A 72,089-nucleotide genomic window follows, 5' to 3' on the forward strand; every position below is an offset into this window, starting at 1 on the left:
AAGAAACTTAAAGTGTTGTGGGATTCACTCGCTTAGTGTAAATTACTCTTTCTATAATATCAACAGAAGTTGATTCAATAAAAAAAATTACCTCACCCATCTTGTTTCTTTCTATAATCTCAGTTTAATGATTTTGCATTTCTGATTAAATAATTTTCAGCAATAAGTCTTGGGGACATGAGTGGGATCACAAATATGTGTGGAATGTAGTTATCTTGGGTTTAAAATGATTAATGTCCCTTAAAAGAAGGGACATTTGGGAGGTATAACAATATGTGTCAATTAATGTTGCCAAATGTCTGATTACAGAAATGTTTCCCAAATCTGAATGTCAAGGACTGCGGAAGTTTTCATGAACTTACTTTATTCTTGGGGAACATAGGAATAAAAGCTAATGATTAAACAAAATGTAACTGTTGGATCGTAATTATATCATCACATTTATAATTTTAAAAAAAACCCAAAACCAGCAAGTATATGATTTAAGGACACTCTTGTTACATACCTAGGATGTGGAGGCAATATTATGTCACTTAAAGATCATGGCAATGCCTAAAGTTCATGTCATGCCAACCAACTCATTTAGAAAACAAATAAGGCTTCTGGCAATGACAGTGATCATTTACAATGTTACTGATTGAACCAGTCATTTCCAGCAATTAATATTTATAGATTGGTGCTATTAGTGTGTGTATTTATCTACCAAAATGTTGCCTTGGGCACTGGATTCCTAAACAGATACAGTTAGTAAAAATGCAGTAGAAGGATAACAAAGTGATTTTTTTGTTATTTTAAAGATTTACAATTTTTTGTTCATTTTAAAAATTTATACATTGATTATTGATCTCAAAACTGAGGAGGGAGGGATAGCTCAGTGGTTTGAGCATTGGCCTGTTGAATCCCCAGTTGTGAGCTCAATCCTTGAGGGGGACCATTTAGGAGTCAGGGGCAAAAATATGTCTGGAGATTTGTTCTGCTTTGAGGAGGGGGTCAGACTAGATGACCTCCTGAGGTCCCTTCCAACCCTGATACTCTATGAAACAGTAATTGTTTAACAGGTGCTCACATGAGGTTAGTTAGGACTATAATCTAAATGTTGATTTCAGAATTTTCTTGTAACTTTCTAAATGTTCCAGTTGTTCACCCATTCAAATACAGATCAGCATACTGAGTGTCCTTTTTCGTATCTGAAGAGGAATACAAGAGATGCAGCTGCCACAATCATTCATGTTATCATGGTAATCTTGGGCTGGAATGGATTCCTCAGACTTATTTCATTATGCATCAAAAGGCCATATGTTATCATGATGAAAATACTGCAGACTCAGAGAAAGTACCAAACAATCACTTAATACACAAGAGCTCTAACAATTATTCTTGTCATAAGAACAGTGTGCACATTGAAAAGGCCAAATCCTGTTTGCCTTAGTGTCATGAGTAATTTCCATGAAGTTTATAGGATTATTTGTGAGTATAAGGAAAGCAGTATTTGGATCTTTGTATCTACTGTGATAGACCCCGGCCATTTGGGAACAGCAGAGTGGTCCTATTAGTATCCAGGAAGTGGGCGGGCAAAGCCCGCCCACTGCTAAAGGACCTCCCCCCAGTCTAAGGGGAGGATCCACAGGTCTGGGATACTAACTAAGTACGTGGGACAACCAATGAAAAAAACAGGATCGGGAGTGAGGTCATAGGGCTAAACGAAGGGAACCTGATGGGGACACCGAGCAGAGAACCCCAGACAACGCCCACTGCTCCTCGAAGGCGTCAAGGGAGCCAGTGGACGCCGCCCAGAGGAACTCTGCCCGGATGCGTGAACGGACGGAGGAGCGGAAATAGGCCCCACAGTCGCAGGAAATCCCATCAGCCAACCTCCTCTCCCTGGTTTTATAGATGGCAAGTTTGGCCAGGGCCAAGAGGAGGTTGACAAGGAGATCCCACGACTTTGTGGGGCCCCGGATGGGGAGTGCATAGATAAACAGGTGAGGGGAAAAGTGCAACCAAAAACGCAAGAGGAGAGCCAAGAGGAGCCAGAACAGGGGCTGCAACCTGGCGCACTCTAAATAGACGTGCGTCAGGGTCTCCTTCATGCCGCAAAAGGGGCAGGTGTTGGGGACAGGGGTAAACCGCGCCGAGTACACGCCCGTGCTCACGGCCCCGTGAAGGAGCTGCCAACTGACATCCCTGGCGGGCCTCGGGACTAGGGCAGAATACAGGCTGGCCCACCGGGGCTCCTCACCCTCGAGAGGTGGCAGGAGGTCCCGCCATTTCGTATCGGGGCGGGATGCGAGGGTGAGGTAGTGAAGCGTGTGGAGCACGAGCGTGTACAGATATTTTTTTGGTGCGGTCTGGAACAGAACCGGCTGCAGATCGGGCAGCTGGCTCACCGTGAAAGGGCGAGGGGGTCGATTGGGTCCACGGGGCAGGGGCCCGATAAAAAGGTCCACGGGGCCCAGGGTGGAAGGTGGGTGGGCGTGCCCTCTCGCAGGACCCAGTCAATGTAGGCCCGAGCAGCGGGCAGGAAAGCGGCCTTCACCTTCTGAAGTACGCGCCGGGGAGTACGAGGGCTGGAGAGCCCCATGCGCTGAGCGAGCGTCAGGGGATCCAGCCAGTCTCCCCGGTCGTAGTCCAGGAGGTCTCCGACCCTGGTGACTCCTGCCAAGACCAGCCTCTGGCGCACCGTGCAGGACTCCGCCACCTGCACACGGAGCTGGGGGTTGTGTAGCAGGGGCTCCGCGAGGAGATCAACCCCCACGGTGGCCACCATGGACCTGGTCGTCGAAAAGAGCTTCCAGGTCCGGAGGAGGTCTTGGTAGAAGACCGGCAGCCCAGAGAGGTCTCGTGGAAGACCTCTCGGATGGAGATAAAAGAGCTGCCGGTCATATCTGAGCCCTCGGAAGCGGCTGAGGAAGGCGTGCGCCAATACGCTCCACGCCGGACTACCCGCACCATACAGGAGCCTCTGCAGGGCCTGGAGGTGGAAGACGTGGACCTGAGTGCGCAGGCACTTCAGGCCCTGCCCCCCCTCCTCCAGGGGCAGGCGGAGGACCCCTGCAGAGACCCAGTGTGTTCCTGGCCAGAAGAACTCCAGAACCGCCGTCCGGAGGTTGGCCAGGAAATCCGGGGCCGGGACCAGGGTGTTGAGCCAGTACCAGAGCATGGACAGGACTAGTTGATTCAGCACCAGCACCATCCCTCGGAGAGAGAGGCACCGGAGTAGTTCTGTCCATTTCTGGAGCCGTGCCCTCACCCCGCCCTCTAAACCATGCCAGTTCTCCGGCGGAGACGGATGCGTGGCAGAAAGGTAAACGCCAATATAGAGCAGCGGACCCGCGCTCCACCGGATGGCCTGAAGCGCGGGTGGGAGGGAGCTCGCCTGCCACCCGTCCCCTACCACCAGGCCAGAGCTCTTGACCCAGTTGACCCGGGCGGAGGAGGCCGCCGAATAAATGGCCTGGCAAGCCTCCACTCACGCCAAGTCACCCGGGTCCTGGACCACGAGGAGCACATCGTCGGCGTACGCCGACAGGACCAGCCGCAGCTCCGGCTCCCGGAGCACCAACCCCGTCAGCCTCCGACGGAGGAGACAGAGGAAGGGCTCGATTGCCAGCTGACCGGAGAGGGGACACCCCTGCCCTACTCCTCGCCCGAAGCTGACCGGCTCGGTCAGGGTCCAGTTGAGCCTGACCAGACACTCCGCGGAAGCGTACAGCACCTGGAGAAAACCCACAAACTGGGGTCCGAAGCCAAACGCTTGCAGAGTGCCCAGGAGATACCCGTGGTCCACCCTGTCAAACGCCTTCTCCTGATCCAGGGACAAGAGGGCGAACGACAGACCATCCCTACACCCTAATTCCAGAAGGTCCCGGGCCAGATACAGATTATCAAAGATCATGCGGCCCGGGACGGTGTAGGTCTGGTCTGGTTGGACCACGTCCGCCAGCACGGACCCTAGCCACATCGAGATGGCCTTCACAACGATTTTGTAGTCCGTGCTGAGGAGCGAGATGGGACGCCAATTCTGTAAATCGCGGAGGTCCCCCCTCTTCGGCAATAAGGCGAGCATGGCTCGCCTGCACGAGAGAGGGAGGATCCCGCCCCGCAAAGACTTGGCCCAGACGGTGACCAGGTCTGGGCCGAGGACGTCCCAGAACACGCGGTAGAACTCCACGGTCAGCCCGTCCATGCCCGGAGATTTATTGGTGGGCATGCGACGGAGGGCTTCCGAGAACTCGGCCAGAGTGAGAGGCAGCTCTAGCCAGTCCTGGTCGCCCGCGCTGACCGTCGAGAGTCCGTCCCAGAGCACTTTGCAAGCGTCAGGATCGGTCGGATCTGAGGAGAAAAGAGCCGCGTAGAAGGCCCTGGCCCTCCCGCATATCTTCACTGGATCCGTGAGGGGGGTGCCATCCACTGCCAGGAGGCAGGTGACGTGTTTTTTGGCCCCCCTCCTTTTCTCCAGGGCGTAGAAGAAGCGGGAGCCGCGATCCATCTCCCGAAGGAGGCGGATGCGGGATCGAACAAAGGCACCCCGGGCTCGATGATCCTCGAGGGCCCGGAGCTCCTCCCACTTCTCCCGGCATGCTCCGCAGAGGGATGGATCCTCGGGGCTGGCGGCCAGACGCCTCTCCAGCTCCAAGACCTCCCGTTCCAACTGCTCTATCGCCGCATCCCTCCGTCGGCTGGCGCCCCGGGTGTAGTCGTGGCAGAAGAGCCGGGCGCGCACCTTCCCCAGGTCCCACCATCGCCGCGCCGAGGGAAAAGCGCGCCTCTGCCCTCGCCACGCCAGCCAGAACTCCCGGAAGGATGCCACGAAGCCCACGTCCTCCAACAAACTATTATGAAAGTGCAAATAGGCCGGCCCCGGCCTCTCCGCACAGAGAGAGGCCGTCATGGTGGCAAGGTGGTGATCCGAAAAGGGGGCCGGCCAAACGCTGGAGGAGTGGGCTCGTGAAAGGTGGAAACGTGACAGGTAAATGCGGTCCAGCCGGGAGTGGCGCGACCGATGGGCCTCCACCCGTACGAAGGTGAACGGCGAGACGTCGTCCGGGTGGTGGTCGCGCCAGACGTCCACCAGGAAGTGGCGTTCGACGATCTCCTGCTTGGTCCCCGAGCGGTCCCGTTCCTCGAGGGTGGTGTTAAAGTCCCCGCCCAGGACCAGGCACTCACGAGGATCCAGGGAGCCGAGGAAGGCGGACGCCTGCTGATAAAAACGCAACCTCTCCAGGCCCAATGTCAGGACGTAGACGTTGATGAGATTAACCACAAGCCCCTCCATGCAGACCCGGAGGTGCAGCAGGCGGCCCGGCACAGCTTCGGCAACCCCCAGCACCTCGGGCCGTAGGTCGGGGGAGAACAGGGTCGCCACTCCTGCCGAGCGAACCGAGAGGTGGCTAAAGTAGACCCTGTCCCCCCACTCCAGCCGCCAGCTAGCTTCAGCGGCCGGATCCGTATGGGTCTCCTGCAGGAAAACCACAGAGTACTTCCCATTCCGAAGGAAGGAGAGCACCTGGCTCCTGCGGAGACCCATCCTACAGCCCCGGGCGTTCAAAGTGGCAAAGATGATCGGCGCCATGAGGAGTGCTGGGGGGGATCCTCGCCGGCAGACACGCCCACGGCCTCCGTCGGGCCGTGCAGCAATCCGTGACCAAACCCGTAGGTGAGTAGAGAGTCACGGAAGAGGCAGACCCGCCGGTAGGCCGCGGTGGCCTGCTTCCCAGTCCCCTTACCCTCTCCCATGAGGGCCTTTGCGGCCCAGAGGATCAGATGGAAATCCCCCCACCGCTGGAGTGCAAGTTGGACTTTGTTACGGGAGCCACGGACGTCCTCAAGGAACTCCCGCAGCTCCTCCCTCAGCGCATGGGGGGGCGGGATAACGGATCGATGACCATCCCCCAGCGGGGCCCCCGTCACAGCCCCGTGGCCCACCGAGGTGGGCAGGCAGGGGGCAGACCCTCGACGTGGCGTCCGATGGGCCGACGCCACACAGCCCGCCCCGCTCCCCAGTTCAACAGGGGGCGTCGGAAGGAGAACAGCAGCCCCTGATGGGTCTGGGCAGGGAAAAACAACTAAGTCCACACTCTGGGGAGTATCCCCAGGGGCGGCAATGGCATCACGGGAGGTGGAGGGGACAAGGGTGGGGCCAGGGGTCGGTTGGCCCACACCCAAGAGGGACACCCCCTGGGAATCGGGTCCGGGCAGCGGGGCACCGGCCGTCGCCTCAATGGGCTCGGCGGCCGTCAGTGAGGTGCTACCGGGCTGATGGAAGACCCTAGGGGACCCTCAGAGGCAGGAGCAGAAGCAACAGTCAGGGGAAGGGAACCCAGGGACAGGGGGACCGAGGTGAGGTCACACATATCGAGGCCCGCTAGCAAAGGGTCGTCCTCCCCCTGTGTAACCGGGGTCAGACCCAGGGCCTCGATCTCCTCATAGATGGAGGGGAGATTGCCGTCTGCCACCCCGGGGCCCTCCCCGCCAACACCCGAAGCGACACCCACCGCAGCGCTCGCGGGGGCTGCGGATGGCAAGGGGGCAAGACGGGCTCCCTCGGGGGCTTCCTCGGGAAGGGACCCCAGAGCAGGGGCAGCATCACTGTCCGGTGCTGCCACGGCGTGCCCCGCCGGCACCACAAAACGGGCGTTGTCAGGGGGCAAGGCGGAAGGCTCGTCATCAGAGACCCTTTCCTGCTCTTCCGGGGGTTCTCCAATTCCGAAAGATGTAACGGGGCCTGAGCCTTCCGCTTGCCCCGCTTCCCCTGCACTAAGGACCAGCCCTCCATGGCATCATCCGGGGGCTGGCTAACAGGGGTCAGGTCTGGGGGCAAGGGCGATGGCTCAGAGACTCGGGGAAGCAATGGAGGGGCAACAGGAATGAGGGAGGAGTCTCCCTGGGGCGGGCCCTCTCCCACGCCCGGCGTTATCTCCGCCATACCCTCTTCCACAGCGGTGGACTGAGAAGGAGGAGGGGCAGCTTCAGGTGCTGGGCAGCCAGGGGCACTGGCGGTGACAGGGCCGGCGCTTTGCCGGGGCTCGGGGGTCCTGGACGCTCCTCCGTGCTGGGCCAAGGGGCAGTCCCTCCGGATGTGCCCCATCACCTGGCAGAGGTAGCACCGGGCCTCCCCCGTTGAATAATGCACCCGGTAGCGGGCTCCCTGGTAGGGGACCACAAAGGACCCCTCGAGCACCTCTCCGTCATGCGCTGCCGGCGGCAGTTGAAGCTGCACTTGCCGGCGGAATGAGAGGACGTGACGGAGGCCGGGGTCCTTGCAGCCCAACGGGAGAGGGCTGATGACAGAGATAGGGCGCCCCAGGGCAGAAAGGGCGGGCAGCAGGGCGGCATTGGGTAGGAAGGGAGGGACGGAGGTCAGGAGCAAGCAGACCCCCAGGCCTTCCAAGGGCTCAAGGGGCACGAACAAGCCCCCCACCGCCAGACCCATCTCTACCGCCTCCTGGGCGGTGGCCTCTGACGCCAGGAAGAAGACTACCTTCCCGTACATCTTGGAGGCCGCCACGATGGCCGTGGGCCCCACCACCCTTGCCAACGCCCGCACGTAGGTCTCCACGTGGGGTGAGGCGGGCACCAGGAGGCAACGGACGCCGTGCCTCCTGGTCAAGGTGGGGAAGGGGCCCTGGCCACTATAGATGGAAGCGGAAGCGGCGGGTGGAGGAGCAGCGGCAGGCGTGGGGGCCGCCGCCACCTGGGCATACGCCCTGGGGGCCGGGGGAGGGACACCTGCGGAACTGGTAAGAGGGAACAGCGGGGAGGGATGCCACGGCCGGTAGCGGGGCTGCGGCAGCGGGGGTAGTCCCCGCCATGGAGGGCTTGGTCTTTCTAGCGGGGCCCTTACCCTTTTTCCCACCCCGACCTTTCCCACCGGCTGGGGGGGCCCCCCCCTGAATCGGAAGGGGCGAGGGACGTGGCAGCAGCGGACGTCTCCCTGGTACTTGCCGCTGCAGGTGCCCCAGCGGGGGCGGTGACAGATAGACCGGCAGCGGTGGTCGAGGTAGAGGCTCGGAGAATGGACATGGGGGTTTCCGGAGGAGGGGCGGAGGGAGCATCACGAGGGGTCTCTCCCGCCGCATCCCCCGCCATAACGAGAGCGGGGAGGGGGACAAACAGCGAGGGGAGAGGAAGGAGAGGAGGCACTCACCCCTCCCCGCTAGGCTGCAGGCAGGGGAGGAGGGTGCCAGAAAGGGAAGGCTAAAGGGGTGAGGGGAGCAATCAAGGACCCAGGGGCGGGAGGGTGGCAGGCCACCGACCCAGAGGGGAATTCCGGCTCCTCTAGTTGCACTAGGGGATCAGGGGGGCTAACAGCATAGGGGGTGCAGTGAACAAGGGCAAACTCAAAAGGGGGAAGGGCACAAGCGCATGGGAGGGGGCATGGGCGCACGAGGGGAGGGACCAATCAGGGCTGGGGGATCACAGGGCTGGGGGGGGAATTTCGAGCTAGGAACGGGGCAGAGGGACCACGGGGCTAGCTGTAGGGCTGGGGCAGGACAAGCAGGGCCGCAGAGGGAAATGGGTAGGGCAAACAAATGTGGTAAAGGAGAGGGGGCCAGGCTAAAGGGGTGGGGGTGGGGGGTGTGCCCACGGGCACTTGTGCAAAAAGTCAGTGGTGGCTGCTGCTGTTGCAGGCCCAAACGGTGGAAGTGGGCGTGGCAAGCCAGGTGAGCAGCTCAGTCCCAGAGGCAGGAGGCCGAAGCAGAAGGAAAACAGCCAGCGGGGGTGGTGGAGGGGGCAACGATGGTGGTGGGGGCGAAGGGGGACACGGATGGACCAGGGGCGGGCTCCACGCCACACCCCCGTTGTCCCAACAGATACAGTCCAAACCCCCACCACAAGAGCACAGTCCAAAAAATACTCAGTCCTTTAGTACCCCCTCCATGGTGGTCTTCAGAGTCTCCACGTGGTCCTCCAGCAGCAGGCGGTCCTCTCCTTCTCCTCCTCCTCCTCGGGGCTCCAGCAGTTCCCCAGTAGCAGACACAGTAGTTCCAGCAGCTCCAGGCGGTGGTCTGGTGGCCAGGCAGGAGGGATCCCGCTCAGAAGATGGCGTTGGTGGAGCCCTCAGCAATAAGGGCTGGAGCTGGGGTCCCTCACTCCCCTCCTTCGGGGAGCAGGCCAGCAGCCTCCCCCCCAAGGGGCTGTAGGTGGAGTAACAGCAACAACTGGGGGGTGGGGGGTGGAATCTACTAGCCAGCCAGCAAGCAGGTAGCAGAGAAAGGGGGTGGGTGGTGGTGTCTAGCCCAGCCAGGGGAGCAGCTGGAGCAGCAGCAGCAGCAGCAGCAGCAGTGAGGGCCCAGCAGGAACAGGAACAGCAGCAGAAGCAACCCTCTCCCTCCTACCCTCTACAGCAGAGGAGTCAAAGGAAGGTCTTCTGGCCACTGGAGAAAGAGTTTTCTGTTCCCTGAGTGACCAGAGAAGGGGCTGCTCCAGGCTAATGAGAACACCTGACTCCAATTAGCCTGCTAAGAGTCAGGTGAGGCTGTTAAGCACCTGACTCTAATTAGGTCTCTCTGATGCTATAAAAGGGCTCACTCCAGTCAGGCCAGGGGGAGCTAGGGAGTCAGAGGAGAGGAAGTGCATGTGAAGAGCTGGGAGCAGGAGTGCTGCTGGAGGACTGAGGAGTACAAGTGTTATCAGACAGCAGGAGGAAGGTCCTGTGGTGAGGATAAAGAAGGTGTTTGGAGGAGGCCATGGGGAAGTAGCCCAGGGAGTTGTAGCTGTCATGCAGCTGTTACAGGAGGCACTATAGACAGCTGCATCCACAGGGCCCTGGGCTGGAACCCATAGTAGAGGGTGGACCCGGGTTCCCCCCAAACCTCCCAACTCCTGATCAGACACAGGAGGAGTTGACCTGGACTGTGGGTTCCACTAGAGGGGAAGATCTCTGAGGCGAGCAAATCTGCCAATAAGTGCAGGACCCACCAAGGTAGAGGAGGAACTTTGTCACACTGCATAACATCTTGTATTTAGCACTTATCCAGCAGCTTTTATCCATAGATAACAAAGTGTTTTACAAGAGAGGCTAATGTCACTATCCCCATTTTACAGATTGAGAAATTGAGGCACAGAGTGATAATGTGGTTTGTCTAGGGTCATGCAGCAGGCTAATGGCAGAGCCAAAAATAGAACCCAGGTCTTCTGAGTTCCATTACAGTGCTCTATGCACAGTGTCATAGAATTATAGAATATTAGGGTTGGAAGAGACCTTGGGAGGTCATCTTGTCCAATCCCCTGCTCAAAGCAGGATCAATTCCCAACTAAATCATCCCAGCCAGGGCTTTGACAAGCTGGACCTTAAAAACCTCTAAGGAAGGAGATTCCACCACCTCCCTAGGTAACCCATTCCAGTGCTTCACCACCCTCCTAGTGAAAGTGTTTCCTAATATCCAACGTAGACCTTCCCCACTGCAACTTGAGACCATTGCTTCTTGTTCTGTCATCTGCCACCACTGAGAACAGCCTAGTTCCATTCTCTTTGGAACCCCACTTCAGGTAGTTGAAGGCTGATATCAAATCCCCCCTCACTCTTCTCTTCTGCAGACTAAATAACCCAGTTCCCTCAGCCTCTCCTTGTATGTCATGTGCCCCAGCCCCATAATCATTTTCATTGCCCTCTGCTGGACTCTTTCCAATTTGTCCACATCCCTTCTATAGTGGGGGGACCAAAACTGGGTTCAATACTCCAGGTGTGGCCTCACCAGTGCCAAATATAGGGGAATAATCACTTCCCTCAATCTGCTGGCAATGCTCCTACTAATACAGCCCAATATGCAGTTGGCCTTCTTAGCAACAAGGGCACACTGTTGGCTCATATCAGTTTCTTGTCCACTGTAATCCCCATGTCCTTTGTTGCAGAACTGCTGCTTAGCCAGTTGGTCCCCAGCCTGTAGCAGTGCATGGGCTTCTTCCTTCCTAAGTGCAGGACTCTGCACTTGTCCTTGTTGATTTATTTTGGCCTAATCCTCCAATTAGTTTAGGTCACTCTGGACCTTATCGCTACCCTCTGGTGTTGCTACCTCTCCCTTCAGCTTAGTGTCATCTGCGAACTTGCTGGGGATGCAATCTATCCCATCATCCAGATCATTAATAAAGATTTTGAACAAAACCGGCCCCAGGACCGACCCCTAGGGCACTCTGCTTGATACTGGCTGCCAACTAGACATCAAGCCATTGATCACTACCTGTTGAGCCCAACAATCTTTCCACCTTTCTATCCACCTATCCATCCAGCATTCATCCAATCCATACTTTTTTAACTTACTGGCAAGAATTCTGTGGGAGACCGCATCAAAAGCTTTGCTAAAGTCAAGATATATCACATCCACTGCTTTCCCCATATTCACAGAGCCAGTTATCTCACCATAGAAGGCAATCAGGTTGGTCAGGCATGACTTGCCCTTGGTGAATCCATGTTGACTGTTCCTGATCACCTTCCTCTCCTCCAAGTGCTTCAAAATGGATTCCTTGAGGATCTGCTCCATGATTTTGCTGGGGACTGAAGTGCGGCTGACCGGTCTGTAGTTCCCCAGGTTCTCTTTCTGTTCTTTTTAAGATATGGGCACTATATTTGCCTTTTTCCAATCATCTGGGACCTTCCCCAGTCGCCACGAATTTTCAAATATAATGGGCAGTGGCTGTGCAATCACATCAGCCAACTCCCTCAGCACCCTTGGATGTATTAGATCCTGACCCATGGACTTGTGCATGTCCAGCTTTTCTAAATAGTCCCTAACCTGGTCTTTCACCACTGAGGGCTGCTCACCTCCTCCCCATACTGTGCTGCCTGGTGCAGCAGTCTGGGAGACCTTGTCTGTGAAGACTGAGGCAAAAAAAGCAGTTGAGTACTTCAGCTTTTTTCACATAATCTGTCACTAGGTTGCCTCCCCCATTCAGTAAGGGTCAGTATCCTCCATAAATACACACCATTGGTCAGTGATTACTTTATAAATATTGTATAAATTGTCCTGATATTTTAATCAGGACATTATAAGATTCAAAGTGCTACTACTGATAATTCTGTAAAATTAAAATAACACATGTATTTTATTTGAAAATTCATACTGTCTGTCAAATGTTTTTTGTTTTAATTTTATGTACAATTCTAAATCCACAATATTTTATGGCATATTTTCTCAGCTTTATTGGGTAGGAATACAAGAAGTGACTGCAACGGATAGAAAGTTGTAAAAATAGGGGTGGTATTTTGTTTTGGTGTGTGCAGTTGAGGTTCTTGGCACATGTTTCATGTCTTGAGAATGAATTTATTCTGTCAATGTTAAAAGCAAATCAGAATCAGCACGAAACAGAAGAAGCACTGTTCAGAATAAAGCAAACTGATAACAATTGACCAGTAGTTAATGAAAATGGATGTAAAAGAAATGGACAACAGAGAAAGAAATAACCCAACGAAGCCTGCTCAGGCAGAGCCGCAAAAATGAAATAGAATTGTTTATTTTCTTCATTTGGAAACCTACTGTAAAATAGATGATAAACTTCATACACACTAATACTGTAAACAAAGGGAAAATATATTTCATTACTAAGTTATCCTATATACAACACTGACTTCTGTTCTAGAGTCTTCTGTTAAGTATTTAATGTGATGAAAGGGAGGATTGTTCCTATTTCCTCCCTGTGTCTATCAACTACTGCGAATTTGCCCTAAAAATGTACAGAGCAAGAGCTATTACATTTTTTTAAATAGTAATTCAAATTGAGAATCTCTTTCATAAATTTCCTTTTATGTATTCCAATCCTTTTTTTAATTGTTCGAGCTTGTCACCTCATGTGTCTTTCCAAACTTGTTATGAATGTAATTACAATGAATTACTTGAAGAAAAACATTATTTAGAAGTGTGTTATAGTTATCCAGAAACAGCTAGTTTTGTTTTAAGTATAGCTATTAGAAAGTAAAATTCCCAGCAGTAGCAGTCATTAAAACTGAAATCCATTTAGCTCTAATGCTTCCTGTTTCATGTGACCTTACTGTTTCTTCAGCACAGTAAAGGGAAAACAGGTTTTCTTTCTCTCACCACCACAAAAGCTCATGCTGCAAAACATCTGTTAGTCTATAAGGTGCCACAGGATTCTTTGCTGCTTCTACAGAACCAGACTAACACGGCTATCCCTCTGATACTTGAGCATATAATGTCACCTAATTTATCAAGTCTTCAGTAACCTGAAGAGAAATGTGTAGCTGGGGTTGCCCCTAGGCTTATTATTTTATGGCTGCTGGAGACTAGAGGGAAAGAGAAATAATAAAATATTTCACTCCAATAGTCTATTAGGTATTATAGAACTACTCTGCTATTGCTGCTCTCTCGCGCTCAATCTTTTCCTCCTTCAAATGTCAGTGTGTGTTTGGAATTTTTGTCCTAACCAATACAGAAATGTGTCACTCTCATAAATTAGGAGGAGACTATAGATGCATTATGAACTAATTGTAGGGAGAGAGTACCTTTCTAAAATTACTCTTAAAATGTTAGAGACACAAGATGTGAGGTAATATCTTTTATTGGACCAATGTCTGTTGGTGAAAAATACAAGGTTTCAAGTTCTTCTTCAGGTCTGGAAAGATACTCAGAGTGTCACAGCTAAATATAAGGTGGAGCAGATTGTTTAGCATAAGTAATTAGCACATATTGTAAGAGACTATTCAAGGCAAAGTAGCCAGTTAACACCTTTGCAGTCATGGACAAAAAAAAGGGTTACAGATTTTTGTAACAAGCTATAAATACAGCGTCTTTGTTAAGTCCATCACTTTTAGCACCTAGCAAAATTATGAATGTAAGCTTCCAGGCTCATCTTTTGAAGGTGTTGTGCGGTTTCTTCTCAGGATGAGGACAGAGAGATCAGCTATGGAGTGATTGGTTTGTAAAAAATGTTCACCTATGGGTGATATGTTGTTTTTGTCTTTTTTGTGTGCAAGTTTATTCAACAGCATAGTGATTGTTTTGTTTCATCCACATAGTTGTGTTAGAAGCATTTAGTGCACTGGATGGCATGTACCACATGTTGATAGGCATGTGTAAGGTGTGTTGAGGAGAGTATTGATTATCTTGGCAGTGGCGAGATGCCTGCAGCTTCTGCGTCTGTTGTTCTGGCAGTGTCTGGTGCTGCTTTGAGTTGGTTTGTTCTTGTCTGTGAGGAGCTTGCTTCTGATTATGATCTTAGCGAAGTTGGGGAGAGGGGGAGTATTTGAAGGTCAGAAGAGGGGGTTTGGGAAAAAATTATTTCAGAATATCATCCCTGTCAACTATGAGTTGTAATTGTTTCATGATACCCTGTAGAGCTTCCAGTGTGGGGAAAATGTCTCTAGCTCAGCTTTATTAAGCACCCATCTAAACATCATGAGTCAGTTCCAGAGCTGCTATAGACTCACTGATTCACACCAGCACAGTATCTGGACTCTGAGGGAATACAAACTTGGTCATGAATTTGAGGAAGATCCTACTTATTGTCTAAGGAAAACAAACCACTTCAAAAAAAAATGCTTCCTTGAACAGAAAGGCTATCTTGAAAACATCTTCTATGGATCAAATTTGTACTGCAATGCGGAAATTGGGGGAAACTATTTTGGAGATATTTTTCGATGGGCCGGCAAATCTTGTTTAAAGTCAATATTAACAAGTCTGAACTTTCTAGCAGTTACCATGTATGGTGATTCCCATACTTTCCCCACTAGTATTATTTCTAGGCCATCCTAACAAATGCTTCAGAGAAACTAAAACAAACAAAAAACCTAGAGCTGGTCAGAAATTTTCCAGCATAACATTTGGAAAATGCTGGTTCATGAAAATTGGTCTATTCTTCAGGACAGAAACAAGGCATCTTTATGATGGAAACCTGCCAGGTTGGCCATTTCTCTAGCTCCCCAACTGGTGAGCTGCTGAGGAGCTTGGGAGTAAAGGTTTCCAGGCTCCCCACAGCACAACTTAGTGGACAGCTGGGTATCCCAGGGAGCATATTTTCTTTCGGACCACCAAACCAGTCCTAATGCCTTGAAAAAAATATTGCAGCTTTCAACTTATGCCAAAAACAAGTTTTTGGCTTTTTGACCCAAAATTTCTCATGGAACTTGAATTCCATTTTCTGGCCAGCTCTAAAAAACCCAGCTATCTATGTCATTTGAAAGTGGGGATAAATTTTCTTTCTATTCCTCAGGGGTGACCCCTCTTCCTTCTTCAGACATATTAATATATCTTATAATCTTCTAGGCCAGGGGTGGGCAAACTACAGCCCGTGGGCCACATCCGGCCCGCGGGACTGTCCTGCCCGGCCCCCGAGCTCCTGACCCAGGAGGCTCATCCTTGGCCCCTCCCTTGCTATCCCCCATCCCCTGCAGCCTCAGCTCGCTCGCTCTGCCGCTGGTGCAATGCTCTGGACGGTGGGGCTGCGAGCTCCTGGGGCAGCGAGCTGCGGAGCCCGGCCTGACCCAGTCTCTGTGCTGCACGGTGGCGGCGGCTGCGTGGCTGTAGCGCCGCCAGCCAGCGGTGCTCCAGGCGGTGTGGTAAGGGGGCAGGGGACAGGGGGGGTTGGATAGAGGGCAGAGGAGTTCGGGGTGGTGGTCAGAGGGCGGGGGTGTGGATAGGGCAGAGGTGGGCAAATTACGGACCGCGAACCACATCTCGCCTGCGGGGCCATCCTGCCCAGCCCCTGAGCTCCCAGCTGGCCCCGGCCCCTCCCCGGCTGTCCTTCCTCCCCCGCAGCCTCAGCTTGCTGTGCTGGCAGCGCGGCATCCTGGCTGGCTCCGGGGCTGGGCAGCGCGGTGCAGGGGCAGATTTACAAGTGAACACAGGGTGCCCTGGCAAAGGCCCCCCAACAACAGGGGGACCCAGGGCCAGGCACTCGGGCAACTCAACACTGGCTGCACTGAAATCATATGCAGGCGGGCGGTGCAGATGGTGGGAGCACAGGGAACACAGGCGGAGGACTCAGGGGGAGCACTGGGAGGCCACGCAGCCGGCCAGAGAGAAGCGGCCCTTTGAAGGGGAAACCGCCGCTTCTCTCTGGCTGTGTGGCTGCCCCTGCTCCTGTTGAGTCCTCCGCCCATGTTTGCGGGGCCACATTCCGAAAGGGGCTGGGGAAGATGGATAAGGGGTAGGTTCCTGGAAGGGGGCGGTCAGGGGCAGGGGGTCCTGGAAGGGGGTGGTCAGGGGGTGGGGGGGGTGGATGGAGGGGGGTCGGTTGGGGACAAGGAGCAGAGGGGTTGGATGGGTTTGGAGGTTCTTAGGGGGGCAGTCAGGGGGCAGGAAGTGGGAGGGGGTGGATAAGGAGTGGGGGGCAGGCTGTTTGGGAGGGGGCACAGTCTTCCCTACCTGGCCCTCCATACTGTTTTGCAACCCCAATGTGGCCCTTGGGCCAAAAAGTTTGCCCACCCCTGTTCTAGGCAGAATGGTGCTTCTGGCCCCATTGAACAATTATACTCATCCTCAACTATTAGAATAACTATCAGAATAAGGAGGGGAAAGTCTCAATGGAAGCACCTATTAGCCTTTGAAATGGCCAATTCCCATGGCAGGGTACCACACACCCAATCCTCTATCGGGTGCAGGGTAGGATCAGGGCACGGAGCAGGTCTTCTCTTCCATGGCTGGTCCTGCTAAAGCCTCACCCTGGTAAATCTGAGTGGCTCACTTATTAACATTGATGTATGTTACATCAGCACTAAAATACCCTTTTTTATATTGTCTGTAGGAAAACAGTGATTTTCAATAAGTTTTATGTGCATTTATACCATACTGTTTAAGTTATGCAGTAGGCTTCACTTAAATTGGCAACCATTTGTGCGTAGTTTTTAGTTTAGTAACACCCACTAAGAAACTTCAGGATGCATTTTCCCTTAGTGGTTTTGTCCTCCATTTAGCGAACATTGATTTCTTTTCCCCCTGTGTTTCTAATGAAGCAGAAACCAGCTTCCTTTTGTTTACACTTTTGCCTATACATTAGCAATATCAAAAATACACGAAGGAATGCACATAGCTTTGGGATGAATGTTAATGAATGTTAGTGAAGGGCATGCCAAAAAGGGGAGAGATCATGGGATTTGACGGCTCGTATAAACATGCTCACAGTTCTTTTTACAAACTTATTATTTCTTAATGAAATAGGATTAGGATTAGTTTCTAATATGGTAGTTAAAATTAATTTTGGATTGTAACATGGCATCACAGAACTGTAGGGTTAGACAGGAACCTCGGGGTCATCTAGTCTAACCCCATATATTGCCCTGAGTCTGTGCATTCAGCTTTTATTGTCATTAGAGTTTCATCATGAATCAGGAAACATATATGGTAATATGAGAACCAGATACATCCTCATTGACTCATATTAATAGTTCTCAGGGGCTACAATGCATGAACTGATTCAGGACTTTAGGGTCAAATATTGGCAATCACTACACTGGTGAGCAGGCAACTGGACTTTTTTTAACTTGTAGATTCTGATAACATTTTGAAAAGGGGGTTTATTGATAGATTGAAATAGGACTAAGTCCGTGTTACCTTACTCAGGTGAGTAGTTCCTCTGAGCGTAACGAGAACAGGATTTATTCCATATTTCTATAAGATGGTAAAATAAAACATAAAATTATTAAAAGTTATTTACTGATGTATGACAAATATTGTACCTGTCCTTAAACTTCCAATTTACAAACACAGGGCCAGATCCTGCTTAACTTTTGTGTGAATATACCCATTCTTGTGTGGTTCACTTTAGGGCTATGCATTAAATGGGAGGGGAGAGAGGTAGCTCATTTGCTGAGGGTGTGTTTGGCCCCATCTGGCCTTGTCACCTGGCTGTACAGTGAGTGGGAACACAGCTGGAGTAACTGTTCTCCAGATAAGAGGAAAGTGTACTACAGGGATGGTGACATTATAAGCACACAGGGACAAAATCAGAAAGGCTAAGACTCAAAATGTTTAGAAAGGAACATAAAAGGCAATAAGAAAAGATTCTATAAATATATTAGGAGGGTGAGAAAGACCAGTGTATGTCTGCTATTTGACGGAGTAGGGGAGCTGATAACAGATGACATCAAGAAAGCTGAGGTGTTTAATGTCTGCTTTGCTTCAGTCTTCTCTAAAAATGTTAACTGTGACCAGATACTTAACACAAATATTTACAAGAAGGAAGAAGGAACATAAGCCAAAATAGGGAAAGAACAGGTTAAATAATATTTAAGTAAGTTAGATGTATTCAAGTCAGCAGGGCCTAATGAAATCAATCTTAGGGTACTTAAGGAATTAGTTGAAGCAATCTCAGAACCATTAGCAATTATTTCTGAAAAATCATGGTGGACAGGAGAGGTTCAAGAGGACTGTAGTATGGTGAACATAATGCCTATCTTTAAAAATTGAAACAAAGTGGACACAGAAAATGATAGACCAGTCTGCCTAACTTCAGAATCTGGAGAAATACTGGAACAAATTATAAACAATTAAGTTTTAAGCATTTAGAGCATAAAAGGATAATAAATAACAGCCAACATGGATTTGTCAAGAACAACTCATGTCAAACTAACTTAATTTCCTTCTTTGATAGGGTTACTGGCCTAGGGATGGGGAGAAGCTGTAGATGTGATATATCTTAAGTTTTGTAAGGTTTTTGACATAGTTCCACATGATATTCTCATAGACAAAATAGGGAATTGTGGTCTAGAAGAAATAACTATGGAATAGGTGTATAACTGGTTGAAAAACCATACACAAACAGTAGTTTTCAATGGTTCATTGTCAAACTGGGAAGATTTACCTAATGGGGTCCTGCAGAAGTCTCTCCTGGATCGAGTACTATTCAATATTTTCATTGATGACTTGGAAAATGGAGTGTAGAGTATGCTTATAAAATTTTTAGATGACACTAAGTTGGGAGTCGTTGCAAGCACTTTGGAGGATAGGATTAGAATTCAAAACCACCTGGACAAATTGGAGAATTGACCTGAAGTGAACATGATGAAATTCAATAAAGACAAGTACAAAGTACATCACTTAGGAAGGAAAAATCAAATGCACAAATACAAAATGGGGGATATTAGTATTACTGAAAAGTGGATCACGAATTGAATATGAGTTAACAATGTGGTGCAGTTGTAAAAAAAGGCTAATATCACTTTTGGGTGTATTAGCAGGAGTGTCATATGCAAGACCCGGGAGACAATTGTTCCACTCTACTCAGCACTGGTCAGGTCTCATCTGGAGTATTTTGTCCAGTTATGGATGCCACACTTAAGAAAGATGTGGACAAATTGGAGAAAGATTAGAGGAAAGCAAAATAAATAATATAAGGTTTAGAAAACTGACTTATGAGGAAAGGTTACAAAAATGAGGCAGTTTTAGTCTTGAGAAAAGGAGATTGAGGTGAGACCTGATAGCAATCTTCAAATATGCTAAGGGCTGAAATTGTTCTCCATGTCCACTGACAGTGGGACAAGAAGAAATGGTCTTAATTTGCAGCAAGGGAGATTTAGTTTAGATATTAAGAAAAACTTTTGAATTATAATTATAGTTAATCACTGGAATAGGCTTCGAAGGGAGATTTTTGAGAAAAGGTTGGACAAACATCTGTCAGGAATGGTCTAGGTATAATGGTCCTTCCTCAGCTCAGTGGGCTGGGTTGAGGAACTTCCAAGATCCCTTCAAGCCCTACAGTTCAGCAAGTGGTGACACAGTCTATCTTCCCCCAGTAAGTATTGAGGGGGTCCAGGCAGTTTTTTACTTGGGTGGCTAACCTGTGCCATGACTTGATACTGCCTGTGCTATCACAACTACACTACTATTTTTAGCGTGTCAGTTCAATGAGAGCTAGCACAAATATGTCTATGTAAGTTGGGAATCACATCCTTAGCTCCAAATGTAGACATAGCCTTAGATTATGCTTCACAGTGGAAGTGTCTGGGGTAGGTTAGTGAAATAAATCCCTTATTAGAGATGCAAATATGAGTGAATGTGTATTAGAGGATTATAAGATATTCATTATAAATAAAATGTTTTGAAAATGTTTCCTGTATTTGCATATCCCTATTGGTACCACACACAGGATTGTGGAACTGGGGTGGTAGTTGGCAGGGGCGCAAGGGGGGCAGCTTCCTGACGCAAGGTTTGGGAGCCTGTTTCCCTGACACACACAATTTGGCACCAACACAAGCAGGGAAAAACGAAACACAGAATTTGGGAGAAAGGCCCAGGCCAGGTTCTTTCCCTCACACATACCATACTTCTGGCCCCATGCCTAAAAAATTCCTTCAGTGGTTTCCCCACCAGTGGTAGAAGTCTTGTAGAGGACAATGGCCTAGGTCTGGGGCCTAATTCTCCATTTCCCTGGACTATGCGCTATAATTTACATCAATACAATGTAGGTGTAAAGCTCTGCTGACTTAGGATGCAGAGGTTTTCAGCCACTTTGTAAATAACTATACAAAGTACAGGGCAATAGAGATTCTGACCCCTGCGTTGTTCATGAGGAAGACTCCCATGAGTCATGCTCCACTTACACATGCAAAGTCTTTGTAACATGAGACCAGATGATTATGTGTTTACCCCCGTCCCCAAAATGTTGAGACAAAGTTTTAAAAGCACTATAAATAAATGGATACAGACAGTTCATGGCACAGATTTTAAATAGAGTTTGTTTTCCCACATGAGTTAGTCGATTCCATTAAAGTGACGATAAACATTACATAATTTTTTTTGGCATAATTACACACTAAACAACTTTCCTTTCTGGGTTTCTTCTAAACACTGTAAATTTTCATAAAACCTAACTCATTTCAGCTAGGAAAACATAGCCTATTCCTACAACCTATTAATACCAGTTAGTAAATATTAACCCTTTTAGTCCTTTACTTTCTGTATATTGGATACATTTATATGTTAACTATTCTTTAGAACCTTTAAAATATTAACAAAGCCCAGAATACTAGTCCATGTTCGATAATTCCTATTCAGAAATTCTATGTGTTAGACTGTACATAATAATCCTGAGCACCTCTATGTCCATAGAACTCCAGATAGTCTGGGAAACCATTCCCTTAATGTATATAATGCCTATATTAGCATATATAAACCTGGCAAACTGATAAGGGATAATTGTCACAACAGCTAGAGAAGAATAATTAGGGGGAAGAAAGACCCACTTAAATATATTATCTTGTGAGTCCTCTTAGTTTCAAATAATCATACCTTCACTCATAAATCAGGTAAACTGAGAAGGTGTAGAAATAACATCAGAACACGTTTCTTTTGGCAAAAGACGTTTTCTTTGTTTGAAAACCCTATCTAATGGTACTGGTGTGGGAAATTAGTTGGAGAATGAATCTGACACGTCCCTCCAGATACAGTGAAGGAGAGAGACAGAGCCAGCTCTTGGTCTGATAACAGAGAGGGTTAATTTCTGTATTGTCTTTGTATTCTAAATGTAAGCAGGGTTTGAATGAACTCTCCCCTGACAGCTAGTTGGGGAAGGGGAGAGATTTCAGGAGCAAAGTGTATTTACATGAACACACCTACTCTGTGTAGATATCTGGCAGACAGGAGCTGTGTAGCTCCAAGTGATCAACTTCAGCTGGGATTGGGTTACAAATCACTTTAGTACTGAATGCAGGCACAGTGAAATGTTATCAATGTTGTTGTCTTTATTGTCTGAGTAAAGGGGACCAGAACTGTGCTTAACTTGGCCCAAATGAGGGGGTGTAGTGGGGCGGACTGCCCCACTCCCTGTGAGAATGGGCTGCAGCAGGCGAGGGCGCCTGCGCAGACAGGGAGCCAATCAAAGAAGGGCTTATTGTGAGCCAATCAGGGCCCAGTTTGGAGACAGGCAGTCAGGGCCAGACTCAGACATATATAAAGGCTGCTCAGGAAGGGAGCAGTCAGTCTGTCCTAGGCCTTCGAGAGGGGAAGGTCAGTCTCCAAGGGTGGAGACTAGCACCGCGGACAGCAAAGTGCTGGCCAGGGCTCGGGGAGGCTAGAGAGCTTGAGCCCATAGCCGCCAGGCTGCAGGCCCTGAAGAGAAGGGCCTAGCGGGTGCGAGGGGACGTAGGGGAAGTGGCCCAGGGAAGCAGACAGACGAGGGGAGAGAAGGAGGACAGCGAGGCTGCCACCAGAGGGTCCCTGGGCCGGGACCCAGAGTAGTGGGCGGGCCTGGTTCCCCCCTTTCACTCCTTGCAGTACACCCAGCCAATGGCCAAAAGGAGCGGCCATTATACTACGCCAGATCCCTGATGAGGGATTGGACTCAGAGGGCGGTTGGACATAGTGGCTGGGGTGTGGGACTGCTGATCACCGACCCCCAGAAGGGGATGCAGATGGACTAAGGGGCACTGCTGGAGGGCAGTGGCCTCGAAGAGGACGCCACTGAACAGGCAGCAACGCAGGTCCAGAGAGATCAACAGAGGGCAAAACGACGGACGGGATACCACCAGGAGGGGGCGCTCCACTGGACAGAGCTAATTCCCGGAGTCACCAGCAGGAGGTGCCAGGTGGTGAGTCCCAACCCGTTACAACAGGTCACCCTCAGCTGAAAGGACCTCATTAAGCCAGGGGCTCGAATGCCAGCCCCCCCCCCCCCTGTGAAAGCAAAGGGAGGTGGGGATAGGTATTCCAGTCAGGAGATGTGGACTCTCCCTAAGGGTCTCTGGTATGGTTTAACCTGTTCCTTCTCACTGTTTGAAACTAGAGCTAAATAGGCTCCATTAGGAGCCTTGTATTTTAAGTGCTGAAATTGCTTGTGATGGGACAGTATTTCTGCCCAGCCTGCTGAGAGTTAAAAATCATTAAGAGCTGCCAGTCACTAAGGGGCTAACCTACAAAGGTCACAGAAGAGAGGAAGGTGGCAGCAGAAGGTGACTGGTGAGAGCAGCTTGCAGCAAGCACATCTGGACAGCCAGGCAGTGGCTGGTGAGAAGGCCAGCAGAGAGGAACAGCAGCAGGCGAGGAGGCCAGCCAGAGCAAGCCAGGTGCTTTATTCCCTGGGTGGGAGGTGAATTCACACAGATGCATCTCTGAACCCAGAGCCCTCATTGACAAAGGACAACCACTATGAATGGGGTATGGTGAGGGAGCGGAGGGGGACACAGCAAATGGAACTTTTGGTTGTAGAACTCAAGAACATGAGGCAGAAGGTACTGCCTCACACACTCTGGGGTGGGTGTCCTGCTCACAGTTTTATGTTTGACTCCTGCTTGTGGCATTTTCTCTAATTAATGTTGGGTGACTTCTCTCCTTTCATTAAGATTCCTTTCTACACTCAGACTCTGTGAGTGTGAATGGGGAAGTATTGCCTCTCAGAGGCGCCCAAGGATGGTGTGTAATTTTCTCAGGTTAGTGAGTAGGGGCTTGAGCTAGTTCTGTGTTGTATTGTTGAAAAGGAACAGCTAGATATGGAACCCGTCCCTGGTTGCTGCCGGCTCCACCTGGCAGAAGGGTTACACATATGATGCTGCACTAATCTCTTATTGATAATCTTTGATTAAATCATTCCAATTGAGCCTGTTATTCAACAGTCTTGAGTCATCATTAACTCAGACATGCAACAAATCACTACTCAAGTAAAACTGCATTTCTTCCTCATGATAATGTTGCTCTGTCTTATTATTGTTACAATTCATTATGTGTCACAACCAGGTTTAGTGCCCAACCGTACTATGCTTTTGCACACACACTCGTAAGAGATGGTTCCTTTTCTGTCCCTGTTCTGAACTGCTTACAATCCTAATAGACAAACATGAGGATAGGAGCTATTAAGCCCATTTTTACAGAATGGGAACAGAGGCACAGAGATATTAAGGGAGTTGACCAAGGCCACACAAGATTGTGACAGAACCAGGAATTGTATCTAAATCGTCTGAGTCCCAGTCCAGTATTTTAATCAAAAGACTTTCCTTCTCCAACATCAGTATGTTCAAGTTGCATAGATGGCAGCTGAACTCTGAATGTTTTTGCTGATTCAGGATATGAATGAAAAAAATTAAATTAATACTTGTAATATCTGCAGGCAGTTACTGAGAATCATCTTGTAACTTATGGCCAATGAAAAGAAGCCAGAATGTGAGATCTATTTTCACTATTTATGCACTGGATGTGGAAAATCTACACCTTAGCAATCATGTTTCCTTTTGAAAGGGTATAAATGCATATGATCCTTCTATATTTCCTTGGCTATAACACTATGAAAGTTGTATTGTGTACATATCAAGGTCACAGGGCTACAGACAAGATGTCTGGTAAATGCCCAACCACAGTGTTTACCATTAAAGAGTTTTCATCTGTTACTGTACAATAGTATCTGAGGTTGTAATAGTTTTTAACAATACCTAAAATAGGAGTTATTGAGGTAAAGGTTGGCATTTTTTATTTTTTCACAATTTGCACTCAGTCTATTTATAATATTTTTAGGGCTGTTGGTTAATCACCGTTAACTCACAAGATTAACTAAAAAAAACTCAATTAAAAATTAATCACGATTAATTGCAGTTTTAATCATACTGTTAAACAATAGAATAGCAATTGATATTTATTAAATATTTTGGATGTTTTTCTACATTTTCAAAAATATTGATTTCAATTACAACACAGAATACAAAGTGTACATTGTTCACTTTATATTTTTATTACAAATATTTGCACTGTAAAGATGATAAACAAAAAAAATCTTATTTTTCAATTCACCTCATACAAGTACTATAGTGCAATCTCTTTATCATGAAAGTACAACTTACAAATGTATTTTTTGTTAAAGGTAGTAATTGGAGATATACCAATCTCCTAAAACTGGAAGGGACCTTGAAAGGTCATCAAGTCCAGCCCCCTGCCTTCACTAGCAAGACCAATTTTTGCCCCAGATCCCTAAGTGGCCCCCTCAAGGATTGAACTCACAACCCTGGGTTTAACAGGCCACTGCTCAAACCACTGAGCTATCCCATAACTGCACTCAAAAATAAAACAATGTAAAACATTAGAACCTACAAGTCCACTCAGTCCTTCTTCTTGTTCAGCAAATTGCTAAGCCAAACAAGTTTGTTTACATTTATGGGAGATAATGTTGCCCACTTCTTATTTACAATGTCACCAGAAAGTGAGAACATGCATGGGACTTCTGTAGCTGGCATTGCAAGGTATTTACATGCCAGATATGCTAACTCCACAGTTCCCATTTGCTGGGAACTGCAGCCAATGGGAGCTGCGGGGGGCTGTGCCCCTGGGCCCCTTGCCTAGGAACCACTGCCAGAGGGGTGTGCCAGTCACTTTCAGGAGCTGCCCAAGGTAAGTGCCAATCCCTTGACCCCCTCATGAACCCCAAGCCCCCGCCCCAGCCCAGAGCCCACACCCTGCACCCAAACTTCCTCCCAGAGCCTGCAACCAAACTCCCTCCCAGAACCTGCACCCCACACCCCATCGTGCACCTGACCCCCTGCCCCAGCCAGGTGAAAGTGAATGAGGGTGAGGGAGAGTGAGTGACAGAAGGAGGGGGGATAAAATGAGCAGGGGGAGGGGCCTCAGAAAGGGGCAGGACAAGGGTGTGGGCTCAGGGAAGGGGTGGGGAAAGGGTCTTTGGGTTTGCACAATTAGACAGTTGGCAACCCCACTGGGAAGGCATGTGAAAGCCCTGGCCATGCTGGAAGAGCACGCCGAGCAGTGCAGCTGGCAGCTCACTGGGCACCAGCCAGTGCAGGCGCAGCATCTATCAAATGTCAGGTGGATTGCATCCGCATGGGCGTATCTTGTGCATGTGTGGGGGCCCATTGACTGTTCTGCCCTGGGGCCCGGAATTGCTGTCTGCGGGCTTGCTTGCAGCTGGGGAGAGTTGGACTGAATTCCCTACAGAGTTCATCAGCAAAGCTCCTTGATTACTCTATATGACATTCCCAGTTCCTGCCAATCAGAAAAGCAAGAGAGAATTAAACCTAGTTCTCCCAGATGGCACTGGAGGATACTACCTCTAGGCCACTAATCTGGCCTTGCCACATTTTCAATCACTATTTTACCAAGGGAAGGTTCTGACTCTTTTTAAAGGGTTCCAGGTTTTTTTTTCCCTTTTCCAATTAAGTGTTTGCAGCCATAACTAAGACATTTGTTAACACTGCTGCCAGTTATTCTACTTGATATGAGAACCTGATTGCTATCTTGGAGAGACAGTCTCCATAGGTGAGTTTTATAAGCAGAAAGCTTAGTTTAAAAGAGAAAGTCAGAAAGTAAAGTCAAGTAAAACAGCCATTGCAGAAAAAATATTAGTGGAAAAAAAGACTCATCCGTTATAACAGAAAACCTTGCACAAATAAGATAATAGTGGCATTTTAGTAATAATCGATGGTGTATTGTATTCTGTATAAAGAGGTTATTTTATTAATGGGAGAGTTCTTGCAGAAAAAGAGTCTGGTGCAGAAAAGAAGTCAATAGTTTGGAAAGAGGAATTATTTTAAGGTAGAGAGATAATAGTGAGTGCCAAGCAGAAATCTAACGTTCTGGAGAGAGATTATTTTCTGATGTGGCTGGTCCAGACAAGACTATCATAAATTCAAGTGGAATAGAGCAGTGGCAGGTGATATATTTAAAGAAGAAGCCCTGAATGAAATCAATTCATAACCAGACAAGTCAGGTAAACACTGGTAACTAACAGTGAAAATAAAGGATGAGCATCAGCCACAATATTCAGAGAGGAGAGACTGGATTTTAAACACCCAGGCATTTTCAGGGTGTTAGGATCCAGGGCTTTGCTTTTGTCCCATCTCTATATAAAAGAGAAATACAGTATTGTTGGGGATGATTGATTTTCTTTTATACCAGTAGACTGAAAGTGTCAGGAGATACAGAGATGAAGCCTTTGTGAAATCAGATTATGTGAATCTGATGATTACACAAATTGAGTGGTAATGGAGTAATGGAAATGGGTGCTTTGGCTACCAAAACTATGAAGACAGGTTTCACAGTGGTAGCCATGTTAGTCTGTATCAGCAAAAACAAGGTGGTGGTTTCCAGTTGCAATTTCTCATTAGAGTCTGTTTTTGAAGTTTTTTGTTGAAGAATTGACACTTTTAAGTCTGTTATTGAGTGTCCAGGGAGGTTGAAGTGTTCTCCAACTGGTTTTTGAATGCTATAATTCTTAACATCTGATTTGTGTCCATTTATTCTTTTGCATAGAGACTGTCCAGTCTGGTCAATGTACATGGCAGAGGGCATTGTTGGCACATGATGGCATATATCACATTGGTAGATGTGCAGATGAATGAGCTCCTGATGGTGTGGCTGATGTGGTTAGGTCCTATGATGGTATCCCTTGAATAGATATGTGGACAGAGCTGGCAACGGGATTTGTAACAGGGATAGGTTCCTGAGTTAGTGTTTTTGTTATGTGGTGTGTGTGGTGTGCATTTGCTTCAGGTTGGGAGGCTGTCTGTAAGTGAGGACTGGCCTATTTCCCAAGGTCTGTGAGGGGTCATCCTTCAGGATAGGTTGTAGATCCTTGATGCGCTGGAGAGGTTTCAGTTGGGGGCTGAATGTGACAGCTAGTGGAATTCTGTAACTTTCTTTGTTGGGCCTGTCCTGTAGAAGGACAGGACAGGCCCAACAAAGAAAGTAACAGAACACCACTACTACACCATCAAATTAGGCCTGAATAAAGACTGGAAGTGGATGGGTCACTACAAGAACTAAAAACTAATTTTCCCATGCTAATTTCCCCCTACTATTACTCATACCTTCTTGTCAACTGTTTGAAATGAGCCACCCTGATTACAACTACAAAAGTGATTTTTTTTTGTCCTGTTGATAATAGCCCACTTTAATTGAATTGTCTCAACCTCCCCACTTGGTAAGGCAACTCCCATCTTTTCATGTACTGCTACATATATCTTCCTACTGTTTTTTCCACTCAGTGCATCTGATGAAGTGGGTTTTAGCTCACGAAAGCTTATGCCCAAATAAATTTGTTAGCTCTAAGGTGCCACAAGTACTCCTCGGTGTTTTTGCAAAACTATGAAGGGCAACTAGTTTAGTCTCATTGACTCATGGACTTTAAGGCCAGAAGGGAACATCATAATCATCTAGTCTGACCTTTTGCACATCACAGGCCACAGAATCTCATTCACCCCCTCCTGTGATAGACCCATAACCTGTGGCTGAATTACTGAAGTCCTCATATCATATAAGTCCTCATATGAAGACGTCAAGTGATTTATCATGTAATTTAAAGATAAAATCTCTCTGGGAAGTGGATATAGATGCCAACACAAACACCATATTAAGCCATTAACTTACCAGGCATATTTATTAAGGTTGGAAAAAAACAAAACACTTGAATCAACAGTATCATGCAATGCATATGGAATAGTATATATTCTCCTCAATCAAATAACATCAATATAATCATTAACAACGTACTTTATATGAGTGAATTCAAGTCCCAGTTGCATTCAGCCCTACAAATTTGAAGTAGACCTGATCCAATTGCATTGGAGTTAATGGAAGTCTTTCCACTGACTTCAAGGGGCTTTGGATGAGGCCCAAAGAATTTCAAGTCAGTGGTAATGCACAGATGGGAGAGATAAATTTGGAGAAATGCATCCAGTTATAACAACTGGAAGAGAGTTTAAAGGGATTCAGGGGAAATTTGCTTCTGTGGAAGGAAGAAAATGACACTTCTAAGTATTACTAGAGTAAATAATTCTAGCAGCTGAAGTGGCCTAAAAATAAGTATGTCATTAGTATTGGTCTTGGTTTTAGGAATTCAGAGTTCAAAGTAGCAAGACATTGCTGCTCCATGAGACACAAAGTTAAGACATGTAAGTAAATAACCTCTTTTTATAAATCTTTCCATGAGTGTATATCCCATGTCATGGTCAGTTTCAGTGAAGAAATAACTGCTTTGAAATATTCTGAAGTAACTATTAAGATTAAGTAAATGAAAGTAATCCTTTCTGTTAATTTTTATAGATTCATATATTCCAAGGCCAGAAGGGATCATTGTGATAATCTAGACTGGGGTTGGCAACCTTCGGCACTCAGCCCATCAGGATAATCCACTGGCGGGCTATGAGACATTTTGTTTGTTGACCGTCCACAGGCACAGCCTCCCACAGCTCCCAGTGGCCGCAGTTCACCGTTCCCAGCCAATGGAGGCTAAGCCTGCAGATGGTCAATGTAAACAAAATGTCTCGCAGTCCACCAGTGGATTACTCTGATGGGCCAAGTGCTGAAGGTTGCCGACCTTGATCTAGACTGATCTCCTATATAAAACAGCCATAGAACTTCCACAAAATAATTCCTAATGCATATATTTTAGGAAAACTTCCAAACATGAATTAAAAATTGTCATTGATGAAGAATCCACGATGAACCTTGGTAAGTTGTTCCAACGGTTAATTACTCTCTCTTAAAAATTTTATGCTTTATTTACAGTCTGAATTTGTTTAGCTTCAACTTCCAGCCATTGGATTGTGTTATATCTTTCTCATCTACACTGAAGAGCCCATGATTACATATTTGTTCTCCATATAGGTACTTATAGACTATAATCAAGTCACCCCTTAAATCTTTCACTGTAAGGCCTGTTTTATAATCATTCTTGTAGCTCTTCTCTGAACCGTCTTTAATTTCTCAAATCCTTCTTTAATGGTGGATGCCAGAAGTAGATACAGTATTCCAGCAGCAATCACACCAGTGCCAAATACAAAAGTCAACTAACTTATCTTACTTGATATTCCTCTGTTTAGAAGTCCAAGGATCGCATTAGCACTTGTGGCCACAGCATTGCACAGGGAGCTTATAAGAAGCTGATTATCCATCATGACCTCAAATGCTTTTTCAGGACAGTTCTTCCCAGGATCGAGTCCCTGTATATGGCCTACATAAGTATGGCCTACATTCTTTGTTCCTATATGTATATATTTACATTTAGCCATATTAAAACACATATTGTTTGCTTGAACCCAGTTTACCAAGTAATTTGGATCACTCTGTATCAGTGATGTGTTCTCATCATTATTTACCACTATCAGATTTAAGGAACCTGCAGCAGTCTGCTTACCTGCTGACTTAACCATAGGAAGTCTTATTAGTGCAGCTGGGCCCCATTTGAGACACAGGAGTGGCCAAACCACCCCATTGGCTGAGGGGATTACCAGTGCCCAGAAGTAGGGCACTGGTAGCTCAAAGTATTATCCATGGCAGCAATAACTCCTGTAGGTCCTTGATTCCAGCCTTGCTATTGCCCTGCTCCTGCCTTAGGCCCTGACCTGCTGCTGCCTTGCCTCACTCCAGGTAACCCAGTTCTGACTTTGGCTCTGACCTCTGACCTCAGTTCTTACTCTGGGATCTGACTTCTGGTTCCTGATTCTGGCTGAGATCCTTGGCTCTGACACCTGACTCCAGACTTCTGCTCCGACCACTAGACCTTTCTCCAGATCCAACCACTTGGTACGACCACACATGTCCCGGTCACTAACAACCATTCCCACAATTTGTGTGTTATCTGCAATCTTTATTTATGATGATTTTGTTTTCTTCTAGGTCATTAATACAAATATTAAATAGACTGGGGCTAAGAAAAAAATCCCTTCAAGACCCTTCTAGAAATACACCTATTTGATTATGATTCCCTGTTTACAATTACATTTTGAGACCTATCAGTTAGATGGCTTTTAATCCATGTAATGTGTGCCGTATTAATTTGATAATGTTCTAGTTTTTTTTAATGAAAATGTCATGTGCTACCAAAGCAAATGATTTACAGAGGTCTAAGTATATTAAATCAATGCTATTATCTTTATCAATGAAACCTGTAGTCTCATAAACAAAAAAAAATAAAAATGTAGTTGACAGGATCTATTGTCAATAGACCAGGGGTTCTCAAACTGGGGATTGGGACCCCTCATGGGGTCGTGAGGTTATTACATGAGGGGTAGTGAGCTATCAGCCTCCACCCTAAACCCCACTTTGCCTCCAGCATTTATAATGGTGTTAAATATATTTAAAGTGTTTGTAATTTATAATGAAGGTTGCATTCAGAGGCTTGCCGTGTGAAAGGGGTCACCAGTACAAAAGTTTGAGAACCACTGCAATAGACCAATGTTGATTGGTACCAATTCTATTACTCTCCTTTTATTCTTTGTTAATTGAGTCCTGTATCAGCCATTCCATTATCTTGCCTGGGATCAATATCGGACTCATAGGCCTATAATTACATAGGTCATCCCATATACCCTTTCTAAATAGTGGCACATTAGCTTTCTTCCAGTCTTTTGGAACTTCCCCTGGAACTTTTCAATATAAGGAAGTGAATACTGTTGCACTGTGACATACCTCCCCACCATTCCAGTTCTTTATGATCTTCAGGACTGAGAGAAAATTCTCAATAAAATAAGAAAGAAAAAAGAAAGAAATGTTTAAAAGCTCTCAACTGACGTTGTTTTCATACTAATTTCAGTCTTATTGTACCAAAATACAAAATAACAAAAAAAGAGATCTTGTGGTGTTTAGAAAAGCTTTTTGAGAAGAAACTATTACTGTGATGATATTGTTCTCAGCCAAACAACAGGTGAGGTATAAAGACAAATCATATATTTTCTAGGACAACGTGATTTACTGACTTCTGGAAAAAATGTTAGAAGTGAACAAAAGAAATCAAAGCAAAAGAAAAGAAGCCTGAGAAATTTTCTTTTTCTCTGCATCCATTTAAGAGAATACTTTCTATATTTTCATGAAGAACTATTATCTATACAATCAGATAAATATGCTAAAAGTAATAGTTGTTAAATCTAGCAACCTATAATTAGTTTAGCCTTAAAAAAAAAAAAAAAAGATAAATTATTCCCGGTTAATCACTTTTTCAATAACTTTAGCCTCTTCCTTTCTCTTCATGGAGATCAGTGAGCAGAACATAATTTCCTTGAATTTATTTGGTGAATATATTACATAATTTAAATATTTTACTCTGTGTGATGATTGTAAAGCTTATGGCTTGGCTGTGATAGGCCATATAATTAAAAATGCCTTATTCCTTTTCCTGATTGGATGGATGAGTATGCAAGCATTTCTGGGGCAAATATTTGCACTTTTACATTTGAAATTCAGTTTCCACAAATGTTCAAGACTTTTTGAAATTTGCTTTAAAAATAAACATTCAGCAAAGCACTTCACTTTAATATGTGTGACATGGAACACAAAAAGAATGCATACATAGCAGAACCGAATTCATTAAAAATCAAATGAATATTTGCAGAAAAACTTTTGCTTATTTTCCCATGTTTATTACTTTTGTATTTATTGTGTTGATAATGACACTGAATGACAACATTTTGCTTTTGTTGTTCAGGGAGTTATCTGATATGTATCAACCTATTCTTGTTTTACCAAAGACATTTTAAATTCAGTTATGTGAACCTGATATAGTGATATTCAGATGTGTCTCTTTCACCAACCCAATACTAAATGAGATCATGGCTGTTTGTGTATTTCTAAACACTTTAGTCATACATACTTACCTATTTATATACCTGGCCTTACAGAAGACTAAAGAGTAAGGAGTAAAAAACAGTACCATATGACTTTATGTCATTAATTGAAGAAATGTTATTCAATTCAATGTGCTGAGAGTATATTGAGTGTATTGGTTTTCTTGTGAACAATGTATATAGATTTTTTTGTTGTTTTTATATTTTGGTATGTTCAGTTCTCACTTTTATGTTAAGAAAAGTTAAGCAAAACTAAACAATATAAAAAGTGACAAAGGCACTTATAGACTAACAGACGTATTGGAGCATAAGCTTTCGTGGGTGAATACCCACTTCATCAGACCCATGCATCTGACGAAGTGGGTATTCAGGCACGAAAGCTCATGCTCCAATACTTCTGTTAGTCTATAAGGTGCCACAGGACTCTTTGTCACTTTTTACAGATCCATACTAACATGGCTACCCTTCTGATAGTAAACAATATAGGAGTTTTAATCTTGCTGGCTTATTTGATAAAAAGCTTTATGTTTATTTTACTTTATTAATTTAAATTCAATTTAACAGGTTACAGTGCAGACAAAAATCCTATGCAAGGATAAATTGTTGAGCCTCACTTTTTATTTAATAACACCGAGAAATAAAAGAAAAAATATGGGAGTGGTCGTATAGAATCCCATAGGATGAAAAACTCTTTAGAGTATAATATTTACTATAAAGCATCTTTAAAAGATGTCTTCCCTTTTGGAATCTTGTTGTTCTTCCACATATTTCCAATTAAACTTTGTTAAGTTAACTGCCTTTAGCAATAACCAAGATCTGTTTTAGTTCCAGCAAAGGCAACATAATTCCAGTGGCCACAGAAGCTTTACAGTATTGTTCTTAACAGGAAAAGTTAACCACAAGGTTGTTATCTAACATGTCAGCACGAGTGACTGAGATGGGACATGCCCCCATCCCACTGATAGGCTAACAAACATTCCTGTGTTCAGGCAGTGCCAATTACATTCCCCTGCAGAACATGCACCATCTATAGGTGGGGAGCTTAAAGTGTTGAAACATGCCACAGAGAATGGGGGAAGTTTACTCAGGAGGAGAGACTTCTAGGGACTGCCAGTGAGTTCCAGTAGCCAGGGGAGCCCAGCCTGAGGCAGTGATTAGCCCTTCCTTTCCCCCACTTGTTTGGGGACAGACTGACACTACACGCCTGATATACCTGAGGGACCCTGCAGGGTTGCTCCCAGCCAGCAACCTGTGGTGGGACCTGGGGAGCACCGCCAGAGACTAGAAGTAATTGGACTCAGAAAGGACCCCAAGATTGAACTGAGAACTCCACTGAGAATGGAGAGATTTCCCAAGAGTGGGAGGTCTCATAGGGAACCCAGGGGCAAGAGACTCAAAGAGACTATGGCCAACCCCAGACCGAGGCTGACTTATAACGTTGGCTCTAAATGATAACAGTGAAAACTATTAGAAGAGGGATCATTTTATATATTTTATAACAACACTTATCTACAACTCTTAACTAGAAAAATATTCATTTGTCTCTTTGCCTTGATGAATGCATCTGTGAAACACACTATATACATATGAAATCATATTGAGGTTATTTTAAGAGCTATTGTGTACCCTTATAACAATCAATTCATGAAATCAATCTTCAGTTTAATCCTCATCTGCATTTTAATGATTTAGATGTGTCATCTTCTTATGTGATTGGAGGTTACGTATTTTACCTACTTCTTGCACAGTACTGTGGCTCTCCATCTCTGGCAGCAATAAATCGGAGTAAACAGAACCATTATCAGTATTTGTATAGGGTCAAATGCATCTATAACACTGGAAGTAATGTGCTAAGTTATATCTCAAGGATGTTATGTTGCCCTCAACTACTTATTAAAGTATCAGTATCAGGTCTTCACAGGAATGATTGAACACTCCTCACAACGATTTTGCTTGCAGTGATCACATTTATATTGTATAGTGGGTTTCTGATAAATCATTATGCTAAGGTTTCAGACTTTAGAGATTCTCACTTCAATTTGTAGTTTATGAAGGTAGCACCATACAGTTAAAGAAACAGTTTTTCACTTAAAGTAGTTCCTTTGATTAAATAATGTGCTGGAAAACAAACAAAAAAAGTGCAATCAAACTACATCCACCCACATACTTTAGATACAGTGTTTCTTTTGCTGTATACTTGTAATTGAGATGAGGCAGGGCCCAATAGTGTCAAAATGTGGTGGATGCCATGCTTATGATATTAAATTGTAAACGGTTTGGGGGAAGGGATTAAGAGAACATACGAATGACCATACTGGCTCGGACCAATGGACCATCTAGCCCAGTAACCAAATGCCAGGTGCTCCAGAGGGAATGAACAGGCAGGTAACTATTCAGTGATCCATATACTGTCATCCATCCCAGCTTCTGGCAATCAGAGGCTAGAGACACTCAGAGCATGGGGTTGCATTACTGACCAACTTGGCTAATAGTCATTGATGGAGCTATCCTCTATGAACTTCCCTCATTCTTTTTTGAACCCTGTTATAGTTTTGGCCTTATCAACATCCCCAGCAAAAAATTCCACAGCTTGACTGTGCACTGTGTGAAGATGTACTTCCTTTTTTTTTGTTTTAAACCCATTGCCTATCAGTTTCAGTGACCCCTGGTTCTTGTGTTATGTGAAGGAGTAAATAACACTTCCCTATTCACTTTCTTCCCACCAGTCATGATTTTATCAACCTCTATCATATCATCTCTTAGTCATTTCTTTTCCAAGCTGAAAAGTCCCAGTCTTTTTAATCTCTCCTCATATGGAAGCTGTTCTGTACTCTTAATCATTTTTGTTGCCCTTCTCTGTACATTTTCCAATTCTAATATCTTTTTTGAGATGGAGTGACCATAACTGACCAGGAAATACTTTTTGTTCATTTGTACAGCACCTAGCACAATGGGGTCTTAGTCCATAACTAGGGCTCCTAAATGCTATAGTAATATAAATAAATAAATCTCTCATTCATTACAGAGCATCTTTGCAAACACAGGAAGCAGTACTGTTACCACAGAATTTGACATTCCTGCATGTGCCTCAGAACTTCACAATACTACAGTCAGCCATTTTGTATGTTCAACTACTGTCAGCTGACATAACTAGCTAGCTAGGAAAACCTTAGGCTAGGATAGCTAGAAAAATCTTAGGCCTTTGTGAGGCAAGGTCAGACAGCTGCCTACTTGCAGTTTGTTAATCTGAAGGGAGGATAGGATAGAAAGTTGTGGAAGAGAGTGAGTGAATAGCAACCTGGGTTTTAAGTTCCCCTGACACATTGTTGTTATGACTAGGAATACTAGAAATGTTTTGAGATAATGAGTAGTTTGTTGAAATTGGGAGAATTGGTGACTCACTATGTCCTTTGTTTAAAATTAGCTATAAAAGATTACATGAAAGACCACTCTTTGGAGCAGTATGAGTGAGCTTTTGTTCGGGTACGGAGCTGACATCTAAACTCCCCATCACCTGGACAGAAAGAGAGCTCCAGGAAGCCTGGCTGCTGATCATTTAAAACCATCTCAGACTGTGGGTAACTATATCTGGGATTCCATATTATGTGTATGTGTGCTTAAAATCTAATTAACAGTAGCTTTAGATAAGATCACGCTTGCTTGTATCAATCATTTATCAGAAGGATGAGCTGTGCCCCTATTGATCTATTCCTGACAAAGCCTGGAGAGAAACAGTTAAGTTACCACTGCTTTGGGTTCTGAGAGAGCCTGGGCAACAGTACAACATCACCAGTCACACCTGTCCATGGCTTGTTCTCACATTAAGCCCAGCCTGGTCATGTCCCTGCAGATGGTGTCCTGCCATCTCATCAGTGATTGGCCTCTAGATCAGACTGACCATGGTAATGTTTGCATTATTTTCTTTGGTGTCCGATCATCTATTTCTCTTCTGCAGTGTTGCCACCATAGTAATCTCTTTGATTGTAGCCAATCCCATATCCTGATTTCATTGTTTACTCTCCTTCATTTGTCTTAAAATCATTCCACTTTACACCTGCCATCTTTCGAAGAACTCTCATCTCTACTGCCTCCAGTTTTCTGGTGTCTCTTTCATTTAATGCAGCTGTTTCCAGAAAATAGAGTAATACTATTAATACGCTGGTTTGATAAATTTTCACTTTTCTACCAAACATAATGTTTTATCAGTCCATAGTTTCATCAATTTCTGTGAAGTGCTAGTAGCTAGGGCACATCTCCCTTTAACCTCGTCCTTGATGGAGCCATCTGCACTCATCAAGCTTCCTGGGGTCATATAAGATGCTACTTGTTCTATGACTTCACCACTGCTGCATTTCAACTCTTTATCTATTGGCCCTTTTTCAAGAAGCAACAACTTAATGTTCTTGGCATTTTCTGTAAGTCAAAGTCAACAACATAAATCTAGGGTATGTGGCTGTCTGTAGTTTGTGTTTGGGGGTTACTTGCTGTGTGCTGAGCTTGTGTGTGTGCTTGTTTGTTTGTTTGAAGGACCACGTGCTGTGGCCGGCAGCTGGAAGCTGTGAGCTTCAAACCAAGGTTTGAAATCTAGAAGCCTCTGTTCATTGGCTGAGCCTTAGTCAGAGGGCAGGGCTACCAGGAAGGCCAGGGCTTTATAAAGCAGTGAGCAAGCGACCAGGGGCCGCTAACAGGGAGTTTTGAGAGGGAGTTAGGAAGGGGGCAAGGTACACTTGCCATTCTTTAAAACCTTTAACTTAAACTATAAGAAAATCTCCTTGATTTAAACAAAAACCCTATCATTAACCTAGGTAGCTGTAGGAGAGAATGCAGTCAGAAGCCCAGCAGCAGAGTGGGGGTTATTGTGTTTATTGCACTCAGTATAGCATGTATGATTACCTGCCCTGTGGGCAGGTGGCATATGTGTGCATTCAGTGCAAGGAGCTCCTGGCCCTCAGAGACCGCGTACGGGCTTTAAAGGCCAGGGTGGTGGAACTGGAGGAGCTAAGGGAGGCAGAGAGGCATGTTGATGAGGCTTTCTGGGACATTGTAGATTTGTCCCACCTGTGGTCAGACAGCCCCTGCGCTGTTGAGAAGGATGAAAGGCCCAGGGAAGCAGAGCAGTCAATGGGAGCAGAGGGAAACCTTACCATAGTTGGGACCCTCCTTCCAGATGATGTTGGGGTATCCTCTCTCACTGAGGTTACCTCTCCAAGGGAGGGAACTCCAGTCATTCGGAAAAGGCAGGTGTTAGTAATGGGAGATTCAATCATTAGAAGCATAGATAGCTGGGTTTGTGATGACCAGGAGAACTGTATGGTAACTTGCCTGCCTGGTGCAAATGTTGCAGATCTCTCGAGGCATCTAGATACTTATGTGTAGTGCTGGGGAAGAGCCAGTGGTCGTGGTACATGTAGGTACCAATGACATAGGAAAGGGTAGGAGTGTGTGCACGTCCTGGAGGCCAAATTTAGGCTGCTAGGAAAGAGACTGAAATCCAGGACCTCTATGGTGGCATTCTCAGAAATGCTTCCAGTTCCATGCAAAGGGCCAGGTAGGCAGGCAGAGCTTCAGAGTCTCAATGCATGGATGAGACGATGGTGTAGAGAGGAGGGGTTTAGATTTATTAGGAACTGGGGAAACTTTTGGGATGGGGGAGCCTATACAGGAAGGATGGGCTCCACCTAAACCAAAGTGGATTCAGACTGCTGGCACTTAACATTAAAAAGTTTGAAGAGCAGTTTTTAAACTGAGAGATGGGGGGGAAGCCAATTGCTGCAGCGGAGCACATGGATCGGACAGAGACTTCTCTTAGAGGAGAGTCTATTGATAGAGATTCTCTAGGTTCCAGTCAGGAGCAGAGGATGGAAGAGGATAACGTATGGGCCAGATCAGATGAGAAACATTCACATAAAAAAGAATCTGACACATCAGAAAAGGGCAGACAAATAAACAGTGACAAGTTTTTAAAGTGCTTGTATACAAATGCTAGAAGTCTAAATAATAAGATGGGTGAACTAGAGTGCCTCATGATAAAGGGGGATATTGATATAATAGGCATCACAGAAACCTGATGGAGTGAGGACAATCAATAAGACACAATTATTCTGGGGTAAAAATATATTGGAAGGACAGAACAGGGTGGGGGGAGTGGCACTATATGTGAAAGAAAATGTAGAATCAAATGAAGTAAAAATCTTAAGTGAATCCACATGTTCCACTGAATCTCTATGGATAGTAATTTCATGCTCTGATAAGAATATAACATTAGGGATCTATTATCGACCACCTGACCAGGACAGTGATAGTGACGATGAAATGCTATCAAAATAAAAAACTCAATAATAGTGGGGAATTTCAATTATCCCCATATTGACTGGGAACATGTCACCTCAGGATGAAATGCAGAGACAAAATGTCTTGATACTTTAAATGACTGCTTCTTGGAGCAGATTGTACTGGAACACACAAGGGGATAGGCAATTCTCGATTTAGTCCTGAGTGGAGTGCAGGATCTGGTCCAAGAGGTAACTATAACAGGACCGCTTGGAAATAGTGACCATAATATAATAACATTTAACATTCCAGTGGTGAGAAGAATACCTCAACAGCCCAACACTGTGGCATTTAATTTCAGAAAGGGGAACTATGCAAAAATGAGGGGGTTAGTTAAACAGAAATTAAAAGGTACAGTGACTAGAGTGAAATCCCTGCAAGCTGCATGGACACTTTTCAAAGACACCATAATAGAGGCTCAGCTTAAATGTATACCCCAAATTAAAAAAGCACAGTAAAAGAACAAAAAAAAAGTCACCATAGCTTAACAACCATGTAAAAGAAGCAGTGAGAGATAAAAAGGCATCTTTTTAAAAGTGGAAGTCACATCCTAGTGAGGTAAATAGAAAGGAGCATAAACACTGCCAAATTAAGTGTAAAAATGTAATAAGAAATGCCAAAAAGGAGTTTGAAGAACAGTAGCCAAAAACTCAACAGGTAATAACAAAATTGTTTTTTAAATACATCAGAATCAGGAAGCCTGCTAAGCAACCAGTAGGGGCCTGGATGATCGAGATACAAAAGGTGCACTTAAAGACGATAAAGTCATTGTGGAAAAAACAAATGAATTCTTTGCTTCAGTCTTCATGGCTGAGGATGTTAGGAAGATTACCAAACCTGAGCTGTCCTTTGTAGGTGAAAATTCTGAGGAATTGTCACAGATTGAAGTGTCACTAGAGGAGTTTTTTTGATTAATTGATAAACTTAACAGTAACAAGTCACCGGGACCAGATGGCATTCACCCAAGAGTTCTGAAAGAACTCAAATGTGAAATTGCGGAGCTATTAACTATGGTTTGTAACCTGTCCTTTAAATTGGCTTCTGTACCTAATGACTGGAAGATAGCTAATATAATGCCAATATTTAAAAAGAGCTCTAGAGGTGATCCCGGCAATTACAGACCAGTAAATCTAACGTCAGTACCGGGCAAATTAGTTGAAATAATAATAAAGAATAAAATTGTCAGACACATAGAAGAACATAACTTCTTGGGCAAAAGTCAACATGGTTTCTGTAAAGGGAAACCATGCCTTACTAATCTATTACAGTTCTTTGACAGGGTCAACAGTCAACAAACAGCGTTGTTTGGATTTCTGAATAACCAGTAAGGTAATAAAGAAACTGTTTTATGCTGGCTTGGTAAATCTAAGTATTGGAATATCCACCAGTTTTATGGGGATTGTCTGCCCCATTCTTTGCAGTTCACCCTAATTGAATGACCACAGCTGGCTCCCCACTAGGACCCCAGTCATAGACTCAAATTCACCCTCATGCATCACTTTTTGTCACTGGCTCACATTGGGGGGGTCATTCATGGTCATTTTCTCTTCTTTTGCACTGTCTGATGGGGTTTTTTAATCACATTTTGGAGGGTGGAGCATTGACTTGTCTAGGTGGTAACAGAGGTAGGCTTGGTATGGAGCAGTGGGGGGCAAACTACGGCCTGCGGGCCAGATCCAGTCCATTAGGGCTTTCAGTCCAGCCCACCAGATTGCCAGCCCCATGGCTCAGTGGGGCTAAGGCAGGCTCCCTGACTGCCCTGGCCCTGTGCCGCTCCCGGAAGTGGCCAGCACCATGTCCCTGCAGCCCCTGGAAGGGGCGGGGGGGCAGAGGGTTCCGTGCGCTGCCCTCGCCTGCAGGCACTGCCACCCCGCAGCTCCCATTGGCTGGGAATGGGGAACCGCAGCCAATGGGAGCTTCGGGTGTGGTACCCACAGGCAAGGACAGACCCCACAGCCTGAACACCTCCTGCACCCCGCACCCCAACCCCTGCCTTGAGCCCCCTGCTGCACCCCTCCTGCACCCCAACTCCCTACCCTGAGCCCCCTCCTGCACTCCACTCCCCCCTCCTGCACCCCAACCCCCTTCCCTGAGCTCCCTGCCACACCCCACACTCCTCTTGCACCCCAACTCCATGCCCTGAGCCCCCAACCCCTGCCCTGAGCCCCTTCCTGCACCCCGCACTCCCCTCACACCCCAACCCCCTGCCCCAGCCCTGCATTCATGGCCCTGCATACAATTTCCCCACCTAGATGTGGTCCTCAGGCCAAAAAGTTTGCCCATCCCTGGTACGGAGCAAGATAAATTAGTTATCAAGTTCTGTCTAAGGTACTTTTGTATCTCCCGATCACCATAGTATCTGAGCACCTCACAATCTTTAATGTATTTAGCCTCACAGCATCCCTCTGAGGTAGGGAAGTACTATTATTCCCAGTTTACAGATGTGGGGCTCAGGGACAGAGGGTTAGATTCACAAAGGAATTTAGGCATGGTGCTGCTCAGTGTCACCATGCCTAAATTATAGATGCCTAGAAAATCACTGGGGTTCACAAAGCTTGAGTTAAGTGGTGCTCCCTATACAATGAATGGAGGGAGATAGGTACCTCAGAATGGGATTCACAAAATTGATGGGCAGCTCCTCACCTAAGCTAGCCAATGGATGATGCTGAGGAGAGGGGTGTGTTCTAAGCTCCACCCTCTCACGCAATTTGGCACCTATGGCTAGGCTAAAGGGAGGTCTCTCTATGTGGGATTCTTGGCCGCAAACCTCCTCTTGGTGCAAGGCATCAGCAGGAGGAGGACCTCCCTCAAAGTTTTAGCCAAGTTTTAGCTCACCTGGGATGTGGGAGACCTCCAGTGTCAGGTACCTCTTGTACATGATGTTGGGATGGTGCCAAATCAGTGGACATACTGAATGAATGGTGAGAACATGGCTTGACATGACTGAACTGCAAAAGAGGATGCTGGGAACAGAATCCTTCTCTTCAGGGCCGGCTCTGGCTTTTTTGCCGCCCCAAGCAAAAAAAAAAAAAAAGGAGGCAGGGCCACCAGAGCAGCAAAGCAGGGGGGAAAAAAACCTGGCGTGGCTGGAGTGGCAAAGTGGGGAGAGAGGGAACACAGTGCAGCTGGAGCGGCAAAGCGGGGTGGGGAACACGGTGTGGCTGGAGCAGCAAAGCGGGGGGGCGGCAAAGCGGGGGCGACAACACAAAAACGGTGTGGCTGGAGCAGCAAAGCGGAGGGGCGGGAAACAACAGCGTGGCCAGCAAAGCAGGGGAAAAACAAAACAAAAAACCCAACAGGGCGGCTGGAGCCAGGGGACTCCCTGTGCTGCAGAGTGCGCACCCGGTCTAATTGGGGGGAAAGGGAGGGAGCGGGGGGGAGAGAGAGAAGGGGGCAGCCAGCGCTTCAGCGGGGCGCTCGCCACGCAGCCCCGACCGCCGTGCCGCCTGCCGGGAGGGCTCCGCTCCGGTCGGCGGGGAGGGAAGGACGCGGGCTGCCCTGCCGAGTTTGCTGCAGGGTGCTCCCGTCCTCTGCGCCGCTGTCCCCTACAGGGCGTCCGGAGCAGCGAACAAAAAAAAAACAAAAACAAAAAAAGCGGCTGTGCCGCCCTAGGTTTGGGCGGAATGCCACCCCGTAGAATCTGCCGCCCCAAGCACGAGCTTGGTCAGCGGGTGCCTGGAGCCGGCCCTGCTTCTCTTAGCATCAGACAGCTAACAGAGGCGAAACTGACTGGTTCCATGCTGCATATATGATCAATACTGATATTTGGATCAGCAAATACATCCAGTTGAGAGCAAACTACATGTGTAGAACATCCTGAGTGGAGCCTGGGCTGATCAGGGCTTCTCGACCCTGTTGAAGGACATCACGCAGGAGGCTGAAGGAGTGATTGATAAGGGAGTGAATGTGGGGTAATTTTCAGTTAGCACCACTATGCAGTCTCCTCCTAAAAATACTAATTAGGTAAAAATTAGTAACCACATGCCCACTGGGCATGCTTTTAAGACATGTGACTCTTTTGAGGAAAAAGAGAATAAAAATCAAGCTAATTAAATTACTGTTGGGATTTCTTAATTAACTCCTGAAAAAGCAATGCTGCTAGACAGAGTAGCCAAAACTCTGCTTCATGGGCTCAAGTAGGACTGTGAACCAGAGGGTTCTCCAGGCAACCGAGGCCTTGCCTTGGAGGAATCTGAGACAGGCCAGAGGGCAGAGAAGAACAGACAGGACAGAAGAAGCCATCTATAAAATTGCTAACCACCTTCTCTGCTTGCCAAGCAGGAACTGTGTGAGGGTAGTTCAGGGCCTTTTTGTGTATGTTTGTGAAAGAGAGACTCATTAAGGGGAATGTCTAGCTCTTAATAAAAACAATGAGACGTCTTTGTGGCACCTTAGAGACTAGCAAATTTATTTGGGAATAAGCTTTTGTGGGCTATAACCCACTTTATCAGATGCATGGAGTGAAAAATACAGTAGGCAGGTATAAATATACAGAACATGAAAAGATGGGAGTTGCCTTACCAAGTGGGGGGTCAGTGCTAACGAGGCCAATTCAATCAGGGTGGATGTGGCCCATTCCCAACAGTTGACAAGAAGGGATGAATATCAACAGAGGGAAAATTACTTATGTATTGCTAACGAGGCCAATTCCAAACAGTTGAGAAGCTCTTAATGTCTAACATAGGAGTTATGTGCTTAATATAACCCTTTATCGCTTGTGTAATTCCTTCTCAAAAAACTGCTGTATATTGAAGATAATTACTGGGGACCTTTTTCGCTAGTATGACAGTAATCTGCTCCACCAGGAACCAGTAAAGATCCATTTCAGGGATAGTAGCTCCCCCTGTTGTCAACACATGGTAGGTTGCACAGCTGCTACTAGCAGGTCAGGCTTCTGTACCAGATATGGACTGGATACAGAGCTTGCTTCCCAGAGAGATGCATCAGTTGTGTTTACTGTGAGATCCATGAATGCACTACCAGGAATGGCTGTTGTGAGGAAAATGATAGCTGTTATAGAATGCACCACCTAGTGGCTGAATGGTATAATATAGTGTAGTATACTATTACATCTCCCCCTTTAAGTTTTACCTTCCAGTCATTTACAAAAGTTAAGTCCCTTCTTCTTGAGGGGGAAAACAGATTTGAAGAGGGATCTATCACCTCTCAGCTGAGTGCCCCAACTAGTTAGCCATAGGAGTTTCCAATGTGGGCTTCTTTAGTCTCTCCCGTTGAAGCAGTTCCACTGTGGATAATTAATTAAAGAGACTCAGGAGCAGAACTAGAGCCTGCATCTCTCATCTCCCAGGTGAATGATCTAACCAACAAACTATAGAGTCATCCTCATGTTTGTGCTTTCTCCCTTTCTGCCCCAATGACTCTTCCATTATTTAATCCAGATTTGAAAACACTCCAACAGGAGAGACTGAGGGAGTCCCATTTCAGAATATTCTATTGGCCAGGAGTTAGTGCAATTGCCTGAAACATGGCAGAGCTCTGTTCAAATTCCTTCTCCCTCTTAAGTGAAGGGGGATTTCCCCCATCCCAGGACAGCACCCTAACTAGTGGGCTACAACTTAGAGGGAGGTCTTCCTCTTCCCCTAGCTACCCTTTGTGAGCTTGCATCTCGTGCCTAACATGGTAAGCAGCCTCTGAGTCTGCCAACCAGATGGGGCTCCACAGGTGAGTTAGGTGGAAGAACACCTTTTTTTGTGAGTTGCTCTGGGGTTTACATGTCTGGATGCCTAGAGAAAGGAGCAGTGCACACGCTCAGAGGAGGAAAGACTGCTGCCTAGAAAAATTTTACTGGGAAATTTAGGCACCAACAGGGCTTGGTGGCAGCTGAGCAGGGGTTTTGTGAATCCCAGTGGGGCCTGATTCTGGGATTTAGGCACCTAAATCTTTTTGTAAATCTAGCCCAGAGAGTCTAAGCACCTTACCCAATGTCACTCAGGCTGCAAGGAGAAGCAAGTAACTGAACCCCAGTCTCCCAAATCCCAGGCTAGTGCCCTGACCCCTAGATCATCTCTTCTCTCTGGTTTATGATTATTATGGTACTAATCACCATAGGCTCGTTGCTTTCCAAATATATAACCAGATGCAGTCCTTGCCTCAAACCACTCATATTATAAGATGCCAAGCTCTATATGAGAAGTGAGGGAAAGTGAAGAAACATTAATTGTATAAAATATGAAAAAGTAGCATTAACAACACTCACTGACTCCCTATCATTAACATTCTGCAATTTCTTCTAAGCACCATGGTAGAAACGGATTTTGAAAAGGGATTTGAAGGAGAGGGCAGTGTCCTTATGTGCTAGTTCAGGGAGAGCAGTCCATATATCAGGGGAAGTATGAAAGCAAGTGCACAGAAAGGTGGAGTGAGACTCAAAGGGGAGTGACAAATGGCCATGATTAGTAAGTCAATTATGCAAAAACAAGGTAGTGAAATGATTATATGCTGAGATGGCTGGGGCAACTGGACACAACCATTAAAATGGCTACAAAGAACAGATGCCTAGACTAGGAAGCAATCAGTAAAATAGCAGGGAGTCACAGATGGCTTCATTAATTAGAAGAAACTAAGTAAATGTCCAGGAACTTGCATTTAGGTAGATCAATTAGAAACAGTCACTTGAATGGCTAGGAAGTCGTGGATGGTTGGTTAAAATAAAAGCAGTTAATAGAATGGCTAAGAAGTCACAGATAAGGAAAACAAAACAAAATAAATATCGGAGTCAGACAGGCACAAAAATCTGGGCAGGTGATCAAGAGCAAGTGTCAATGGAGGCAGGGATCGGGTGACTTCAGGGTGAAGACTGGATAGATGAAGTCCAGGGAGAATGGCCCTATTCAACTACTGCAATAGTCAATGGGGGTGAGAGCAAAGGTAAACTCCTGACTCCTCTAGCTCCCCTAATGTAACTAGTGCCACATCCAGGGAAGCAAGCCAGTTTCTCTTCCACTCATTCAAGGAAATCAGCCTGGCAGGATATGGGGCCAAAGATGCTATAAAAATGGCTTTAGGAAGGAGGAGCAAGTCCCTATTCATTCAGCCATTAGGATGTCAGGTAAAAGTTCAATAGGCAATGCCAATTAGCCTTCTGTACAGGAAGTATGCATGAACTTTTTCACTCCGGCACCTACTCTGATCTTCTCTACCTAAAAGTCAACATGCATACTCAGGAGAGAAAAATAGCACTGCTTCATTCTCCAACATATAAATGACCCACCACACATTGTACCAGCTCAGCATGAAACATCATGCCCAGCAATAGCAGGATGCTTGCACTGTCAGATGCATGATTGATTACCACTGCTGTGCAGATGTTTTCTGCAATGGGAGGTTTTATACACATGGCCAAATACTCTGCTGGTGTATATTGGCATAGCTCCATTGACTTCAGTTGACCAGCTGAATATCTGTCCCTACAGATGAGGAGAGTGATAAACAAAAAGAGAAAGGAAAGAGGTGGGTAAAGGGTTATAAGAATGTGAGCCCATGGGCCCAGATCTACACAGGTATTGAGGCTGCTAACTTTACAGTAGCCTCAATATATTTGTGTATCTTGGCCATAGTTACTCAATAACTCATATGCAAATCTTGCTGTTTACACTGAATTATTATCATTTTCAGAAAAGTTTTATTACCATTATTTGTATTATGGTAGCACCTAGGAACCCCAGTCATGAACTAGGATACCATTGTGCTAAGTGCTGTAAAAACACGGGGGCACGGGGATGGGGGGGAAGACATCTCATTTCCTTCTCCAAAAAACTTAAAATCTAAGTATAATTAAAGTAATTAGCAGCTTCTTTCCCTCAGGCAATATGGAAGAAATGAGTTTTCAGGATGGATTTAAATGAGGAGAGAAAGGTGGCTTGGTGAACAAATTTTGATGGAGGGTTTCAACCAAGCCTAGGAGTCAACATAGTGCATTGGATCTCAACCTTTCCAGGCTACTGTGCCCACTTTAGGAGTCTGATTTGTCTTGCGTACGCCAAGTTTCACTTCACTTAAAAACTACCTGCTTACAAAATCAGACATAAAAATACAAAAGTCTCACAGCCACACTATTACTGAAAAAAATGTTTAGTCTCTCATTTTTAACATATAATTATACAATATATTAATTGAAATATAAATATTGTATTTACAATTCAGTGTATAATATATAGAACAGTATAAACAAGTCATTGTCTGTATGAAATTTTAGTTTGTACTGACTTCACTAGTGCTTTTTATTCAGCCTGTTGTAAAACTAGGCAAATATCTAGATGAGTTGATGTATTCCCTGGAAGACCACTGTGTACCCCTAGGGGTATGTGTACCCCTGGTTAAGAATCTCTGACATATAGGCAGGTAAAGAAAAGGAAGTTGGAGAAGAAAATGAAAGGGGTATTGAGGCCAGGATTCTTGGCAGAACAGCTGTGGAGAACGTAAAAAGAGACAATGTCAGAGAGAAGGTATACTATAAAAATGCAGAAAGTGTGTATGTTTATGGGGGTAGCGGGGGCGAAGTGAAGCAAGGGGAAAGGAGGAGTTTGATTTCTGTAACAATGCTCTATTATGCTGCAAAGAAAATTTGCAGAATACCAGCAACCTGAGTCATGCATACCAGATGCAGTATTGTAATCCAAATGCAAAGAACATTCATTGAGTAAATCTTACTGTGAGGTAACTCTGAAGTAAAAGTAAATGTCTGAATGGTTCCCAGCAGATGCTAAATGAAGTCTGGCCCACTTGAAAAGAACCCAAAATAGCAACAGTACCATGACTGCTAGATTGCAGTGATTGCTAATGTGAATGACTTGCATATTTGCAACTCCAGTGTTTAATTCTGTACCACAGCACCTTTGATAGCTCAAATATTGTTGTAGCATAATGATCAATTTAGCAGTTAGGTAACTATAAAGAAGATTAATTAGGAGCAATCACTTGCTGCAGTTTGGCAAATCATAAACACCAACGAGTAAACATTAGAACTACATATTTAGCTGTGTAGTGTCTTTAAGAGTGGGTGAGGGCTGTAAACTACAAAAAGCCATTTTTCATACATAAATTAAATCCATATTTTATGCCTTGTAAAACTGGGAGGGGGGAGAACAGAAATTAGTATTTTGTAGTCGCTATGTAAATTGACAACTACAAATGAAAACTGAGACCATTTAAAAAAACAGATCATGGAACTCTTTTCTATAATTCTAAAGTTTTATCATATTATTTAGGACTGCAGAAGGAATAGAGAAGTAACCACAAAGAACATATTAAGGATTCCTCCCACTTTATAAATAATCAAAATAATTATTAGAACATTTACAATACTTTCATCTGATGATATATAAAGCTTTGGATCTTTACTGGCTTCCACTCATTAATTCTCTAGATAATCATCCTTATTATAACCAAACCTATTTATAATATTCAAAATGTTTAGCTCTTAAGGGCACCTGTGTAGTGAAGATGAAGTATTACTAACTTCCCAGAAAGCAAAGACTTGACTATAGAACTTATAAAACCCTTGTAGTTAGTAGCATTAAGGGTGAGACAAAGCCACAAAATCAAAGAAATTCACTTTTATTTGTACAGTGTCTATCACAATAGGTTTCTCGTCCATTATTAGGCACTAAAGTACTACCGGTACTAACATTAAGGCTGTTGTTATGATGCTGTAGGTAACTTTAGTAATAGTAGTAGTAGTATTACCATAGTGCCTAGGAGCCCAGTCATGGACCATACAAACACAGAACAAAAAGACAGTATCTGTCCCTAATAGCTTACAATCTAAGTATAAGACAAGAGACAACAGGTGGATACAGACAGACAGATGGAGGAGTACAAGGAAAGAGTGAGACAGTGTTGATCAGTACACTAGTCAGTAGTCACTGCACTCCAAAGCCGAACCATTGTCAAGTTTTTGTAGGCACAGGAGGATTTTAAGGAGGGATTTGAAGGTGGATAATGAAGTGGTTTTATGAATGATCTTGGGAATACCTCTCAAGAGTATGGGGCAGCAGGGGAGAAATCACAAAGGTGCTTGTTTGCAAATTTAACAAGTGGGCAATGGAGGATGGCATTGTAGGTCTACTAGAAGTGGGAGTTGACCTTCCAATGGTGAATGAGAGATGACAGGTAGGAAGGGAATAATGTGTGAAAGGCCTTGAAAGTGAAAACAATACAATATGTTTGATACAATAGAGAAAAGGGAGCTAATGGAGAGATGCAAAGAGAAGGGTGATGTGTCAAAGTGAAGGGCTAGGAAAATTATGTTTGCAGCAGCATTCTGAATGGATATGAGCAGGGCAAGGCTACATTTGTCAAGGCCAGAATAAAGGATGCTGCAGTAATTGAGACGTGAGACGATCAGAGCCCGGAGGAGATTCTTAACTGCATGAATGGACAGGAAAGGCTGTATCTTAAGGATGTTATTCAAAAAGAATCTGCAAGACTTAGACATAGCCTAAGTGTGAGGACCTAGTGAGAAGACTGAGTGAGAGACAAACTGGTGGTGTTGCCACAGTAATTGAGACAGGAGGTAGCATGGAGGGTTTTGAGGGGAAGTTTGAGATCTCTGTTTTAGCCATGTGGAGCTTCAACTGGCAGCTAGACATCCATGAGATGATGTCACAGAGACAGGCTGAGATTCTAGTCTGAACAGAACAAGACAGGCCTAGAGCAGAGGGGTCTACATACAGATGGTAGTTGAATTTGTGTTTGTGGCCGATATTACCCAGACACAAGAAGCAGAGGGATAAGAGAAGGAGACTACGGGCAGAACTGTGTGGAATCTGAAGAGAATGAGGAAGATCCTCTGAAGAACATGCTGAAGAAATAATTAGGGAAGAGGGAGGAGACCCAGAAGAGGACAGAGTCACGGAATCTGAGGGAGGGCAAGATTTCAAGAAGAATAGCATGGTCAAATGTGTTGAACACAACTGACAAGTGAAGAATGATGAGAATGGTGTACTGATTCTGAGATTTTGATAAAAAACGTTCATTAGAGACTCTCGTAAGAGTGTTTTCAGTTGAATGCAAGGTGCAGAAGCAAGAGTTGAGAGAGTGTAGGATAGAATTGGAGGAGAGGAACTCTGGAGATTATTGTAAACAACACTTTCCATGAGTTTAGAGATGAAAGGGAGAGGGAAGATAGGCCAGTATTGGGAGAGGCAAGTGAAAGGGCTAAAGGAGAGTGAGAGGTTAAAATGAATAAGAGAGGGGATGAGAGTGGACATGAGGCAGATCAGGAGATGGGTTGGGGTTACTATGTTATACCAATATAATAAAAACCAGCAGGATCTTATTAAGGGATAAGGCAAAGATGCCACATTTATTGTAAATACCATAATAAAATAAAAGATAACAGCAAACAACGTTGTGTTACTACTTATTTCTATCACTACTTATTTCTTATACACACACACACACACACACATATATATATTCATTCACACAATCATTCATTCAGGTTCTGTATAAATGTTACAGTTACCAGCCTAGATGTTGCTCATGCCAAGTTACTGGCCAGGTATCTTGGTCATTAGGATGGAGCCGAGTCTGTGACAGAGGCATCTGATGCTCCTGGAAGCTGGCAGCAGAATCATAGACTCAAAGTCCTCAGTCTTTAGAATCCAGTTTTATAGGAATTTATTCCTATGTCAGTCCATGAGAGTTGCTTCATTCTGCTGTTGCTAAATCAATCAGCAGGTGGCTGGCTCCATGTTATCAGATGTTTGTTTTTTTCCTTCCTTTGAGGTGTGGTGGGGTGTATTCCAGTTTGCCCTCCGGGGGTCATCTGGTTGATCCCACTTGACACCTTCTTCAGCGACACTGAATTCTTCAGGCTGGTAACTCCCTAAACATTCATTCATTATTTAAACTAGGCACTCATTCACATACATTTTCTATCTTAATTACATCTATTTCACTGTCTCTTTACCTTTCGGGGTGTTACCAATTTAGAGATCAGGCACTTAGAGTCAATTGACGTTTAACAAGTTTTATACAAAGTATCTCTTTGAGCAGGCTTCACACAGACACAGCTGGTGGCTTGCAGGTTAGAGGCTAAATCTTGGGAATCACATTTACTTCTAATATAAACCTTCAGTTATAAAGTATCAATTCTCAATAAATAATTTCCAACAATAAATCATTTTTCATATAAACCATGTCTAATATAAACCTTCTTTAATATCCCTACAACTAGGGCAAGTGGAAGGGCTACAGGAGGAGATCAGATGAAAAATCTCTGCATCTGTGACATAGAGGTGTTTATCACAGGGTTCCCATTAGTGGGCATACTAGGCCCTAATTCTGGGAACATTTTCTTTCATGCTAAATGTAAAGCATGCAAGTAATTCTTACATAGATCATACTGTAAAACTATTCAGTTAACACTATTTTTCACCTAAAGATTGTTGCATATAACACCAATTTCTTTGTTAGAAGAGAAGCCATCCAAGTGACACTGAATGTTATAACATTTATTAATGTTTCCAGGGATAGACTATGCTTTTGTATCAGTTGGCCATGCAGGAGAATGACACCCCAGCCCTTCTGGATCTTGGGTAAGGGTCTGCTGCTGAGCATGTCCCCTGCCCTCCAAATATTTCTCCTTGTGAGCAAGTGGATGGGAAATGGGTATGGAGCAGGGGGGAGAAGGAGGAGCCTTGGCTCTGTTTCCCCTCTCACACCCACTTGGAAAGTAAGAAGAGTGACCTTCACTTTTACAATGACATCAGTAATTTACTTTTCCCATGAAACAGGAGAGGAACAAAGGGAGAATTTTGCTCAGAACAGTGTTTCAGTGGCAGGGTGCCTTCCGAGACTGTTCCTAGCATGATTAATTTTCATACCAGCCTTTGCTTAGGTCTGCCATCAGTTTTATGTTACTGCTATAGTTACATTGGGTTTTTTTTTTTTTTTTTAAGGTTAACAGAAGAAGAGGACACAGAACAGATGTTTGCACTGACAGGATAAAGTCCTGGCCTCATTGAAGTCAACTTCACTCATAGGATAAAGTTATGGAATCTTAAAGTTCCACCTGTGCTGCAGTAGATTTCCTGCCTGTGACGCAAATTCTTTCAAGCAATACTGAGATCCTGCAAACAAAACAAAAAAGGGCGCTTCTTTCCCACAAGAAAAGGTCAAGGATTGTAGAATATAAAAACAACAACACTTTATAAACAAAAACAAATTATAGTCAAGGAGATTTATTTTTCCTTTTCAACACCATCCTGTGCCATAAAATGTATAACTGTTTTATTTTTTCTCTTATTTGCCTCCTAAAAATAATTTAGATTTTTCTACTGAATTTTCTGATTATCTGTCTACTGTTTACTTCAGCACAGATAAAATCATTTTCACTGTGGATTTTAATTTCTCTCTCTCCTTTTTTTCCCATGGCTGCTGAGTTCTTTTTAAACTCTTTTAGATTGTTTGATTTTTTTTTTCAAGCAATTAATTTTTTTTCTCCTCATGAGCCTGGGATGTGCTTTGGAGCTTTTAATCCCATGTGGATTAAACCTCTTAAATTTAAATATTAAAGACATTATCATCTGAGACCATGTTTTATTGTTAGTATTAATGTATCTTTGCCTTTATTTTACCTTGAGAGTATGTCTATACAGCAAAGACAAACCTATGGCTGGCCCATGCCAGCCAACTCAGGCTTGCGCGGCTCAGGCTGCAGGGCTGTTTCACTGCTATGTAGACTTCCAGGATCAGGCTGGAGCCCAGGCTCTAGGACGCTGTGAGATGGGAAGATCCCAGAGTTTGGGCTCCAGCCTGAGCTCAGACGTCTACATGGCAGTGAAACAGCCTCACAGCCCGAATCCCATGAACCCAAGTCAGCTGGAATGAGCCAGCCACAGGCTTATCTTTGCTGTGTAGATCAGTGGCTCTCAACCTTTCCAGAGTACTGTACCCCTTTCAGGAGTCTGATTTGCCTTATGTAGCCCCAACTTTCACCTCACTTAAAAACTACTTGCTTACAAAATCAGACATAAAAATACAAACGTGTCAGAGCACACTATTACTGAAAATGTGCTTACTTTGTCATTTTTACCATATCATTATAAAATAAATCAATTGGAATACAAATATTGTACTTACATTTCAGTGTATAGTATATATATAGGAATATAAACAAGCCATTGTCTGTACAAAATTTAGTGTGTACTGACTTCGCTAGTCAATTTTATGTAGCAGGTTGTAAAACTAGGCAAATGTCTAGATGAGTTGATGTGCCCCCTGGAAGACCTCTGTGTACCACCAGGGGTACGTGTGCCCCTGGTTGAAAACCACTGGTGTAGACATACCCTTAGAGAGTAGGGAACTTGCTGTTGACGTCTGTTGGTAAACATGGAAAAGAGCTGTCTAAAGTCACTTGAGAACTCCAGATGGGAATGGGCTCCATAGGGAAGAGAGTTCTCTGTTGGCATCTGTTGGACAGCAAGGGGAAATAACAGGCCTTATTTACATTTCAGTTATGTGACAGTTAAGTTTTGAATATGAGGGCAATAAAATGCTATTATCCCTGATGGGGACAAGAGAACTGCACCTAATGTTTCTGAGGTAAGAGATACCCTGACCATGACTGAAGTCAGGCATTGTTGGAAAGGGGAGCTAGACTGAGTCAAAGGAGGAGAGAGAGAAGGGGAAATCTATCTTCTGCTACGATAACTTTCTGGTGCTGAGGATTCTGTTAAGAGTCCTATTTACTCATAGTGTCCTATATAAACTAGCTATTCCTCTCCTAAGAGTCAGAACAGAGGCAGCTTCAAGACAGCAGATGGCTGTCTGTGGACCAGCCACTCTTGGGTAGTCCCCAGAGCCAGCTGGCCTGGGCCTCCCAAGCAGCAGCCAGTGGCCCCAGGGCCAGTGGCTCAGGTGGCCCTGAAGTCAGCCACACCAGTCACTGCAGAAGTCACAGAGTTCTCGGAAAGTCACGGAATCTGTGACTTCCACTACCTCTGTGAAAGAATCGCAGCCTAAGTTATAATAATTGAATCATAGAATCATAGAAGATTAGGGTTGGAAGAGACTTCAGGAGGTCATCTAGTCCAACCCCCTGCTCAAAGCAGGACCAACCCCAACTAAATCATCCCAGCCAGGGCTTTGTCAAGCTGGGCCTTAAAAACCTGCTTTACCACCCTCCTAGTGAAATACTTTTTCCTAATATCCAACCTAGACCTTCCCCACTGCAACTTAAGACCATTGCTCCTTGTTCTGTCATCTGCCACCACTGAGAACAGCCTAGCTCCATATTCGTTGGAACCCCCCTTCAGGTAGTTGAAGGCTGCTATCAAATCCCTCCTCACTCTTTTCTTCTGCAGATAAAATAAGCCCAGTTCCCTCAGCATCTCCTCATAAGCCATGTGCCCCAGCCCTGTAATCATTTTCGTTGCCCTCCACTGCATTCTCCAATTTGTCCACATCCTTTCTGTAGTGGGGGCCCACAAAACTGTACACAATACTCCAGATGTGGCCTCACTAGTGCCAAATAGAGGGGAATAATCACTTCCCTCGATCAGCCCAATAGTCTGTTAGCCTTCTTGGCAATATAGGCACATTTTTGGCTCATATCCCGTTTTTCTTCCACTGTAATCCTCAGGTCCTTTTCTGCAGAATTGCCCCTTAGCCAGTCGGTCCCCAGCCTGTAGCAGTGCATGGGATTCTTCCGACCTAAGTGCAGGACTCTGCACTTGTCCTTGTTGAACCTCATCAGAGTTCTTTTGTCCATATCCTCCAGATTGTCTAGGTGTCAACACATTTACCCTAATGATAAGCTTACCTGTAAAAAGTGAGTGAAAGCTTATGAAACGTCACAGGAACTTATAATAATGTTGGTGGGAAAAGGTGAAAAAAGGAGACAGACTGAATTAGTCTAAACAAGTCCAACTGATATAACTCAAGGACTGTGTTAAGATTATGCAAGGTAAAAGAGAAGTATGGGTCTAGAAATCAGCTCCAGCTCATCTCAACTAACTTATCTTTTCCCCAAAAAGGACAGTTATTATAATCTTTCATACCATCTAAAAGACTGTCAAATAGAGGGAAAGCTTCTTTCTTAAAAACTTCCTTCAGCTAAAGGGAAAAGGAACAAGGGATGTTGTAAAAATGGAAACTGTATTTAATCTTTTACATTTCCAATCCTTTAACTCTTTTTCCTCCTCTTCTATCTCTTTAATAAAAGGTTTAACCGATTTTTATGATGTGTTTGCCATGGTACTAAGCAGCCTGAGGTCTCTGTACACCAAACTTTGTTTAACACTTTTTAGTGCTGGACAATAACAGGGTCACGTTAACACCTTTGACTCTTTGGGCCTGTGCCAGGGTGTATCAGGCCCTGCTGGGGTCTTTGCTGTCCTACTACTCCCCATCCCAGGGAAAAGAGCAGGGAAGGTGGGTCTTTCAGACCTGCCTAGAAAGGGTGCAGAGAAGTAGCCAATAAGAGCTCAGCAGGCTTAGTTAAAAGGAGCTACAGAGCCTGAGCAAGTCAGTTGCTGGCTGGGACTGGAAGGGTGAAGAAGAACTGGAAGGCTGTGAAACTCCACAGGTAAAGAGGCTTGGGAGAGACCCTATTCAAGCAGAGATAGGACTGTGAAGTTCTCCAGGCAGAGAGACCTGGGAGAGACCCTGTTCAAACAAGGAACAGACAAAAAACTCAAGGTGATGCAACTGAGTGGGAAGCTACCAGGTAAACCTGCAGCAACTATTAAAGGGAAGCAGAATGTGTCTGCTGTTTATAGGGGCCCTGGGTTGGAACCTGGAGTAGTGAGTCGGCTTGGGTCCCCCCCATCACTAGGGAATGTCTTTACTACTAGGGAAGTGACCTAAGCCCCAAGAAGAGGATAAAATTTAGTACTAAAAAGTCTGAATAAGGGGCTAGAATTTAAACAGGCCCAGAGATAGGGTGAAGACCCTAGTAAGAGCTGATCATGTGTCAAACTTTTGTTACCCAGAAGGGGTTCCTTAATGAGTTTTAACTGTGTGTAACTTAGGTGGAGGGCTGAGCCACTGAAGACACACATGACAAAGGCAACAGATGACAATGGGCACTGGGACCAGAAAAAAAGAGTGCAGGATCGCACCCAGGAGGCGTTCAAGAGAGGTGTGTGCACTCTGTCACAGGGCCCATATATTCCATCTAAATTAACACAGAGACCCTAGAGTAGGCCAGGCAATACTTCCATTAGCAGCTGGAGACTGACCTACTAGAATTCTCCAACCCAGGACAGCAAACTGTGAGTAGAGAGCTTGGGCATAGGGAAGTTGCTAGAACCCATTTTATCTACTCACAGCTGCAGAAGGAGGACTCAGGTTGGGACTATTGTTAAAGGGGGGAGGGAGGGAGGGGTCTTACTTCATAGATATTATTAATTGATGAGTTTCCCAAGTTTATTCTATTGGCCTCCTCTTCTTCCCCTTAATAAAGTGTTCTTTGTTTTACACCTCAGGACTCAATGAGGAACTATTGCCTACCAAGGGTGCCCACATTATATTATATATGTCTCCCAGGTTTCTGAATGGGGGCTTGAGTCAACATCATTTACACTTTCAGGAGAAATGCCTACAAATTTCAGCCTTTCTTGGTGTTGACAACACCCGGCAGGACTGTTACTTATGTGTCCCTCCATCAGTTGTTTAACCTGAAGGAGAGGTAGTGCAGCCAACTCCCTGTTCAACAGTCAGCTAGCTCTACAGACCTGTGCAAGAACCATTCCCATGGCACTACCTTTCCCCTTTTCAATGGGATTGGTCCCCCAGGGGTGCATATCTGTCCAGATAGATTCAATATTGGTGCCCACAACTGTGCATCCAAGAGTGAGAGAGTAGGCCCTCTGTTACAACAAATGTAGAGACTGCACTTGACCTTAGCCCTGGTTTGTGGAGTTGGGGACAGGAAGGGGAGATGAGGTGGCATGGATGCATGTTTCAGTTCTGCTCCCTATTATGCACTCACAAAGCGCTCACAAAGACACTCTGGCTACATATCCAGTTATGGAGTGACTTCAGAGATGTAGGCCTAATTTCTATTCTTTTGATCTTTGCCCTCTAAGGGTAGGTCCATACTTACCCGCCGGGTCGATGCGGAGAGTTCGACTTCTCAGAGTTCGAACTATCGCGTCTAATCTAGACGCGATAGTTCGAACTCCGAACGCGCTCCCGTCGACTCCGGAACTGCACCACTGCGAACGGCGGTGGCGGAGTCGACAGGGGAGCCGCGGAGTTCGATCCCGCGGCATCTGGACAGGTAGGAAATTCAAACTAAGGTAGTTTGACTTCAGCTATGCTATTCGTGTAGTTGAAGTTGTGTACCTTAGTTCGACCTCCACCCCCCATAGTGTAGACCAGGCCTAAGATTCTCCAGCAGTGTGTCAGTGAACTAACTCCATATTTATAGTGCAAACTACACTGTTAATTCCTCTTTTTATTCTTGTACAGTTCCAGCTTTTACTAAATATATACTGGAAAGGGGAAGTATGGATGTACCCAGGCCCCACTTGGTTTATGTGGACACTTGGAGCAGGCATGGGGTACATGTGCTAGCAGTACATGGACAAGTACCCAGGGAAGCATGCAAGTGTAGATGTAGCCAAAGTGTGAATGGATTTTTCAGACTTGTGAAATTTCATGGAGGAGGATTTCAGTCATGTGACGACAAAATAAACTCCTAAAATAGACTTGATTACTATAACATAAAATATACTTGAAATGCCTTTGAGCTCAGCACAGTTCATTTTGCAACTCCAAATCATTCATTTTTAAGTGATTAAAATCACAGCTGCAACTATGATGAAAAGGGATTCTTAAGAGCTCTTCTGAAGTAACTGTATATAACTTGTAAAGACATTTTATTTAGTATCTTTAGATTTAGTTGCTTGTTTAATCTTAAACAGATTAATTCTCCATTATTTGCCTCACTTTTGGAAAAGAGGAGCTGCATCCTATTCCATGAAGTACATCCCTGCTGTTAGCTATGGTTTATCAAAAGCACGTACCTTATTTGACTTTATTTTAAATATGATGTTGCACATTCGAAATAGTATTTTTAACTAATATGTTCTACTCTACACAATCAGCAAGGGTTATAAATTTTGGTCAGGGCAAACTGACATTGTTCTTTTTGGATATAGCATAATCCCTCTTCCAGTTTCCTGGGCTGCAGAGAGAAAGTGAAACCGGATCCCTCTGATATGCCTATCCTGTCCTGTGGCCAATTGCCTTTCCCACTCTCCTACTCCCCAGTCTCCTTCAGATATATGATTAACTTTTATAGTGAACGAGCTCATGAGAAGACTTACTCCAGGTTCCAAATACACAGATTAATTTAACTCTAATTAAATTCATATTGCAATGTGATTGGATATGGATGTAGCTACATAGGATTTGTAAAGAATGAAGCAGTGACATTTCTGAGGGTCATAGTCAGAAATATCTGCCATGTCCAGAACACCTATCATGAGGGCTCTGATGTGATTAAGGATTGTTTCATTTAAAAGAAAACTAGCCTCACCTCCTTTAACCAGATATCTTGGATGTATATCTATATCTCTGTCTCCTACCAGTGTCTCCTCTAAAGCAGTAGGCTGTGCAGTAGGCTGAAAAGAAACTCTTTTTTCCAGTCTTCATTTGAGGTTCAAGAGTATAATATGTCAGTGTCACTGATGGAGAGGTGAATGAGAGGGGCTGTGGGTGGATTGGATAGCAATTTGTGGACTGTGGATGAAATAACTTTCAGATCAACTTGAGGAGTGAGAGAGGATGTTCTGCACATCACAAATTGAGAACTGAAGAGAGCCTTTTACATCCTGGTTTGGGAACATATAAGAAATGACCTTATGAGGACCCCATATGGACTCCAACTGGGAAGAAAGTGCTTCTTGTATATTTCAAAATCATCTAGAGAGAACGGGAGTTAATATATATTTCAAAGGTTTAGTCATGTCACCTTAATTCTGTTTTTCCTTTGAAATGAACAATAAATAATACCTTTATACATTAATAGTACCGTTCAGGGGTCAGGGGGAGGAATGGAATGCCAAAGCTACCCTAATGTAATATAATCACAGGAAAAATACACTACTGGAAGAGTAAGGAAATCCACACAAAACATGTCTGGTTTTTATCATAAAAAAAGAGAAATTTTCTGCAAACACATTTTAAATTAAACATTTTGTGTTTCTTTCAAGATATTTACCATGTTGTACCCAGTTGTATTCTATATTAAAGCAATACAGGAGCTTTGCTGGCTACCACTGATTATATTTATTTCTGGGTAAATCAAGACTAACTCCTATTTTCTTTGAAAATCCAGAGTATGTCCAGATTGATACTCGTGTAACAGAGATCAACATCTGCTCCGATGAAGAGAAATGCAGAGGAATTTAAGACAGGATCAGTCAACATACGGTACTGTTTGAAGGAAGTGTGCATGAATTAGGGCCCAAAACTGATAGCCTTCTGGCTGTGTAACTCATTATTCTCAATGGGAGCTCCTCATGCTGATAACATGTAGCATCAGCCCTTCTGTCAGTCATCTTCCCAGGTGACTATGAGTCCTTAACGGTTAGAACAATTTACATAAGTATGATGTTCACAAAATATTGTTTTAAGATCCTATATCCACTTTGTGACTAATTTTAAACTTAATTGGCAACCAAAGCAACTGGGAGAAAACTAAAGTCACAAGATGAAGTAACTTAGCACCAGGTAAAATTTTGGCAGCTGTGTTTTGCACTGCTTGCTGCTTCTTAATCAAATGTGTTGGAATGCCAATAAATCAAGTATTATAATAATTGATTCTGTAGAACTTTAGAAACATAGATCGAAGTCTCGACATTTGAAAAGGGGGGGAAAGGCTGAATTCAGGAAATGTTTCTCTAGCTGTTAGAAAGCCGATTTCACCATTGCAGTCAAAAGGTAAAGCCTGAATCAATCAGAACACCAACATGCTGGACTATAGGTGATGAATGTATATTATTGCTATCAAAGTAAAAAGAGCATGCAGGTTGAAACTGGTGTAGGAGAATGCAATTTTTATATTTATTGGGCAAACTTATATGTCCTCATGAAAACTTCATCAAATGGTAAGTGGAGGAGCATTTATGAAAAATCTTCAGAGAAACAGATCTCTTTGTGTCAAACTGTATACAAACAAAAATACAATCAATTCACTCAAGAAAGGAATGTAAACATTTGATAGTAACAAATGTAGGCCTTGCTGGAGCCCTAGGTATAACTAACAGTGTGAACCAAAGGCTGTGAATCAGAGAAGGTCTAGTCTTGGCAAAATAACACCCTAGGTATTAGCTAGGGGGCGGGGCTTGTCTGCTTAGGGGTCCTATAAAAGTAGCCAGCCAGTCAGGCAGCGGCATAGACAGCTGCAGCGGCCAGCAAACAGAGCTGTAAACAGGGGAGTTTCAGAGGGAGTTTACAGGGGGAGGTTGCAGGGGAGACTAAGAGACCTAGGCAGAGGAACTGACAGGCTAGTGAAGGGAGTGGGTGGTGGTCTGCCAGTGTTCTGGTGCCTGTTGGGGGTTTGTTTTGTTTTGTGTTTCTTGGACTAACAGGTTTTAGGTGGGAAGGTTATGACCGATACAGAGGCAGCAGTGAAAGACACAATGAGGATGACTGGATGTGGAAGCTGCGGCATGTACATGATCCTGGAAGGGGTACCTGAAAAGAGTTTTGTCTGCATGAAATGCCGCCGGATAGAGCTGATGGAAGAAAAGATCCGAGGACTGGAGATGCAGGTGGAAACTCTGGTCGAGTTTAGAAGGAGGTTCGAGCAGATAATGGAGCAAAGACATGAGGAGGCTGAAGGGATAAGCTCAGATTTGCAGATGGCAGCAGGACCAAAGAATTCTGAGGAGAGACTGCTGGGTGAGGAAAGTGGACGGTGGAAGCATGTGACTAAGAGAACCAGGCAGAGGAAAAGACGGGCCAGTGAAGGAGAAATAGAGCTCAGGAACAGGTTTGCAGAGTTGGAAAATGAAGAAGGGGCACAGCAGGTGGTCGCTGAAGGTGAGAGGGCAAGGAAGAAGAGAAGAGCAGCTAGTCCTACAGGAAGAGGGGAGGAGTCAATGGAGACAACACCAAATATGAGCCCCAGGAGGATATGGGAAGGGTTGCGGAGGATTGCAAGGGTGAATAGGAATCGAGAGGACTTGCAGCCAGTGGGTGCAGGGGATAGACCGGAGAATCACACTGTCACCAGGAAAAGGCAGGTCTACGTGATTGGGGACTCCTTACTGAGAAGAATAGACAGGCCTGTAACTAGAGCTGATCCAGAGAACAGAAGGGTGTGCTGTCTGCCGGGTGCTAAGATACAAGATGTGGACCTGAGGCTGAAAAGAATCCTAACGGGAGCGGGAAAGAATCCGTTGATTGTCCTTCATGTGGGAACGAATGATACGGCTAGATTCTCGCTGGAACGTATCAAGGGAGACTATGCCAGACTGGGGAAGACGCTTAAGGAAATCGAGGCTCAGGTGATCTTCAGTGGGATTCTGCCGGTTCCTAGAGAAGGGCAACAAAGGTGTGACAAGATTATGGCGATCAACAGATGGCTCAGGCAGTGGTGCTATAAGGAGGGCTTTGGGATGTACAGCAACTGGGAAGCATTTATGGACAGAAGACTGTTCTTTTGGGATGGACTTCACCTGAGTAAGGAGGGAAATAGTCTTCTAGGATGGAGGTTCGCCCAACTGATTAAGAGAGCTTTAAACTAGGAATTTGGGGGAGATGGTTGGGAGATGTCCAGGTAATCTCCACACCGGAATTTAACCTTGAGAGGGAAGAAAACAAAGTAACAGAGGATACAGCCGTGGGCAGAAGAATTGACATAAGGAGAAAGGGTACTGTAGATACAAGTCTAATAGGTGATTCTGGTGGTAGAATGTCTGTGCCTAACTGGGTAAAGAATGTCAGTGAAGCCAAACGGCAAAAATTAAGATGTCTGTACACTAATGCGAGGAGCCTAGGTAACAAAATGGAGGAACTAGAGCTACTGGTGCAGGAAGTGAAACTGGATATTATAGGGATAACTGAAACATGATGGAATAGTAGTCATGACTGGAGTACAGGTATTGAAGGCTATGTGCTGTTTAGGAAAGACAGAAATAAAGGCAAAGGTGGTGGAGTAGCATTGTATATCAATGATGAGGTTAACTGTAAAGAAATAAGAAGTGATGGAATGGACAAGACAGAGTCTGTCTGGGCAAAAATCACACTGGGAAAGAAAGCTACTAGAGCCTCCCCTGAGATAGTGCTTGGGGTGTGCTACAGACCACCGGGATCTGATTTGGATATGGATAGAGACCTCTTTAATGTTTTTAATGAAGTAAACACTAATGGGAATTGTGTGATCATGGGAGACTTTAACTTCCCAGATATAGACTGGAGGACAAGTGCTAGTAACAATGATAGGGCTCAGATTTTTCTGGATGTGACAGCTGATGGATTTCTTCACCAAGTAGTTGAAGAACCAACAAGAGGGGATGCCATTTTAGATTTGGTTTTGGTGAGTAGTGAGGACCTCATAGAAGAAATGGTTGTAGTGATCATGAGCTAATTCAGTTCAAACTAGATGAAAGGATAAACAAAAATAGATCTTGGACTAGGGTTTTTGACTTCAAAAGGGCTAACTTTAAAGAATTAAGGAAATTAGTTAGGGAAGCGGATTGGACTGAAGAACTTGTGGAGCTAAAGGCGGAGGAGGCCTGGAATTACTTTAAGTCGAAGCTGCAGAAGCCTGCATCCCAAGAAAAGGGAAAAAAAACCATAGGCAGGAGTTGTAGACCAAGCTGGATGAGCAAGCATCTCAGAGAGGTGATTAAGAAAAAGCAGAAAGCCTACAAGGAGTGGAAGATGGGCGGGATTAGCAAGGAAAGCTACCTTATTGAGGTCAGAACATGTAGGGATGAAGTGAGAAAGACTAAATGCCATGTAGAGTTGGACCTTGCAAAGGGAATTAAAACCAATAGTAAAAGGATCTATAGCCATATAAATAAGAAGAAAACAAAGAAAGAAGTGGGACCGCTAAACACTGAGGGAGGTTAAGGATAACCTAGGCATGGCCCAATATCTAAATAAATACTTTGCCTCAGTCTTTAATAAGGCTAATGAGGAGCTTAGGGATAATGGATGGATGACAAATGGAAATGAGGATATGGAGGTAGATATTACCACATCCAAGGTAGAAGCCAGACTTGAACAGCTTAATGGGACAAAATCGGAGGGCCCAGATAACCTTCATCCAAGAATATTAAAGGAACTGGCACATGAAATTGCAAGCCCATTAGCAAGAATTTTTAATGAATCGGTAAACTCAGGGGTTGTACCGTACGACTGGAGAATTGCTAACATAGTTCCTATTTTTAAGAAAGGGAAAAAAGTGATCCGAGTAACTATAGGCCTGTTAGTTTGACATCTGTAGTATGTAAGGTCTTGGAAAAAATTTTGAAGGAGAAAGTAGTTAAGGACATTGAGGTCAATGGTAATTGGGACAAATTACAACATGGTTTTACAAAAGGTAGATCGTGCCAAACCAACCTGATCTCCTTCTTTGAGAAGGTAACAGATTATTTAGACAAAGGAAATGCAGTAGATCTAATTTACCTCGATTTCAGTAAGGCATTTGACACGGTTCCACATGGGGAATCATTAGTTAAATTGGAAAAGATGGGGATCAATATGAAAATTGAAAGGTGGATAAGGAACTGGTTAAAGGGGAGACTACAAAGGGTCGTACTGAAAGGTGAACTGTCATGCTGGAAGGAGGTTACTAGTGGAGTTCCTCAGGGATCAGTTTTGGGACCAATCTTATTTAACCTTTTTATTACTGACCTTGGCACAAAAAGCGGGAATGTGCTAATAAAGTTTGCGGATGACACAAAGCTGGGAGGTATTGCTAACACTGAGAAGGACCGGGATATCATACAGAAAGATCTGGATGACCTCGTAAACTGGAGTAATAGTAATAGGATGAAATTTAATAGGGAAAAGTGCAAGGTCATGCATTTAGGGATTAATAATAAGAATTTTAGTTATAAATTGGGGACACATCAGTTGGAAGTAACAGAGGAGGAGAAGGACCTCGGAGTATTAGTTGATCACAGGATGACTATGAGCTGCCAATGTGATATGGCCGTTAAAAAAGCTAATGCAGTTTTAGGATGCATCAGGCGAGGTATTTCCAGCAAAGATAAGGAGGTGTTAGTACCGTTATATAAGGCACTGGTGAGACCTCATCTGGAATACTGTGTGCAGTTCTGGTCTCCCATGTTTAAGAAGGATGAATTCAAACTGGAACAGGTTCAGAGACGGGCTGCTAGGATGATCTGAGGAATGGAAAACCTGTCTTATGAAAGGAGACTCAAAGATCTTGGCTTGTTTAACCTAACCAAAAGAAGGTTGAGGGGGGATATGCTTGCTCTTTATAGATATATCAGAGGGATTAATATTAGGGAGGGAGAGGAATTATTTAAGCTTAGTACCAATGTGGACACAAGAACAAATGGATATAAACTGGCTATCAGGAAGTTTAGACTTGAAATTAGACAAAGGTTTCTAACCATCAGAGGAGTGAAGTTCTGGAACAGCCTTCCAAGGGGAGTAGTGGGGGCAAAAGACATATCTGGCTTTAAGACTAAGCTTGATAAGTTTATGGAAGGGATGGTATGATGGGATAGCCTAATTTTGGCAATTAATTTTGGCAATTGATCTTTGATTATCAGCAGGTAAGTATGCCCAGTGGTCTGTGATGGGATGTTAGATGGGATGAGATCTGAGTTACTGCAGAAAATTCTTTCCTGGGTGCTGGTGGGTGAGTCTTGCCCACATGCTCAGGGTTTAATTGATCACCATATTTGGGGTCGGGAAGGAATTTTCCTCCAGGGAAGATTGGCAGAGGCCCTGGAGGTTTTTCGCCTTCCTCTGCAGCATGGGGCCTGGGTCACTTGCTGGAGGATTCTCTGCAGCTTGAGGTCTTCAAATCACAATGTGAAGACTTCGATAACTCAGACATAAGTTAGGGGTTTGTTATAGAAGTGGATGGGTAAGATTCTGTGGCCTGCTTTGTGCAGGAGGTCAGACTAGATGATCATAATGGTCCCTTGACTTTAAAGTCTATGAGTCTATGAGCTAACACCCAGTAAGCACATTCCTGAATGAAGAGGATGGTGCAAAAACACACATCTCTCAAGTAAATATATGAATACATTCTTATGAGATAGTACATGAAGACCCCTTGTAGAAGAAGGAGGGATGACAGGATAATGGATAAGGATGTTTTCTTCAAACTAGAAGGTACAAGGAGAAAGGTTAGGGTTGCCAGGCTTCTGATTTTTGACTGGAATGCCCAGTTGAAAAAGGACCCTGGCAGCTCTGGTCAGCACCACTAACAAGGCCAGTAAAAGTCCGGTCGGCGGCACAGTGAGGCTAAGGCAAGCTTCCTGCCTGCCCTGGCTCTGCGCAGCTCCCCAGAAGTGGCCGGAATGTCTGGCCCCTAGGCTCAGGGATGATCAGGGAAGCTCCATGTGCTGCCCCCAGTACCAGTTCCACAGCTCCCATTGGCCAGGAACCGTGTCCAATGGGAGCTGCAGGGACGGCGCATGCGGGTGGAGGTGGGGTGCACCATGCAGAGCCACCTGGCCGTGCCTCCACCTAGAGGCTGGACATATGTGCCACCAACCAGGAGCCGCCTGAGGTAAGCGCCGCCCTGCTGGAGACTGCACCCTGAACCCACTGTGCCAGGTTTCACCCCCTCACGCACCCTAACTCCCTCCCATACCCCATGCCCCCACCTGCACCCCAACCCACTGCCCCAGGTCAGAACCCCCTCCTGCATCCAAACTCCCTCCTAGAGCCCACATCCCCTCCGGCACTCCAAACCCCTACCCCAGTCCTGAGCCCCCGCACACACTCCAAACCTCTTGGCCCCAGCTCAGAGCCCCCTCCTGCACCCCAAACCCCTCGTCCCCTGCCCCACTCCAGAGGCCAGACCTGCAGCTGGAACCCTCTTCCCCTTCCACACCCCAACCCCCTGCCCCAGCCCAGTGAAAGTGACAGAGGGAGGGGGGCTGGAGTGAGTGGGGGCACGTCTTCAGAGAAGGGGTGGGATGGGCGGGGCCTCATGGGAAGTAATGGGGAAGGGGGCAGGGCAAGGGTGTTTTGTTTTGTGCAATTAGAAAGTTGGCAACACTCAGAAGGGTGGTAACTAGCAATGTCTGGAGCGTAATACGTAACTTGTTCATATACATGTATAAAGGGGGAAGTCCTAGGAGGGGCATCTTTGGCCAGCCGTGGGGATAGCATCCTGGTGTGCTGAGTTGGTACCATTGTCACAGGCATACATGTGTTAGTTTACCTTTAGCTCCTATGGGGCACTAATACTGTGCTTTGTCAACAATAAACCTAGCCAAGCACCTTCACCACTGAACCAAGCCTTTGGTCCTTCTTATAAACAACATTGAGATCTGCTGAATTAACATGCTGCACTGTCTGCTACTGCAGCTGACATTCAGAGCTCCAACACTGCAGTAGCAACAACAATCCATAGCACTTAACAACAACAGACTATGAAAGTTCATGGAGGACATCAGAAAAAAACTGGGAAGGGAACAGAAAAAAAGCCCAGCAAAATGACACAGATTGCATATGATCAGATAAATATAACCTAAAATAAGGAAGTGCTTTTTGTGTCAAACCATGGTAAGAGTCCAAAGGATTCAACATGACTGACGTGTTGACAGCAGCTCTTGCTCATCTCTCCCTTCTGCCAAACAGTTTTGGAGACCTAGAGTAAGTATGCAATGATGTTATTCTGCTCCTGCTGATACTCAATGGACAAATGTTCATGCTGTGCAGCACTGGATACTGGACAGAATGAGCCCAGAAATGTTTGAGATGCCAACATGGCTGACCCAGAAGGGGAATGAAAATCCACAGTGGTCTCGAGGAACAGGTGTGTTGAATGCTGGGATTGCAACAGTATGCCCATTGGTGAACCACCACTTGTGGTCCTGTACAATCAGCACAGTGTGGTGGGACCACATCGTCTTGAAACCTGGAATGACAATTAATGCAGTCCTATAGTATGAGGAAGCAGACCTCCACTGAGTTGTGTGAGTAGCTTACACCAACCCTCCTGCCCCAGGCCACTCACTTTTGGAAACCCATACCAGTGAAAAAGCAGGTGGCTGTTGCCTTTTAGAAGTTGGCAACACATGACAACTACAGGTCAGTTGCAAACCAGTTCAGGGTGGGGAAGTTGTACAGGTTTTTCAGGTGATCAATACTAATGTACCTAAGGGTGGTTGCCATATCCGAAGTCCCTGAAATTATTACCAGAATTCAAAGAATGAGGTTTCTGAACTTCAAGCGCCAAATAAATACAGAACCAAAAAGGTTACTATTCACTGGCTCTACAAGGTTTAGTGGATCACAGGGATTGGTAAATTAATGTTAGACACACAGGTAAGATCTGTGAGACCAGGATGCTCAGGAGATTGGGGTTGTACCACAGGGAAGAAGGAAAGACTTTATTCCCCAGAAGTGACATGATAGATTATGGTGTTTCTGTGCAACACAACAACCCCACTCGTACTTTGGTACATGAAGCCATACCCTGACATTGCTGACCTAGGAAAAAGGGACTTCAACTACAGACTGAGTAGCCAGAAAAGGAGGGTGAAGTAAGCCTTTGGGTGTCTGAAAGCCTATTGGTGATGCCTCCAGACCCTTTTGGATCCCATCGTGGCCAATGCAGTTCAGATTATTATGGAGTGTTGTACTTTGCCCTATATATGTGAGGCTAAGGGGAATACTTCCACAGCAAGTGGGCACAAAACAGATCTGTTTTCAAAGCCTGTGCAGGAAGCCAGATCTCACCTATGTGCATACAAATCATAAATTTCCCTGGCCCACCAGGAGCTTTGTGTTCATGGGTGGAATCTGCCTGTATAGGCTATGAAAAACTATAGATCTGTCCTGTGTCTATTTGCTGTGGATGCATTCCCCTTTAGCCTCACCTATGTTGTGCATCATGGATCAGCAGGGAGCCAGAAGATGAGCGCTAAGAGACACTAATGTGCTACTGAAAAGGCTCAATAGATTATTGTCACATACATCTGTTGTGAGACACCTTGGTGGGTTTTGATCCCCTGCAGCTGATGTTAATGAAAGATGACAATTGGGGGGAGAGCCCTCAGGATTAATACCTTTGACTGTGGTTTTGTGCTGAGGACAGTTATAATGCATTTTAAGGGCATCCTTGCTCAATGTTTTTGTTATATGTTAATGACTCAATTCTGAGTTCCTTTATGGGGAGCACTGAAGCATTCTTAAAGTAATTTTAAAAAAAAGTTCTGTAAAGTTTTGGGAGGGACTTCACACATTTCTTCCTCACAATGTTTTCTGATGTCTGCTCAGAGAACTTATTAAGTATTATGGATGAGTACTCCCATGGTAACTCTTGGGAGGGTAGGGGGGAAGAGGTGGTATAAAAGCACCCTCAGATCTCTTTAATGTTAATTTAGTTTTGTGTCCCTTGTTTGTATTATCACTTAAATTGTTACCAAAGCCATAAATATGTTCAGTTAACTTGTCTTCTTGTCTTCTGTTTTTCATAGCAATAATTATTTCACAGAATACTGTGTTGTCATGAACCCTTTTTAAAAAATAGGAAATTCATGGTGGCAGGGAGAAGCCTTTTGGAAGGGAAGAAATTGTTCGCATTTCCATGGCATCAGACTTTTAAGAAATCACAGTCAGGCCCTGTGAATTCTGCTGCCCCAGAACACAAGGTGCACACATCAGTGAAATTAATGGTAACTTTTATTTACAGCCGTAGGTCAAACAGAGTTAAAACAGTTATAATAGGCACAAACCAACCAAAAATGAATAGGATAAATTCCCTGGGAAATGGGCACACATGATGTCTGTGGACATGTCTCCTAGCCCTTGTTCTCTTTCTCATCATGACAACTGGGAGACTGCTGTGGAATATTGTATGTGTGGAGGACGTCAAACAGGGACATCTCCTGCATGGAATTTAGGGGCTGAAGACAGGCTGGGCTACAGACAGTGCATCGGGCTCATCGTTCCCAGGCTCTCCACCTCAATAGCAGCATGGGCCACAGCTGGGGAAAGAAGTGGGGCTGCAGCCACTGTGGTGGATGGGCCCCAAAAGCATTCCACCACTAGTTGGATTAGGGACTGCATGAGTTTCATGTATGCACGCTTCCATTGCCTGTGCTGTCTCACCAGCCTGTTCCTCCCTAAGAAAGTAAAACTGCTCTTGACTTCAACAAGGACAAGTGCAGAGTCCTGCACTAAGGATGGAAGAATCCCATTCACTGTTACAGACTAGGGACCAAATGGCTAGGAAGCAGTTCTGCAGAAAAGTACCTAGGGGTTACAGTGGATGAGAAGCTGGATATGAGTCAACAGTGTGCCCTTGTTGCAAAGAAGGCTAACGGCATTTTGGGCTGTATAAGTAGGGGCATTGCCAGCAGATGATTCCCCTCTATTTGACATTGGTGAGGCCTCATTTGGAGTACTGTGTCCAGTTTTGGGCCCCACACTACAAGAAGGATGTGGAAAAATTGGAAAAAGTCTAGTGGAGGGAATAAAAAATGATTAGGGGGCTGGAGCACATGACTTATAAACAGAGGCTGAGGGAACTGGGATTGTTTAGTCTGCAGAAGAGAAGAACAAGGGGGGATTTGATAGCTGCTTTCAACTACCTGAAAGAGGGTTCCAAAGAGGATGGATCTAGACTGTTCTCAGTGGTAGAAGATGACAGAACAAGGAGTAATGGTCTCAAGTTGCAGTGGGGGAGGTTTAGGTTGGATATTAGGAAAAACTTTTTCACTAGGAGGGTGGTGAAGCACTGGAATAGGTTACCTAGGGAGGTGGTGGAATCTCCTTCCTTAGAGGTTTTTAAGGTCAGGCTTTACAAAGCCCTGGCTGGGATGATTTAGTTGGGGATTGGTCCTGCTTTGAGCAGGGCGTTGGACTAGATGACCTCCTGAGGTCCTTTCCAACCCTGATGTTCTATGATTCTTCTATCTATGCCAAGAAGCAGGTCTTCCAGGCCAGGATCCTTCTGCATCTTCCTCTGCTATCTCTGTGGTGCAGCTTCTGCCCTATTAGTGGAATGGTTTCCCTGTTGACATCAGACTGTCCTGCCAAGTCAAAGACAAGCCTAGCTTTATATTTCATGTTTTCCTGGGAAGACACTTAAATCCCGCCACAGAGCACAGCTGTGGGGCTGAAGACCACAATTCAAATATTCCGGTATTTCATCTTTTGGACGGAGTTTGGATAGCATGGCTTTGTCTCCCCATACAGTGATCAGATACAGAACCTCCCGTTCTGTCAATGCTGGAGCTCATTCAAAAGCTTGCGGGGCTTTTCCTGTCTACCTGGCCAGTGCATCTGACTTGAGAGTGCCGTCCAGAGCGGTCACAATGGAGCACTCTGGTATAGCTCCCGGAGGCCAATACTGTCGAATTGCATCTGCACTACCTCAAATTCGACCCAGCAAGGTCAATTTCAGCTTTAATCCCCTCGTTGGGAAGGAATACAGAAATCTATTTTAAGAGCCCTTTAAGTCGACAAAAATGGCTTTGTCATGTGGCCGGGTGCAGGGTTAAATAGATCTAATGCTGCTAAATTGGACCTAAACTCGTAGTATAAACCAGGGCTTACACTCTGAAAAGGAGATTTGCTGACCCTCTCTGCTCCCTTTGCCCCAGTCTGGTGAGACACCAGCCGCCCCTGTTTCTCACACTGGGGATTCCTATGGTATGGAGGATGTGCCCAGCAGGCATACAGCTAGTGTAATTGTTGTATGCCACCCACCTTGCAGTCTCCAGTGCTGGAGGGGAGGGGTGTCTTTGTTGGGAAGAGGTATCCACAACTGGTGGATGGTCCCTTAGGGACTATAACTGGCCGGCACAACTAGGTCAGCACCAAGGCTGCTTTAACCTGCACTGGGAACCCTTGAACTGGATGGAGAATTAGGGAGTCACAATTGATGCCCTGACACCCCCTCTTCCCATCTCCACTTCACCTTCCATAACTGGGGAAGCAAGGAATCCTGCCATCAGTCTCCTTCTTAATCAAATAGTTCAGAAGAAGGCAATTAGTGACTTTTATGCTTCCTAATTAAAAATTATGGCACATAACTGTCTGTGCCAGATAGGTTAAATTAGGTAATAATGTATTAATGATCTAACAACTTATAATTACAGTTAAATACATTAAATAAAAGCTCTGGGAAAACATTTTGTACACCTATCCCCCTTTAAATGTTGTTTGTTGGACAAAATACTGTTACTCAGTTATTGTTAAAGATCTTAACCACTTCTCATTTTTATATCTGGATTAAAGTGCTTTGCTTCCATCACATTTAATCATGTTTCCAAGCTATGCAGGGGCATGGCATTGGAAGGCAGCAGGTCCATTTCAATTTCTATTGAACAAAGAGTGAAATTGCTCTGCAGCAAGCAGGATTCTGTACCTTGACTCAAGTGACATGATAACTTGCTATAACCTATTGCCATTCAAAACACACATAACACCTACCATTCTTTAACAAACTAGAAGGAATAATTAACAGAAAAGAGCAGGCATAGTTTGTCACTCACTAGTACAGTTAACTGTGACTATTGTACTAATAATACATTTTTAGTCCTATATTGCCATAGGGAAATACTTAATACAGAGCCAGATTAAGCCCTGGAGTAAATAGACACAATTTCACTGGCTTCAGGAGAGTTTGTGCAAGGGCTAAATTTGGCCTAATATTAGGGGTGAAAGTAAAATTGAACTCTTGGGCAGAAGGGGGGATACCCAGCCAGCCCATCCGCACTCACCGGTGGCTGGAGCCCTGGACCCTTTTAAATCAGCAGCCCTGGGGCAACTACATTAAAGCTCTGCGCGTCATAGAATCATAGGTCATCCAGTAAAGCAGGACCAAACCCAACTAAATCATCCCAGCCAGGGCTTTGTCAAGCCTGACCTTAAAACCTCTAAGGAAGGAGATTCCTAGGTAACCCATTCCAGTTCTTCACCACTCTACTAGTGAAAAAGTTTTTCTTAATGTCCAACCTAAACCTCCTCTGCAACTTGAGACCATTACTCCTTGTTCTGTCATCTTCTACCACTGAGAACAGTCTAGATCCATCCTCAGCAGCTATCAAATCCCCCCTCATTCTTCTCTTCTGCAGACTAAACAATGCCAGTTCCCTCAGCCTCTCCTAGTAAGTCATGTGCTCCAGCCCCCTAATCATTTTTGTTGCCCTCCGCTGGA

General features: G+C 45.1%; 1 long non-coding RNA gene across 2 annotated transcripts; it reads left to right on the plus strand.

The window, feature by feature from the left end:
• The first annotated feature begins 26,004 nt into the window (after nucleotides 1-26,004).
• On the plus strand, nucleotides 26,005-52,302 carry LOC120395277. 2 transcript variants are annotated; one of them, XR_005592557.1, is made up of 6 exons: nucleotides 26,012-26,135; nucleotides 28,710-28,768; nucleotides 29,269-29,327; nucleotides 30,246-30,401; nucleotides 35,862-36,011; nucleotides 51,694-52,302. It is a non-coding gene; the product is annotated as an uncharacterized LOC120395277 (long non-coding RNA). The 2 variants fall into 2 exon arrangements; XR_005592558.1 differs by lacking the exons at nucleotides 28,710-28,768; nucleotides 29,269-29,327 and having other exon boundaries at nucleotides 26,005-26,135.
• Nucleotides 52,303-72,089: the final 19,787 nt, after the last annotated feature.

Source organism: Mauremys reevesii, linkage group 1, assembly GCF_016161935.1.
Source record: "Mauremys reevesii isolate NIE-2019 linkage group 1, ASM1616193v1, whole genome shotgun sequence".
Lineage (NCBI taxonomy): Eukaryota > Metazoa > Chordata > Testudines > Geoemydidae > Mauremys > Mauremys reevesii.